Here is a 55,699-nt window from a genome sequence, read left to right as displayed (position 1 = left end):
TTTAAACCACCTAAGGTAAAAATATTTATGAAGATGGAACTATAGGATGTGACTTAGCCCAGGGAGATGTGATAGATGCTTAGATCATAGACACTGTTTTCAGTTATGATTTTTATGGTACAAGTTTGATAAATTTTAATAAATGTTTCCTTCTAGTCTCTTTTACATTTTCAGTATTTTTAATAAAAGAATGATTTTATTTATTATATTTTGTGTTTGGCGTTTCGTGAAAAAGAAAATTTTAAAGTCGAAGTCAGTAGTAACATTTCGGCACCCTTAAATTTTCTAGAAATGATGTCATTCCTAACTCTAGAATGTTACAAATACTTTTGTGGAGAAAACTAGTACGATGTTTGGTTCAAAGCTCGGTAAGTATTTGTTGAATGGGATTGATCAAAAGACATACAAGTTCGATATTTTGCCTTGATGTAAGAAGAATTCATATAGATATCATATCCTTGTAGAGATTGCACGTGATGTATTGGTCAATTGAGAGCTGCATCTTAGCTATTCTCAATTGTGATTGAATACAAAACATAATTGGTTCCTATTTATAGGAAAATTATATTGAGATGAGATAAAGTAAATATCTTTGTCGTAATAAAAATCAAATCTTTGATTTATCCTAATTACGAAATCAAATCAAGACAATACTTCAATCAAATTCTTGATTTGATATTATTTTCAACATTCGAATTGTCTACCCTTCCTTTCTCTCTTTTCCATATTTTTATTTATAATATATTGCATTTTCTATCACTTCATATCCCACCATAAAAGAAGAATCCCAACTCGTCCATGATACATTCTCATTGCCTAACCAACATTATATTATCAGTTAGTTGAACAAATTCTAAGGATCCTTTGTAGAGGTATAAACAAGTCGAGTTCGAGTGAGTTGAACATTTTTGCGAGCTGCTTCATTTAGATATAATAGATAGTTTATATTTTATTTTATAACTTTGTCTACAAATTTTGACAAACAAACTGAGTTTTTGCTAATATTATTATAAAGTATACATGTATCGACTTATAAAAAAAAGTATACAAGTATCAATGATTATATCCATAAGGATTCATGTAAATTACTATTGAATAGGGCCAATTTTAATGAGCACATTTTGCCAGTAATTTTGAGATGTGACCTCTCTATTAATTTGTTGAAATATATACTCTTCTGATTACGAGGTAGAATTTTTCTATGCAGCAACCATAAACTACATATCTACTTTTTTTTTTTTTCCTCGATAGGTATGTGGTGTAAAGTTACTAAGTAGAATTTTTATACGAGATAAAATAGGCTTAAGGCCTCCCAAACAATGTGAGAACCCCTACCTTAGAAGCATGAAACGTAAGCTTGAGGCCTTAATTGGATACTTAAAATATATCAATATATTTTTAAATAATAATAAAATGGTTTGAATCAAGATGATTTATTGAGTTTTTGGAAAATGAGAAAAAAAATTAAATAAAAATATTATAAAGTTAAAAAATTATTGAAATATAAACTTTTTAATATTATTTTTGTTTTGAAATTTGAAAAAGTTGTATATATATTGTGTTTTATTGAAAATTTTGGAAAAGTTACAATAATTTGATGAAAAAGTTGAAGATTTTAAATTAAAAAATATTTTATATTTAAGTGATATTTAGGAAGAAAATATCTAAAAATATTTGAAAATAGTAATGTTGGCAAATGAAACTTAATCATTTGCCAAAAAACAAACAATAATGCTAAAGCCACCGATAAAATGTCTCCGGGATGGTCACTAATTTCTTGTTCCTTTTACTTAATGATTAATGAATTATTTTTTTAATGAGATTATATTTTTTTTTTAAATGTTTAAGGGTATAATAAAAAAATGTATGGAGGAGGTCCACGTGGGAAAAAGTCAAAAGCGTACAGTCATTTGAAATAATGATATAATAAGGAGAACCACGTAACATGACTTTAAAAAAGAAAAAAGCACAATCATGATATGAGCAATTCGTGTACTTGGAATATATCATTTTCGAAGTGATAATGTATATATTAATTAGTTTATTCTTTTTTAAAAAACCTAAGATTTTTACTTTAATTATATAAGATATATAAAACATATTTTTAATAATATTTTCAGGGATGGATGGTTCAAACTTTGGAGAGACATTTGATTTTTTTTTTTAAAGCTCTTAATATTTTAGACTTGAATCTCTTAAAATTATTGTTCCAACTTGAAAAATATGTGTAAAACTCGAAATACTATAGCATTATTCTTGTGGGAAATATTTAGGAAATATAATTATAGAAAATCTTAGTAATATCATTATACATTAATTAAAAATTAATATTATTTTGAGAAATCCTTCGTCTTCAAAAAAATTTCAAAAAAAGTAAATTCACAAATTGATATGATTTGATATGATATATGATTAGATCAAAACATTTTCACTATAAAATAGTTTTGATGTATCATATTAAGTTACGTCAGTTTATATGTTTACTTTTATCAAATCTCCTTATGGATCCAACACTTCTCATTTATTTTTTATTCAAGATTTGGCTATCACCATTTATATTTACACATGATTTTAAATTATACCAATATACATAAATAGAATGATCAAATTTAAAATAAAAAATAATATTTTAGCAGGTTCCACAATATTACAATGGCAGAATCAATTCTTTAAAAGAAATTTTATTTATCATTTTTTTTCTATTATATTTTCAAACTCTTTTAATATAATAATAAATGATTAACTCATAAATAAAATATAATAAATAATTTCTAATAATTAAAAACGCTACGTTTGAAAATGATTGAAGAGTAATAATAAAAGAGATTGTAACAACATTAATTTTGCAAAGCAAATGTATAAGAAAAATGATATATCTACTGAGAGTTGGGTGGTGACATGGGTATTGATGCCCCTTCTTTTTTTTCTTTTTTTTTTTGATGGAAAATGCTTCATTGCATTCATTCATAATCGAAGTTACAACTGTGACTTATCAATACAGGAAAACCAGACTATAAGTCAACTAACGCAAACTGCTCAGGAGCTTCCCCGTCAACAAATTACTTTGTGACGGACATTGTCTAAACTTCTACACCTTCTCTCGTAACAATAGTCAAAAGAGAAAGCGCTCTGTCAAAGCAGAGCTAAACAACCTTTCTTCCAAAGAAGAAAGATACACTCACACTCCATCCTCCCAAGGAGGAGGAGTACATCCACACTCTCTCCTCTCCAAAGAGGAAGAGAACCAACACCTACCATCCTCCAAAGAGAAGTAGGACAAAACCCACATTCCTCTAAAAAGGAGTGGGACTCCAACCTATTTATTATTAACAACCTAAAACAGAACAACAGATTTAAAACAAAAGCTATAAAAACTGATAAGCCCAGCCCAAGCCAAGCCCAGCCCAGCCCAGCTAAAAAACTGTCTTGTATGCACGTGGAGGCCCAGCCCACGCCAAGCCCAGCTTATGTGCTCGTGGGGCCCGGCCCAAGCCAATCCGTTAGGGTTGCATCGTCTGCTTCTCCCGCCGCCACCCCCGTTAACCATCCTGCACATGAGCCGGCCGCTCCACCACGATGCGTGGAGAGCACCACCGACCCAGATGAAAGCACGACAGCCCATAAACCCACACGCCCAAACCAGATCAGCAAGCTCCTTCGCCCCGGCCAAACCGATACCAGTTTCAACCCCTTCACCATCGCCAGCCCATAACCACCGAAACCATCCTTCCACCACTTCAGCTAGACTACACAGAGGCCGGAGACAAAATCAAACGAGCCGGCGAGGGGCTTATTCCAGAACGAAAACTAAAAGCAGATCTGAAAATCCAAAACGAAAAACAAAAAAATGAAACAGAAAAGACAACCAAACGAAAAAAAACAAGGAGAGCACTGCATCACCCGATTCAGGCCACCATCCCAAGGAGTGAATCTCCATGAGTTATATCCGAACTCCACCCCATAACCCTTTTGAAAACTCCATGCAGCTTGGCATACCACCCAAAAAAACCCTCTGTTTTCCATGGTTAAAACAGAGGTCCTTCACCCCACGGGAAATACCCAAAACCCAACATGCAAAAATCCTCTCCAGGAGCTAAATCCGATCAACTCACACCGTACCTCTGAGCAAACCCCACAGAAGACTATACCACACTAGTCAGGAGCATCACCCAGCACGGAACCGAGAACCTCCACCCCCAAAATAATCAATCTCCGCCCAGCTGGGTGTAAAAACAGAGAAGGGGCCTTGGGACAGAACACATCCTCTGGTGGAGGCCATAGGACACAGATTTTATTATTGAAGAAAAGAAAAGCGAAAAAGAAAGGAGAAGGGTTTAGAGGAGGAGGGAGGAGGAGCCGGAGCCGGAGCCGGAGCCCCTCCTCCCTCGGACGGTATTCAGATACTTTTACCTAGAGAGAAGTTGGAGGTTCTCTCACTAGAAAACCCTATTATTTTTTATTCTCAGAGAGATGCCCCTTCTTTTTGTTTGTTTGTTTGTTTTTTTTTTTTTTAAACTTAGTGATTAGGGAAATGTGTTTTAAGGATATTGTATTTTTTTTATTTTTTTTTAAATATTTATGATGATTAAAAAAATACATGAAAAAAAAAGAAATAAAGAAATTAAAAAAAAAAAAGAGAAATACATTTATGGTATAATGCCACTCAAGGTATAAACTTTGGTCATTGAAATATAAATCCAATCCATAATTCTTGAAAATAAAGGAAAATAAAAACAAGAATAAAAGAAAAGTAATGTTACTCATCATTCTCTTATTATTTCATAATGTAGTATTAGATAATAAAAGACTATTTATTATATTTCACTTGTAAACTTATTAACTAATATCACATAATGACATGATGAGAGGATGATAAGAAAATAGATGATGAATAGATTTTTTTTTTTTTAAACAAACCCACTCAAGTAGGTTATCAATAAAAAAAGAAAAAAGAAAAGGGATTTTCTTTTAAAATTTTTAATTAAATCATTCAGTAGTTATATTTTGAATGACGTGCATATTTTCTGGGTTTCCAAAATGTGTCACATGTCACTCAATTATAGTAGACATTTAGGCCTATTTAGTTTTCACAATATAGTTATAAATTTCTGAATGGTATTAAGATAGTTTATGAATAATAATAAAATAGTTGGGTTAAAATATTTTATGAAATTTTAGAAAAGTAGGGTGAGAAATTGAATAAAAATATTATAAAATTAAAAAATATTGTTATAATATAATTTTTTAATATTATTTTTATTTTAACATTTAAAAAAGTTGAATTATTTTTTATGATTTGTTTGGAGTTGAAGAAAGTTGTAATGATTATATAAAAAAAAGTTAAAAATTTACAATTGAAAAATGTTTGTATTTGAATGATATTTGAATTTTAAAATTAGATAACATAAGATGCGATGTGATCAAATGATTTGAGACCATCTGTAAAACCAAATAAGGTGATAGTACATAAGTGCCATGTTAACTATCTCATTAAAAAAAATAATCAATTTTAAAAACTCAAAACCTTTTTTAAAAAAGCACAAAAACATTATAAAAGAAAGAAATAATTATAAAAAGAACATAAAAATTAAAATTAAAAAACCACTTAAAATCGAGCCACCCATAAGTGGTGGCTGGGTGGTTTAGCTCTCTCTCTCTCTCTCTCTCTCTTTAAAGAGTAGTGTCATGCCGCATAATTTTGTGAGGTGATCTTATATGATCTGTGAATAATAGTAAAAAAGTAATTATAAAATATAAAATAGTAGTTAATAGTAATAAAAAATAAGTAAAAAGTATGTTTTTGACTTGACCTCAATGGCAAGTTGTTTTTGTTCATAGAGAGGCCAATAATGCTGCTCATCAGTTAGCAAAGTTAGCATTAGTTCATATAATATTAGTTCATCAGTTAGCAAAGTTAGCATTAAAAGCAAATATAAAAGAGACTTTAAAAAAGGAGTGCCACGTTACATGACTTTAAAAAAAGGAAAAAGCAAAATTATGATATCACCAATTCGTGTACTAGGAATATATATACCATTTTGGAAGTGATAATGTATATATTAATTAGTTTATTCTTTTTTAAAAGACCTAACACTTTTACTTTAATTATGTAAGATATATAAAACATATTTTTAATAATATTTTCAGGGATGGATGATTCAAATTACTGTGAAGAGGCATTTGAATTTTTTTTTAAAGCTCTTAATATTTTAGACTTGAATCTCTTAAAATTATTGTTCCAACTTCAAAATATGTGTAAAACTCGAAATACTATATCATTATTCTTGTGGGAAATATTTAGGATATATAATTATAGAAAATCTTAGTAATATCATTATACATTAATGAAAAATCAATATTATTTTGAGAAATTATTCGTCTATAAAAGAATTTTTTAAAAAAAAAATAAACTCACAAATTAATATGGTTTGATGTGATATATTAGATTAAAATGTTTTGCTATAAAATAGTTTTGATATATCATATTAAGTAAAGTCAGTTTGTGAGTTTACTTTTATCAAATCTCTTTATGGATCTAGACTTCGCACTTATTCTATTTATAGTGGCAGGATCAATTCTTTGAAGGATATTCTATTTATCATTTTTTTTTATTATCCTCTCAAACTCTTTTAATATAATAATGAATGATTAACTCAAAAATAAAATATAATAAATCATTTCTAATTATAAAAAATGATACGTTAGAAAATGATTGAAAAATAATAATAAAAGAGATTGTAGACAACATTAATTCCACAAAGCAAAGGTATAAGGAAAATGCTATATCTACCTAGAGTTGGGTCATGAAATGGGTTTTATAAAATAATATTATAAAACTATATTATAATAATATTTTAACTTTATAATATTTTGTATTCAACTTTTACTCTCTGCTTTTCCAAAATTCAAAAAAATACTCAACTCAAACTATTTCACTACTATTCATAAACAATCTTATTACTATTTACAAAATTTTCATCTCATTTCACTTCCCAAACCAAGCCTAAGTGGTGGTAGTGGTTTTGGTTTGGCTCATATATCATTGGATGTGGAGGAAAATACTAGTTCTTTAGTGCCTTCCTCCTTGAATACCAAAGACCTCACATCATCCATCCCTCCAAAGGCAAAAAGGGTAGCAATTAGTATATAGTATGAGATAATTATCATAATTTAACAAAGGTTGAGCCTATTGATCTCATTGATCCTAAAACCAGATGTAATTATTGATTGAGACTATTTGAGTGCCATTATAAAAATAACACTTCATCATTGACACACCACCTACGATTTTCTTGTCAAGCCTCTCCCATTAGAGAAAAGAACCCTAGAAATGATAAAACACTATCACAATTAAGAGTTAGGATGGATGGTAAAAGTTCTAGCCCTCAAGGGTTAGGAAAATATTAGAGAGAGAAAATAAGAGTGACGATTGCCAAGTATTTAATATGGTGTGAATTCTCATTTAGGATTGTGGAACATGAGGCATTTGCCAAACTTGTGCTTAATCTAGAACCTAGGTACACCTTGCCATCACATACATCTTAGGAAAAATATTGGATAAATTAATACAATGAAGATAAGAAAAATTTGAAGGCTTTATTGAGAGGTCAAAGATTTTCTTTTACCGCTAATATATGGATATTGGTGTAAAACATGAATTATATGTATGTTACATGTAACTTCTTTTGTTGAAATTGTTGAGCAAAAAAATCATTAGGTTTTGCCATACTCCTAATGACAATGGTGAGACGATTACTTAGATGTTAGATTCCAATATGATTAATTTGGAGATTGACCAACTTTTTACCTCACTTTAAATAATGCCTCCTATAATAATGTTGTTATTGATCATGCGAGAAGAGGCATAAAAGATAAGGAGTTCACCACTATAGGAGCGAGTTTATGCACATGTAGTGTGCTGCACATATTTTAAATCTCATTTGTGTGATGGTTTAGAAGATATATATATACATATATATGATGCAATAACCAATATTAGAAATGCAATAAGGTTTGTGAAATCTTCGCGAGACTTGCTATGTTTAAAATTGTGCAAAGAAGCTAATATTGAATGTTGAAAAATAGTGTGTCTAGATATTCCTACTAAATGAAACTCCACATACATAATGTTGGGTGTTGCTAAAAAGTATGAATAAGATTTTGTGCTTATTAATATGGAGGATTCATTGCTTTTGACACCTAAGTTTGAGGGTTGGCAAAGTGCTTGAGTATTTATCAAGTTTTTGAAAGTTTTTTTATGATGACATCTTAAAAATCTTTGGTTCATTGTATGTGGCCACAAATATACTATTTTATTTTGGCAACTTTGTACGAATGAGCAGACTCTGAACAAAATCTGGAAGAGTGATGATACCAAGTTGATGAGTATGAAATTTAATATGAATGTTAAGTTTGGGAAATATTGGTGAGCACTGATAGGATAAACATGATTATTTATGTAGATTTTATCCTTGAACCTAGAGACAAGATTAAGTCAATGGAATTTTAGTTGAAAATGTGCAAAGGGATTGAGTGTGGAGATAGAATTGAGACCAAAGTGAGGTTGCTATTAAATCATTTGATTAAGGAATACTACAAGTTTCATGGGTTAAGTAGTGGAACATTGTGGCCCAAACAAGTTTCAATGTGACTTCGTCAAATATTATTGGTGACAAACTAGACTTTGAAGAATTTGTCTTAGTTCTAGACCAATACTATAATGACCCAGTCAAATATTTTTAAGGTGAATATAAGGATAGTTTTATTGGACCTAAATTATATTTGGTGGGTCATATTGGAAAGCTCAATTTCAACTTTTAGATAATTTTGAACAGGACATGGACCCAAAAATTATTATGGTAGATTATAGAATTTTATTGGATCTAATAATTAGGTTAAAGCTCAGTTAATAATTATGTAAATAGACCCAAACCCCTGAGAACTAAGGCTTGATTTATTTATAAACTCCAAGCCCATGAACCTGTTCAATTTCAAACACGCTCGGGTTACAATCCTTTTCAAATTAAAATTCTTAAATGCGATTGCCTTATATATATATATATATATATAGCCCCATGCACTGCACTTGTATCTTCTTCTTCAAGTCCTAGTTTTAGTCCTTTGTTTACTTTTAGCATGCCGCAACCCCCATGGGACCTCACCCAAAGCATACACAATCATTCACAATCCCCTCTTGTGCATGTAGAAAATTTCAGTCCCTAGGGTTTTCGTCGACCTACCTCTTGTCAAGCCCAACATTGCTACCTTCTCCATCAAAGCCCACACCTAGCTTATAGCACTCCTTATAGCAACAAACTATTAGACTTTGTTGTCCAAGCTGCAACACCTCGCCTAGTTCACCACATGATAGTCTCGGTTGGAGGAGAACTAGTAGACCCACTACTACAGAAACTGCAAGCCCCTCCACACCTCTGCCACCTGTACCAAGCATCGAAGCAGTGGTGCCCAACCACCTTCACCCAATGCCAAACGAAAACCATAAGCTCCCACAACCCTTGCACCACTGCAAATAGTTTGGAAGCACCTCCCATATTCATTCATGTTGTATTGTCGACCACCCTCAATCCAAACAAAGTCAGTATATTAACGCGAACCACCAAAACCAGCAACTCGGGATACCAATGAAACCTCTATTATTGCCCCACAAAAACAAAGCACGACTATTCAGTAGCTCACCTCAGTTGCTACCTCACGTCGAAACCACCCTGGTGAGCCTCATTGCCCTCCTTAGTTTCAGCCACCAATTTCATTGCTCAATTTCTTCCCCCACTAGCCATAAATTCTCTCTTTACGTAATTCCCTCTCTTCTTCTCCCGACAGCAAGCCTTCTCTCTATCTCTTGATTTCTCTCTCTCCTGCCTCTCTCCCTCTCATAACACCTCTCACATTTTCTCTCCCTCTCTCTCTCTCTCTCTCTCTCACACACACACACATACACTCAGTTACGGGCTGGTATGTTATATTGTATCACGGGCTATGCAGTTTTACATGGGCCATGGGTTTGCATTGATGTAGTATGGGTTTAATGGAAAACATCGATTTGTGAGAATTCGGGTCTATGAAAGGTTAGATTATTATAGGGTTATAAGAATTTTAGAGTTTTAGTAAATATTAGTTAATTTAGTATTTTAGGTTTTAATTACAAAGTATGTACTTAATTAGAAATTGATGTGAGTTACAAGTCTTTTGTAGGTGAACATTTATGTCTTGGAAATATTAGATTAGCACTACGAGGTAAATAACTTGATCATAAAATTAGGATTAGCACATGTTATCTAGTTAGATATATTATTATTAAAGCCAATTCTTTTGAAAGCCAATGCTTATGTACCACACATATCATGATATTTGCAAGCAAGTCATACATCATAATTAATGATCATGTTTAATTCCACATTTTATATTTATTTATGTATTATGTATATCATGCATCTCACGTTACATAAGACAAGTAAGCTGTCACAAGACAAATATAAGATACAAATTAAGATTAATCAGATGATCATTTAGGTGCATGGTACCAATGCAATTAGGGTAGATGTGCAAGCAACAGACGCGTGCTCCATAACAATATATTACTATCAGTGGTTCCCCTTATAGTCACAAGATGTGGGACTGGTGTACAACCTCACACACAGGGTTAATTGTGTTGGTCCATCACGTCATAAGCATATATATAAATAGTCAGGATTTAAAATTCTCAACTTAAAATATTTTATGAAAAACTTGACGTTTATTATGTTTACGTTATGATGAGTTTCTTATTAAGTTTTCAACTACTTTTTAGTTTGTTTTATTTTTTTAGAACCACCTAAGGTAAGAATATTTATGAAGGTGGAGTTACATGATGGGACTTGGCCCAGAGAGATGTGACAGAGGCTTAGATCATATATACTATTTTGATTTATGATTTTTATGGTACAAGTTTGAGAAATTTTAATGAATGATTCCTTGTAGTCTATTTTATATTTTCAGTATTTTTAATAAAAGAATGATTTTATTTATTATATTTTGTATTTAGCGCTTCGTGAGAAAGAAAATTTTAAAGTCAAGCTCAGTAGTAGCACTCTAGCTCTCTTTGATTTTCTAGAAATGACCTTGTTAACTCTAGGGAAGCGGGGTGTTACAAATACTTTGAGGAGGAAAATAGTACAGCGTTTGGTTCAAAACTCGATAGGTATTTGTCAAATGGGATTGAACAAAAGACATACAAGTTCGAGATTTTGCCTTGATGTAAGAAGAGTCCTATCATTGCAAAGATTGCACGTGATGTGTTGGTCATCCCTATTTCTACTCTTATATCCAAGTTCACATTTAGCACTGATGGACATATATTGGACCCATATAGAAGCACATTGGTGCAAGACAATGAGCAAACCTTGATATTTACTCAAAATTGGTTAGGAAACAAACCAATTAATAATCGGGATCTTGAGGAGTATGTAGAAGGCATTGATATCAAAGATAAATGTTTTTATATGTTAATCAAGTATCTTGATTTAATAATTATGAAAATCAAGTCGGTAAATTTGATAATTATGAAATCAAATCAAATTCTTAATTTGATATTATCTTCAACATTTCCCTCAAACTCAAGGTGAAAAACTTTGAAATCTTAAAATTGAAATTTGAGTTTAACATTCATATTTGTTGATTAATTACCAATGAAATTATGAAAGTGGCGTTGATGATTAAGTGACTGGCAACTGGAACATTAAATCTCAAGCTTTGGCCAACAATGGGTTGATAATGGGCCAAATTCAACAAAGGGTAAGCAATAGGGGAAAACATGAGTCAACAATAGGCTACATATGGTTTTGGTCAACTATAGGATGAAAATCAAAGGCTAAAAATAGGTTTAGAGTTTCAAAATATCCTACTATAAAAGGCTCACAGCTAATAAAGATACTCCAAATGCATGGATTTGAGATGGACACATGGTTGACTGGTAATGAAAATTTATTGGGACGCAAAGCTAGCTGAAAGGTTTTAAAAGAATAAGTCCATATGGTCGAGCCTAGCGTTAACCAAAAGCTCTAATGCTAAGATAGAAAATTTAATATAATAGAAAAAAATATGGAGAAGAGAGAATTTGAGGGCTGCAACTTTGCTATTTTTAATTGTGATTGAATACAAAACATTGGTTTCTATTTATAGGAAAATTATATCAAGATCAAATCAATTAAATATCTTCATCGTAATAATCAAATCTCTTGATTTATCATAATTGCGAAATCAAATTAGGATAATAATTTGATCAAATTCTTGATTTGATATTATTTTCAACATTCAAATTCTCTCCCATTCCTTTCTCTCTTCTTGGTATTATTTTATAATATATTGTATTTTCTATCACTTCATATCCCACCATAAGAGAAGAATCCCAACTCGTCCATGATACATTCTCATAGCCTTACCAACATTATATTATCATTGGTTGAACAGATTCTAAGGATCCTTTGTAGGGGTATAAACAGGTCGAGCTTGAGCGAATCGTAGGTGGTTAAGCCTTGTTTATTTAATTTTCATTTGAATGAATTGAGTTGGAACTTTTCATCGAGTTAGATTTTATGTGCACGAACAACTTATTTAATATTCAAGCGAGTTTGACCATATTCGCAAGGTGCTTCATTTAAATATAATAGATAGTTTATATTTTATTTTATAACTTTGTACACAAATTTTGACAAACAGACTGAGGTTTTGCTAATATCATTATAAAGTGTACATGTATCAACTTATAAAAAAACGTATATATGTATCAATGATTATATCCATAAGGATTCAAGTAACATATTTAATATTTTGAACACGATTCCTTTTAATCTCTTTAAATATCTTAAATATTCTGATTATAAATATAAAAATAATATTACAAAGATAATAAAATACAAAGTTATTTGAAATTATATGAATTTTTACAAGTCATATTTTTTAATGATCGATTATAATTTAATGTTCACAAACAACTAATTAATAAACAAATTGAACCAAACTTAAATTTAACGGAACTGATCTCAAGCAACTTGTTGAGTAATAGTATTTATTTACCATCTTAATTGTCTAAGTAAATTACTATTGAATAAGGCCAATTTTAATACGCACGGTTTGCCACGGTTTGCCAGTAACTTTGAGATGTGATGTCTCTATTGATTTGTTGAAATCTTTGCTCTTCTGATTATGAAGTAGAGTTTTTCTACTCAGCAACCCTACAACATACACCTACTTTTATGTTTTATTTTTTATTTATTTCTTTTCCTCAGCAAATATGTGGTATATGGCTGCTAAGTAGAATTTTTATACTAGGTAATTAGGCTTAAGGCCCCCGAAACAACGTGAGAACCCCTACCCTAGAAACATGAAACTTTAGCTTGAAGCCTCAATTGGATACTTAGAATATCTCAATATATTTGTAAATGGTAATAAAAATATTTGAATCAAGATGATTTATTGAGTTTTAGAAAATGAGAGAAAAAAATTGAATAAAAATATTATAAAATAAAAAAATTATTGAAATATAAATTTTTTTAATATAATTTTTCTTTTAAAATTTGAAAAAGTTGTATGTTTTTTTTAGTTTTGTTTAAGAGTTTGGAAAGTTATAAAAATTGGATGGAAATGTTGAAGATTTTAAATTAAAGAGTGTTTTATATTTGAGTGATATTTGAAAAGAAAATATACAAGAATACTTTAAAATTAGTTATGGAGCCAAATGAAACTTAACTAATTTGTTGCCAAAAAAAGCAAACAATAATGCTAAAGCCACCGATAAAATATCTCGAGGATGGTCATTGATTTCTTTTAATTAATGATTAAAGAAGCGTTTTTTTAATAATGTTGTAATTTTTTTTTTAAAAAAAATGTTTAAGAGTATAATAAAAAATGTATAAAAAAATGATGAAGAAAAGGCCATTTATCCTGTGAGATCCCAGCTCGTGCTAGCACGACTAAAAAGCAAATATAAAAGAGACTTTAAAAAAGGAGTGCCACGTTACATGACTTCTCATTTATCCCGTGAGATCCCAGCTCGTGCTAGATCAAAACATTTTCACTATAAAATAGTTTTGATGTATCATATTAAGTTACGTTAGTTTATATGTTTACTTTTATCAAATCTCCTTATGGAACCAATACTTCTCATTTATTTTTTATTCAAGATTTTGCTATCACTATTTATATTTACACATGATTTTAAATTATACCAATATACATAAATAGAATGATCAAATTTAAAATAAAAAATAATATTTTAGCAGGTTCCACAATATTACAATGGCAGAATCAATTCTTTAAAAGAAATTTTATTTATCATTTTTTTTTCTATTATATTTTCAAACTCTTTTAATATAATAATAAATGATTAACTCACAAATAAAATATAATAAATAATTTCTAATAATTAAAAACGCTACGTTTGAAAATGATTGAAGAGTAATAATAAAAGAGATTGTAACAACATTAATTTTGCAAAGCAAATGTATAAGAAAAATGATATATTCTACTGAGAGTTGGGTGGTGACATGGGTATTGATGCCACTTCTTTTTGTTTGTTTGTTTGTTTTTTTTTTTTTTTTAACTTAGTGATTAGGGAAATGTGTTTTAATGATATTGTATTTTTTTTAATTTTTTTTAAATATTTATGATGACTAAAAAAATACATGAAAAAAATAGAAATAAAGAAATTAAAAATAAAAGAGAAATACATTTATGGTATAATGCCACTCGAGGTATAAACTTTGGTCATTGAAATATAAATCCAATCCATAATTCTTGAAAATAAAGGAAAATAAAAACAAGAATAAAAGAAAAGTAATGTTACTCATCATTCTCTTATTATTTCATAATGTAGTATTAGATAATAAAAGACTATTTATTATATTTCACTTATGAACTTATTAACTAATATCACATAATGACATGATGAGAGGATGATAAGAAAATAGATGATGAATATATATATATATATATTGTAAACAAACCCACTCAAGTAGGTTACCAATAAAAAAAGAAAAAAGAAAAGGGATTTCTTTTAAAATTTTTAATTAAATCATTCAGTAGTTATATTTTGAATGACGTGCATATTTTCTGGGTTTCCAAAATGTGTCACATGTCACTCAATTATAGTAGACATTTAGGCCTATTTAGTTTTCACAATATAGTTATAAATTTCTGAATGGTATTAAGATAGTTTATGAATAATAATAAAATAATTTGAGTTAAAATATTTTATGAAATTTTAGAAAAGTAGGGTGAGAAATTGAATAAAAATATTATAAAATTAAAAAATATTGTTATAATATAATTTTTTAATATTATTTTTATTTTAACATTTAAAAAAGTTGAATTATTTTTTATGATTTGTTTGGAGTTGAAGAAAGTTGTAATGATTATATAAAAAAAAGTTAAAAATTTACAATTGAAAAATGTTTGTATTTGAATGATATTTGAATTTTAAAATTAGATAACATAAGATGCGATGTGATCAAATGATTTGAGACCATCTGTAAAACCAAATAAGGTGATAGTACATAAGTGCCATGTTAACTATCTCATTAAAAAAAATAATCAATTTTAAAAACTCAAAACCTTTTTTAAAAAAGCACAAAAACATTATAAAAGAAAGAAATAATTATAAAAAGAACATAAAAATTAAAATTAAAAAACCACTTAAAATCGAGCCACCCATAAGTGGTGGCTGGGTGGTTTAGCTCTCTCTCTCTCTCTCTCTTTAAAGAGTAGTGCCATGCCGCATAATTTTGTGAGGTGATCTTATATGATCCGTGAATAATAGTAAAAAAGTAATTATAAAATATAAAATAGTAGTTAATAGTAATAAAAAATAAGTAAAAAGTATGTTTTTGACTTGACCTCAATGGCAAGTTGTTTTTGTTCATAGAGAGGCCAATAATGCTGCTCATCAGTTAGCAAAGTTAGCATTAGTTCATATAATATTAGTTCATCAGTTAGCAAAGTTAGCATTAAAAGCAAATATAAAAAAGACTTTGAAAAAGGAGTGCCACGTTACATGACTTTAAAAAAAGGAAAAAGCAAAATTATGATATCACCAATTCGTGTACTAGGAATATATATACCATTTTGGAAGTGATAATGTATATATTAATTAGTTTATTCTTTTTTAAAAGACCTAACACTTTTACTTTAATTATGTAAGATATATAAAACATATTTTTAATAATATTTTCAGGGATGGATGGTTCAAATTACTGTGAAGAGGCATTTGAATTTTTTTTTAAAGCTCTTAATATTTTAGACTTGAATCTCTTAAAATTATTGTTCCAACTTCAAAATATGTGTAAAACTCGAAATACTATATCATTATTCTTGTGGGAAATATTTAGGATATATAATTATAGAAAATCTTAGTAATATCATTATACATTAATGAAAAATCAATATTATTTTGAGAAATTATTCGTCTATAAAAGAATTTTTTTAAAAAAAATAAACTCACAAATTAATATGGTTTGATGTGATATATTAGATTAAAATGTTTCGCTATAAAATAGTTTTGATATATCATATTAAGTAAAGTCAATTTGTGAGTTTACTTTTATCAAATCTCTTTATGGATCTAGACTTCGCACTTATTCTATTTATAGTGGCAGGATCAATTCTTTGAAGGATATTCTATTTATCATTTTTTTTATTATCCTCTCAAACTCTTTTAATATAATAATGAATGATTAACTCAAAAATAAAATATAATAAATCATTTCTAATTATAAAAAATGATACGTTAGAAAATGATTAAAAAATAATAATAAAAGAGATTGTAGACAACATTAATTCCACAAAGCAAAGGTATAAGGAAAATGCTATATCTACCTAGAGTTGGGTCATGAAATGGGTTTCAACATTTTGTTTTTACTTAATGATTAAGAAAATATTTTTTTAATTATTTTTTTATTTTTTATTTTAAAATATTTATGATGATTAAAAAATACATAAAATAAAATAAAAAATACTCTTATGGTACAGTGTCACTCAAGGTATAAACTTTTATCTTTTTGAGGTATGACATTTCATCGGTGGCTGTAGTGCCCCTCAAGGAGTAAACTTTTATCTGTCAGAGGTAGTACAACAACAGGCACAATAGCTAAAGAGCATAACGCGTTGAGACAAAGATTGGTCAAAATATTCGTTACTTTACTAGTTGATATCTCGAAACTTAATGCTGGGTCATTGAAATATAAATCCAATTCATAATTCTTGAATATAAAGGAAAATAAAAATAAGAATAACGGCTTGTTTAGAAAAAATTTTCATTCCAAAATTTTCATCTTATTTTATTTAATTTTATTCTCAAATATCATTCAAATATAACTACTTTTAAACTAATCATTACCAATTTTTCAAAATTTCAAACAAAAAATAAAAAATAAAAAATAATTCAACTTTATCATATCTCCAAACATAAATAATATTAAAAAAATTATATTATAATAATATTTTAATTTTATAATATTTTTTATTCAAATTTTTCTCTATCTTTTTTCAAAATTTCATAAAATATTAATTCAACTATTTTACAACTATTCACAAACTATTTTATTACTATTCAAAAAATTTTATTTTCATCTTACTCTCCAAACTTGTTCTTGAAAGAAATCTACTCGAGTTGGTTACAAAAAATAAAAAAGAAAAAAAATAAGAAAAGGGATTTCATTTTTTAGCTTTTAAATTTTTTTAATTAAATCATTTAGTATTTATATTTTAAATGACGTCCATATTTTTTGGGTTTCCAAAATGTGTCACATGTCAAATATTGTCAATCAAATATAATAGACATTTTGGCTAATTTGGTTGTAAAGATGTGGTTAAAAATTTGAGAATAGGAATAAGATAGTTTATGAATAATAGTAAAATAATTTAAATTAAGATATTTTATAAAATTTTGAAAAAGTAGAGTAAAAAATTGAATAAAAATATTATAAAACTAAAATATTGTTAGAATATAATTTTTTAATATAATTTTTATTTGAGGATTTGAAAAATTTGAATTATTTTTTATATTTTGTTTGGAAATTTAGGAAAGTTATAATGATTAAGTAATTATTAGATAAAAAATTTAAAAATTTGAAATTAAAAAATATTTGTATTTAAATGATATTTAGATTTTGAGGTGAGATAATATGAGATAAAATGAAATGAGACCATATATGATACCAAACATAGCCTTCATACATAAGTGCCACATTAACCATCTCATTAAAAAAGTAATCAATTTTAAAAATTCAAAACCTATTTTAAAAAAGCACAAAAATATTATAAAACATTGAAATAATTATAAAAAGAACATAAAAATTAAAATTAAAAAACCACTTAAAAACGAGCCACCCATAAGTGGTGGCCGGGTGGTTTAGGTACTCTATTTTTTTTAATGTTCTCTTATTTTAGTTTTGAAGTGACTTAGGTTACGTTTGTGTAGTAAAGTGATTTTAGATATCTGTGAATAGTAGTCAAAAAATAATGATAAAATATTAAATAGTTGTAAATCATAGTAAAAAATATTAGTGAAAAGTAATGATAAAATATTGAATAGATCATTATACTACCCAAATACAGTCTTATTCTTTATAGATTCTTTTATATTATTTGCTAGTTTTCATTCATCTTTTATATTATTTGGGACTTCTTAAAATAAGTTTTAGAAGTATTTTTTATACTTTTTATATTTTCTTAAAATCAATTACTTCTCAAGTGAAGTACTTGATCGTTACTTCTCATGCAGCCAATTTCTTTTAGAAAAATGATAGACACACCATATGTTTTAAGGAAAAATTTAGTTGCAAGCATAATTGTGTACTAATATGTGCATCAATATAATGTAATTGGTCAAAAAATAAATTTTATTGAAAACAGTGATAATTTAAATTTTGAATATAAAGAAATTAGTATTGGTACGCAGATTAATACGCGACTATACTTGTATATAGCAAAACTCATGTTTTAAACATATCTCAAATTAAAATTTCAAATAAATTTTTCGGCAAGTAAATTATTATTTTTTAAATAAAGTAAAATAGACTGTTAGTATGATCCATCTTTCTCCACAATCACAGTCTTGCTAAAGGAAAATATGACTATCAAATATGTTCATCAAATATGTCCACTCATATATATTTTTTAATTTTTTCATAATAGTTAAGGAAGTGACTATTAGTAAATTTATATATATATTTTTTATTTTTTTCTTAATAGTTAAGGATGTTTACAAAATTATCAAAAAAATAAAAAAAAAATTCATTTATATTAATAAACACATTTGATATATACATTTAATAATCACCGTAGTGTTATTGCAATAATGGCAATGTGGACATTCGTAACTAATGGGGAGCTCAGAATCCGAAGCATTTTCCCTTTTTTTTTTTTTTTAGATTTTATATGTATATTTTTTAATTTGATTTATTTTATTTTCCATTACTTAATTTCACGTTTTTTTAATAGTAAACATAAAAAAAAATAAAAATAAAAAGGTGTACATTTTTTATAGTGAATAAACATTTTTTCATGTTTATTATAAAACGTGTGCAGCTATTTTTTTTTTATTTTTTTATTTTTTAGAATAGACTTTAATTTCATTCACTGAAACCGAAGTTACATCTGTGCAATACAGGACAATCCATATTATCAGCCAAAGCTACTCAACTGTTAGGGGCTCCCCCGCCAACAAATTTCTTTGTGATGGACATTGTCTAAACTTCTACACCTTCTCTCCTGACAGCAGTCAAAAGAGAAAGCACTCTGTCTAAGCAGAGATAACACGACCTTTCTTCCAAAGAAAAAAGGTACACCCAAGCTCTATCCTCCCAAAGAGGAGGAGTACAACCACACTCTCTCCTCCTAAGAAGGAAGAGTACTACCACCTACCTTCCTCCAAAAGAGCAGTAGGACAAACACCCATATTCCTCCAAAAGAGAAAATGGGACACTAGTCTATTTTTTATTTTTTATAAAACTAAAAAAAAAAAAAAACTGGACTGGTCTATAAACTAAAGGCCCAGCCTAAGCCAAAGGCCCAGCTTGCACGTGGGGGCCCAACCCGTTAGGGTTCATCTCTTCCATCTACTGCCGCCGCCCGTCTTCATCACTGAAGATTCATCATCCGCGCATGAAACCATCCAAAAGCACCGAACAAACCACAGCTCTCATGATAGTAGTTTTTAGATCAGCCCACACCGCATCCTCCACGCCACACCGATGAGTTTCTGCTCAGTCGCGCCCCGGTATACTGGTCGGCCCTCGCTTCCGCACCTCTCACGTACCTCCCCCTCGATCCTGCAGCACCAAGACCACTCCAGCGGCTGACCACCACGGGAGCAGCCCTCTATGATACAAACCCAACCCATGCCACCCCTGTTTTAAGCCAAAAAAACAGAGCAACCGCTAACCATCCAACCACCCCCACAACGGGTTGCACGTTCGCGAAAGACCATCCCAAAAGACCAGAACCACCACTCTGCCACTCACCCCAAAAGATCAGATGCCAATCCGACCACCACACGTCGCCATATACATCCGGAGAGGGGTGAAACCTAGGGCTTGGCCACGGCGCTTGAGTCATGGCGATACAGCTCCACCTTCGGCCTTCACCCGAGAGCTTATTCAACATCAAAACAAGAGTTTTAGACCAAATCTAAACTAAAAAACCAAAAAAAAAAGAAAACAAAAAAGGAGGGAGGAAGGAAGGGAGGATGGAGCCGAGGCTCCCATCCCCCCTGCCCCCGGACTCGTTACTGGATTTGCTGGGTTTCTAGAGAGAAGCTAGAGGTTCTCTCTCCAGCGGCTGTGGATATCATCGCGTTAAAAAACGTGTACAGATATTGACTTTCATTGACTTGGAAAAATTGTACATCTAATCAGTACTGTTTCCGGTCAATGAAACGGATCGGCAAACCATTAATGCGACACTCCATAATTATGCATCATGATTGTAAAATATTTATTTCGAGAATAATATTATGTATAAATGTTGAATTTGTAAGTGTCATGTAGTTATTTTAAAAATAATAAAATTTATTATTAAAAATTAATTTTTTTATATAAATTCTGTATTTATTTATTTTTTTCAAAATGATTGAACTGCACATAAATAATCACGACTGTAACTATTATTTTTTTATTTTTAAATCCATTTTTTTAAATATCCATTATATTAATCAAGTGGGTGTTATAAGGATTAAAAAATATTAGCAGTTTAATTTCTTTAATAGTTATATTAAGTAGTGCAATTTTTTTAAGTATCGCTCTACAGTCACTGGTAGGCGCTGGGGGTTCCGTTAGTCGATTTTATGCTTTTTTTACACGTATTTTTCAACACTTTTCTATATTTTTTTAAAAAGAAATAATTCATAACATTACTGAAAAAACAGTTACTTAATCATTAAATAAGAAAAAATAATAATAAAATAAAAAATCCCAGCTGTAACCCAGCTAGAAGAGTAGCGTTTTCCTTTTTTAATTTGTTAAGCAACAATCTCATTATAATATGTTAAAAGATGTATATTTCTCGTGTTCTAATTATTTTTTTATTTTTTTACAGCATGTATACGTCATCCATAACCATCAATATTTTTATTTATTTATTTTTTCATTTAAGAAGGGTTGATTTGATTAGGTAAAATCAAATTATTTTATCTTATATAATCATTATAATTTTTTTAAATTTTTACATAAAATAAAAAAAAAATTAAAATTTTTAAATTTTAAAATAAAATTATATTATAATAATATTTTATTCAATTTTTAACATTTTATTTCTTTTTATCTCGTCTAAACTGAATAATCAAATAATAATAAAGTGTCACATGCTTGACAAGCTTTGCCAAGCTTTGCTATCTGCCCTTTCGAATCGTTTCGATGACTGCACCACTCAAAACTTTATTCCTCGGCTCCTTTTGAATGCATGGCTTCTTGATTCTCATTTGCCGAGAAAAAAGAACAGTACGGGAAAAGACAAAGCAAGCCCAAAGGTTTTTTCTTTACTTTTTTTCCTCTTCCTAAGGTCTATGAATCATATTCGTCGTTTGATGATTCTCTTGCTTTTTGAAGGCTAGATAACCCACTAGTTTGCTTGTACTCACATTCTCAAGTTGCTTTTCCTTTCATGTTTCTTTCCTTCCTGGCTAAGAAATCCCTTTCCTATCTCTCCAACATCTTGCTTCTGTGAATTTTAAAGTTGATAGTGAAACGGGTTTTTTGATATCATCATTGATATTGCATGCAGATGAGAAGGAAATGTGTGTGAAAAAGGAATAGGAATAGTGAAAATGACGAAGGGCGACGGTTCAGAGAAGAGAGTTCCTGCTGGCCATCGCTTTACCGATATTGTGCTTTCTTGGTCCCTTGAAGATATTGAAAACGAAGACCTTTACAAGTACCAGGTTTGCGCACATTTCTGTTTAGTTATTATAATCTCAGGGCAGCTTTGGAATGATTTCTAGCATTTAACACTCAGTGAACTATGGATGAAGAATCTCATGCTTTCGAAAAGAAAAAAAAAAAAAAAAGTAGAAAAAAAAAAAATTTATCATTATCTTTACTTATAGATCATGATCTAGTCGTGAAATGTGTGCTAATGCAATTTAGTGATATATTGTTTGACCCTTCAGTTGAGTTATATCTGGTTTTGCACTAATTTGTCGAGGGCTGTGCGATTTGGATTAGTCGTAATTTTGTTCTCGGATATATGGTGCCAATAAAATTTAGATAAAAAAAGTAAGTACCATTTGTTACTTTGGTCATGAGACAAATTTTCGGTTTGCTCGGAAAAATCTTCAGCATAACAAGACTCCCATTTCCATTAAAAAAAGAAAACAAGATGCACATGTTCATCTACATAAGTATACACATAACTTTATGAGTTTTGCTATATATAAACACAGTCGCGCACTAATCTGTGTACCAATACTGATTTATTCATACTTAAAACTTAAATTAACACTGTTTTAAATAAAATTTACTTTTTAGCCAATCACATTATATTAGTGCACATATTAATACACAATTATGTTTGCAACTATATTTTTCCTAACTTTATACACGTATGTACGTGTGTTACTGCATATACCCACATATAATATATGTAGAGGCAATCTGTCTTAAAAGAAAAAAAAAATAAAAGAACCCTTTCAAAACAGGGGAATATGAATCTTTTCTCCCATGAAAAGAAAAACTAGAGAAAATCCTTGCTAGCTTCATCCTTGATTATATTTCATTCTCGTTACGTTGGAATTACAAGTTGCTGGTTTAAGCTATGTAAAATGGAAAGAAAGACTAGCGCTGGAGATTTATTAGCTTTCTCCGGCTTGGAGAATGAAAGTCCAATTTGTGTTGTATAAGCGCAGAAATCCAACCAAATACATATGAAGAAATTTGATTAGGAGATGGGAAACAACAGCAAGTCCATTTGATTGGATTGGCTTTGGGTCGGGTCGGGGAAGGTACCGACTTGTGCTCCGGCGGTCTCTGGGGTCGTCTCCCACCACCGCTACAACGACGGTGACACCCCCGACGTCGGTAAAGGATACGGCACCAACAGAGTCACTGCAGATCTGCACGATGGTGCCTACGGAGCATATGGGTGGACCATCAGATCTCGTGGTGGCACAGACTTCGACGCCGGCACTATCTGGAATGCCTCCCATCACCACGGCGGCGAAGGCTGTGGTCCCGGCGTTGAAGAAGGCTACGGCACTAGAGGCACCGAGACTTTTCGAACACTGCGGGACACCAAAGAAACCATCGTCGGAACCTTCTGAGCTGGTTCCCAACTGCAGTTCAGTGCCGTCTACTGTTCCGTTGCCGGAAAAAATCTGTTCAGCCAAAAAACGTTGATCGGTGATAAATGGTGGTGCGGATTCAGTGGATTGCCTATGAAACCTACATCCAATTTCTGATGGGAGAAGTCGAGCCATATGTTAACAAATTGCAAGCTTGCAGTTGCTACAAAGAAGCTTTGATGCTGGTTTGATGCGACCAACAGAGATTTTAGGATTAATAGAAAAAGAACCAATCACAATCATAAAATTACCCAAATTAGATTGTCTTTGAAGCCTACATCTACTGTTGGAGTACGATATGAAAGAAATTCAATGTTGCAGGATGGAGTAGAAATGAGATCGAGCAACATCCAAACCCAGAATCTCATTACACCTAAATCCATGCCCTATTATAAAAGATAATCTTTCTCAAAGAGAAACTTATTTATATGCTGTAATTTCCAATTCCTTGTTGGATAAGCTACACCAAATTAGTTAATTCTCTTACTCTAGTTCTCATATACAGGGAAAGTCAATTTGGAGATGAATTTAATAGGAGTTTGAGTCAAGCTTCAACAGCTTGGATTCCGCCAAGCGGAACACCATGGAATCTCCAAGGGCGTCTCCTCCATAGTTGAACTTGAGCAGAGCAATTGATTTAGTCGACATATCTGCCGAATACCCTATGTTGGCAAAGTAGTTGATCGATATTGATAATCAATCAGAATTTTCTTGGAAAATATAATCGAATTGGATATTATTATTATTTTAGTTATGGGATGTAGCTAACCTGTGGGCGATTTCAACTTCTTTTTTTTTTTTTTTTGAATGAAAAGACAATTATCCTTATACGTGATTGGAAGTAACATATGTTGGATTTCAAATGCGCATCCTAAATACAAAGCTGTTGGTCATTTCGCCTTGTTTAATAAACTGATTAATAGACACTTTTGACATCGTTGTGTTGGGATAGAAAGAATTTTTTTTCTCATCAAATCCTTCCGTTTTGATAATTTTTTCTCTCAAACCTTAGCTTCAGCTTGTACAAACGATTCTGTTAAATGAGTTTAGTCATGTCTTCCAAACAAGGTGAAAGTTGCATATAAATATGTGGGCTACATTTGTTCAAGCTTTCAGATATTCTATTATATAATGGCTTAATCAATCTTGATGAATCTGCAACAAATACACGCTGTTTCACTTTATCTTCTCCTATTTGCATTTTCCAAGTGGATTAATTTATTCGGATGAGTTTTTTGACCTCCAAGAAGTTTGTTTGGCACTCTATTTTAATTGAATTCTTGTTTCATAATTACAGGTGGAAAACATTCCGCAATCCTTTGAATCAGTTGGCCAGTATTTTGGGTCATATGTTTACCCCTTACTGGAAGAAACTCGTGCACAACTGCATTCGAGTATGGAGATTATTTCAAGAGCCCCTTTTGCTGAAGTAATTGAATTTCATGAATCTAAGGGTGGAAGAAAATCGTATGATGTTGAGGTTGATCAGTGGAGAAACAGATTCACTGCTCCTGGCGAGGAGCCTTACAAGACATTGCCTGGAGATGTATTTGTTTTAGCAGATGCCAAACCCGAGGATGTTTCTGATTTACGAAGAATAGGAAGGCAATGGGATTTTGTAGCTGTCACCAAAATTCCTGAGGCTGTGAATAAGGATGATGATGTGAATGAGGATGATGAGGATGATGAGGATGATGATGTGAATGAGGATGATGAGGATGATGATGTGAATGAGGATGATAGCACATCAACCAGATTTGAAGTCAAAGCATTGCAAGACATTGAAGTTGACGTTGGGAACCATAAGTCTTGGTTTGTGATTTTCTTGATAAATACAATCCCTAACAAGAGAATATGGAACGCATTGCACATGCGGGGAAATCTACAGATTATCAAGAAAGTTTTGTGCACTAATTCTTTGGTAAGTAATTTCGTGATGAATTTTTTAGTTATAATAATTCTGAGTTAGGCATACATCCTGACGTAACATGGAAATCTCCAATTATTATGAAGTGGACATTCAGTGAAAGTGGATGTAATAAATGTACAGCATGGATCAGCACTGTTTTTATAATCTGAGACAAATTGTTTTACTTTTGAAGTATAATAAAGAAGAAAAACTTAAGGTTGAGTCAACTTTCCAAAAGTTTTAAGTTGATCACATATTCATATTCATCAGCTATTGAAAAAGTTATTCTTTTGGTTTTCTGAATTTATTTGTCTTACTGAGAATTGCTATTGATTCTTGGTTCGATTATTTTCCCTCTCTGATGTTGCAAAACAGATTGAGGAAGATTGTGATCTCTGCTCTGCAGAGATTGATGGCAGCTGGCATGAGAAATTTGGGACCAGTATAAATTCTAAACTGAATGAACCCCAAACCCAGACATTTCTGGCATGTCTTCGTAAGATGCATTGCAGCCACAAGAAGGAAGTGGAACTTATATGGGGCCCGCCCGGTACTGGGAAAACAAAAATCATTAGTACTCTGCTCTTATCTTCTTTTAGAATGGGATATAGAACTCTTACCTGTGCCCCAACAAATGTTGCACTTAGTGGAGTGGCCTCCTGCGTAATAGAGTTGGGGAAAGAATTGCTTGAAACGGATGGTTCTTTTTTCTCATTGGGAGATATTCTTTTGTTTGGGAATAAGGAGCGACTCAAACTTGGTTCAGACATCAAAGAGATATTTTTAGATTGTCGGGTCCGAAGGCTTAAAAAGTGCTTGGGACATCGGACTGGTTGGAGGCGTCGTTTTGATTCAATGATTTATCTTCTCGAGGATTGTGTTTCTCAGTATCACATGCACTTGGAAAAGAGCAAAGAAAAACAGATCAAAGAGGAAAGCGGGGAGGAAACTGATGCTAGCAAAAAAAACATACGAGTCATTTCTTGATTTTGTGAGAAAAAGATTCGTTTCTATTTCATCATCCCTCAAAAAGTGTTTTCAAGTCTTCTGTACACATTTACCCAAAAGTTACACTCAAAGCAATTTCCAAAACATGAGTTCTCTAATTGGCCTACTTGAGTCTTTTGAAGCCTTATTGTTTCAAGGTAGTGTGGAGTCTGAAGTTTTGGAGGAGCTTTTTTCTCGTTTAGAAGTAGTTGGAGATACTTCACAGCCACGTATGGATATTCCCTTCCAGTTGCAAGCAAGGAGAAGAGAATGCCTTTCTGTTCTAAAAACTCTTCAGGGTTCATTTAATGAACTTGAGCTTCCAATGGGTATGAGCGAAGAATCAATAAAGGATTTTTGTCTTCAAGCGGCTTCCTTGCTTTTATGCACTGCTTCAACTTCTTACAAACTACATTCGGTGAAAATGAGACCACCGAGCATTCTGGTTATTGATGAAGCTGCACAATTAAAGGAGTGCGAGTCAGCCATACCCCTTCAACTCCGAGGTTTAAGGCATGCTATTCTGGTTGGGGATGAGCTTCAATTACCAGCAATGGTTAAAAGCAATGTGTGTAAATCCTATTTGGTTGACTTACTTACTGCTCCCTTTGTTCGAATTTGAATTTCCGTATTTCTCTTTTTTATTTCTCTTGCTTAATATCATTTTAAAATCTACTTATAGATTTCTAGCGAAGCTGGTTTTGGAAGGAGTCTATTTGAGAGAATGAGCTCACTGGGTCACTCGAAGCATCTTCTTAATATACAGTATCGAATGCATCCATCTATAAGTTCTTTCCCAAATATGAATTTTTACAGCAACCGGATCTTGGATGCCCCGAATGTTAAAAGAAAAGGCTATGAAAAGCACTACCTTCCAGGACCAATGTTTGGTACATATTCTTTTATAAATATAGTAGATGGAAGAGAAGAACAAGGTTATGTTGGGTATGGTTGGAGAAACCTGGTTGAAGTTGCTGTTGTCAAGACAATATTGCGCAATTTATACAAAGGTAACTACATTTGAAGTCTGGTGTTCTTTTGACCATATCAAGATATTCTTGATTCTTTTTTTTTTTTGTTTTTTGATAGGAAAACCACTTTCATTTATAACCAATCAGAATTACAAAAGTAAATCAGTCCATAGGACTTGTTCAACACTAGGGGGAGTAGACTCCCACCAAACACTTGTATCAGTAACAGTTCTTGCAAACCTTGCTAATCTATGTGCTGATTCATTTGCTTCCCTATTGACATGCACAATCGAGCAAACTGGTATTCTAGTTTGCAGCTGCTTAATATCTGTCACAACATTCCCAAACATAGAATTGGCCAGCTCAAGTTTTGATAATTCTTGAGCTAAAATCAAAGAATCTGTCTCAATGCTTAAAGCCTGCAACCCAAGAGGGATACAGAATTGCATTCCTCTGAGTATAGCAATTAATTTGATCTCTAAAGGCTCCATCACTGTTGCCTCCTTTTTACTTACAGCCAGTAGCACCTTTCCTTCCCAATCTCTTAGAATAAGATCAATCCCAGCAGTGCCATCAACATGAAACATTGCTCCATCCACATTAAGTTTTGTCGTCCCTTGTGGAGGCAATTGCCACTTGGTCACTCTCTGAATGCCACTATGATTAAGGCCTTTAGTTTCCTTATAAGTCTTAAGCAAACAAAGAGCATGATTGATTACCTTTGCTGCTTCCAAATGTTTTTCCTCAAACACCCACTGATTTCTTCTACACCAGCATTGACAGTGATTACTTTGTACTCAAGCAACCATCTCTCTAAAGTCCTCATGTGTTCCTGCATTCCTGGCTTGAGGAAATTGTTGATCCCACATTTCAATAAGCATCTGACATTGTTTGAGAGCATGTGCAGTGTTTTCAATACCTGCAGAACACAATTGGCAGGTGACATCTTCAACTATCTTTCTCATTTTCAGATTGCATCTGGTTGGAAGGGCTTCAATGCAAGCCCTCCACGCAAAAATCTTAACCTTATGGGGAATTTTCATCCTCCAGATAGCCTTCCATAGCTTTTTATCTACTCTACTCCTGGAACTTTCCCCCTCTGTTGGTGTTGCAGCCAAAGTTTTGAACAATTTATAAGCACTCTTAACACTAAAACATCCATTCCTCTCCATGTCCCATATTAACTTGTTCTCATGGTTTTCTGAGCTGAGAATAATTTTCAGAATTGCATCAGCAGGTTCAGGAGCCAACAGACTTCTGACTTTGTGTACATCCCACCACCCTGAATTATGATCAATTAAAACCTCTACTCTTTGATCATCTTTTGTTGATACCACTGCTGACTGTTGTAAGCGTTTGAATCCAGGCACCCGATGGTCTTCCCATGACCTTATCATTCTTCCATTCCCAACCCTCCACCTACAACCTTGTAGAAGTTTGTCTTTCACTGACCATATGCCTCTCCACACAAAGGATGGATTGTGTCCAAGAGTTTCATTTTGAAAATTCAAACTTGGGAAGTATCTAGCCTTGAATATTTTGTGAAGTAGGCTCTCCTTATTTTGCATAATTCTCCAGCCTTGTTTTGCAAGTAAAGCCTCATTAAAAATCCTTAAATCTCTAAACCCCATTCCCCCATTACCTTTAGACTCACACAACCTCTTCCAACTTACCCAATGTATCTTCTTCTCTTCCTTTTTCTGTTCCCACCAAAACTTAGCCATCATCTGTTCTATTTCATAACAAAGAGAGCTGGCCAACTTAAAGCAGGACATAGTATATGTTGGGATAGCTAAAGCCACTGCCTTTATTAGAACTTCTTTGCCCCCTTGAGATAAGAGCTTTTCCTTCCATTGCTGTAACTTAGACCAAACTTTGTGCTTAATGTTAGAAAAAGCCCTCCTTTTATCTCTTCCTACCATTGATGGTAGGCCTAAATATTTGTCATAATTTTGGTAGGCTTGAACTCGCCAAAAAGAAAGGATTTGTTGCTGAACTTCTGAGTGGACATTGTTACTGAAAACCATTGTTGTCTTTCCTCTGTTGATTCTTTGGCCTGAAGTATTCTGATAAGTTTCAAGGATTCTTTGTAACTCCATGTTCTCTTGAAGAGTAGCCTTGCAAAAAAGAATGCTATCATCTGCAAATAGCAACTGATTCACCACAGGAGCCCCTCCACACACTCGAATGCCTGAAATCTGATTTCTTGTGCTAGCTTCAGTCAAAAGAGATATTAGTCCCTCAGTCCCCAATAAGAAAAAGATATGGAGATAGTGGATCTCCCTGTCTGATCCCACGAGAAGGATAAATAGGGCCAACTGGTTCACCATTAATGAGAATAGAAAATGAGATTGTTTTGACACAAAGCATGACTAAATGGATCCATCTAGAAGCAAATCCCATGTGTTTCATTACAGCCTCCAAATAATGCCATTCAAGCCTATCATAAGCTTTGCTTATATCTAATTTAATGGACATGTATACCTCTTTACTAGTTCTTTTTCTTCTTAAATAATCAATCATTTCATAAACTTGATTCTGACATCTAGTCTAATCAGTTTCTATTCAACTTTTGGGGTAATTTCACATTTGGCTTTATCTTTTATAGAGAAAGATGTCTAATCCTATAGCAAGGTTATATTTGTAGATGCAGCACATGTAAGTCATTAATTTGATTTCAGTATAAGTTGATTTGTTTGATCTCTAATTCCTTAGATAAAATAATAAGGTGGAAGTTGATGAGGTTTGTCAAAGTGATTCAATGCTTTAGCCTTTATTGTACTGTAATGAATGGGAAACTTCAACATGCTGAAGTAGGAAATTTTTTAGAGATTATCTTATGAGTCCTGGAAAATTTAATTAAGTCCAAAAGAAGAAAACATATATTTGATAAATTATTAAAAATACTGTAAAATGCATGTTTCTGTAATTAAGAATTGTCACATTGTATCTTTATCCTTCCATGTGGTCTTGCTTTCTAGAACTCTTGATAATGGAACTTCTTCCCTAAGAAAAACCGGTACTTAAACGTCCTGGTTTCAACCTATAACTAATTTCTGTTTTTGATATATTATTTTCTTTGTTTTTGGATTTTTCTTTGAGAAAAGCTTGGGCTGGTTCAAGACAGAAGCTCAATATTGGTGTAATATCTCCTTATGCTGCTCAAGTAGCTGCAATTAAGGACAAACTTGGAAGGAAGTATGTTAATATTGATGGGTTCACAGTGAATGTGAAGTCAGTTGATGGGTTCCAAGGTGGGGAGGAGGACATAATAATAATATCAACTGTGAGATCTAATAGGTATGCATCAATTGGGTTCTTATCGAATCATCAGAGAACAAATGTTGCTCTTACCAGGGCAAGGTAAGATATTGTAAACTCTTTTGGAAAGTTTATTATTGTTTCCATATTGATATGTATGTATAAAATATCAGTTTCCCCGTAATGCCTTTCAGGCACTGTCTATGGATCTTGGGAAATGAAGGTACACTTGGTAATCGTGACTCTATCTGGAAAGACTTAGTCCTTGATGCTAAGAAACGTCATTGTTTCTTTAATGCTGATGAAGACAAGGATTTACACAAAGCACTTTTAGATGTGAAGAGAGAGTTTGAACAATTTGATGATTTGCTGAAAGGAGATGGCATACTTTTCAGAAGTGCTAGGTGGAAGGTATTTGACATTCAATAGTTATGCTTTCATTACAAACTCTACTCCTTTTTTCAATGCTCACTAGTGGCAGTGTTAACACTCTTTCTTGATTGGTTTATGTAGCTTTTCTTATTAAATTTTATGTATTCTTTCTTTTCCCATTTCCAACAGGTTCTTTTCAGTGATAATTTTCTGAAATCATTTAAAAAATTGAAGTCTGTAACGAGAAAAAACTCAGTTATAGTACGTCTATTTAAACTTTCCATGGGCTGGAGACCCAAGAAGAGAAGTTCAGATCCAGCTTGTGGAAGTTCTTCACAGATCATAAAGCAATTTAAGGTTGAAGATCTTTATATTATTTGTGCAAATGACATCAGAAAGGAATGGAGTGACAAAGGAAAGGAAATGGGGTACCATCAAGTTTTGAAGGTCTGGGATATATTACCTGCAGGGGAAATTCCAAAATTAATCAAACGGCTTGATAGCATGTTTGGGAAATATACAGATGACTTTCTTAATCACTGCAAAGAGAAATGTCTTGAGGGGTATGTATGCACTTCTGCATTTTAGAAAATCTTTAAAGATATTGCTAAATTTGCAAGTATAACTTCGTTATATATTGACTTTTGCAGTGGTTTAACTTTTTTTTTGGTTATTTTTGCTTAGGGATTTGGAAGTTCCGAAGAGTTGGTCAAGCTCTTTTGATATTGAACGGATTAGGAATGTTGCTAATAGTGAAAATAAGAGTGATTTAATTGGTTGCACTTGTGATGGTGGAAATTATGTTGAGAATGCAAAGGTTAGTGAGAGTCTGATGCTGATGAAATTCTACTCTTTCTCATTTGGTGTAGTGGATCATTTGCGTTCAAACAAGGATAGTGGTGAATTGGATATTCTATTTGAAGTAACTGACCAGGAGCAGGAGATAATCGTTTTTCCTAGAAGTGCTTTTATACTTGGAAGGTCAGGTACTGGGAAAACCACTGTTTTGACTAGGAAGTTGTTAGCGAAAGAAGAGGTGTTCCAGAGAGCAGCAGAATTATTTTATGGTGTGAAGGGCAATAACCTTGTACATAGACCAGATAATGAGACTAAGGAGACCTTGGCGAAATCAAAGAGTACTATAGTGCGCCAGCTTTTTGTGACAGTGAGCCAGAAACTGTGTTATGCCGTCAAACTACAGGTCACACAACACGTTTCTCAGTTGAAAAGGTGCATAGTTTATTTGATGGTATACTCACATGAATTCATGAGCTACTAGTTCCATTGAGTTTGGGGAAGTCTAGTTTTTTTTAATCTCTTAGCTTGATTTTTATTAGAAACTATGAAACTTAGTTTTCACTGTATTTGATGGGGTTTGGAGAAATTTCAAAAGGAACTTGTGTTTGGATGCATATAAATCTCAAAAAACTATGGACCCCTTCCAGTTTGTTTTTTGGCTGGCCAATTTATGTTAAAACGTGGTTCATAAGTTAAATTCAAACTAAACTTTCGTACCAAATTTCATGTACTTCTTAAGTTGTTTACTCCCGACTTTACAAGTATATATGCTTGATTTATTCTTTGATTTAGTACAACTTTGTCTACTGGATGTAATTTACTCTTATTATTCCTTTTGAATTTTTTTTATTTTTTATTTTTATGTATATCTATGTTGTAGTGTTTCTCCATATAATTTTTAGCTTTCAAATATGTGGGAATTGGGGATTAGGCTTAGGTTAGCACAAAAGTTTCGAAAGTCTTTTATTTTGTTAGTACAAATCAAGGGGGATATATTATCTCTTCTAACATCTCGGGGACGAGTAGACTTTGCACCCTTGAACTATCATGGGTTTTGCATTTTGCACCCCAAACTATGAAAACTGACTCATTACACCCTCAAGCTACCAAATATTGGCACTTCACACTGTTTTTTAATTGATAGATAAAAGGGAAGTAATAGTTGAAGGGGCACAATCTTGATCATTAGATCTTAAGAAATAGTGAGAAGTATTAAGTTTTTGTAGTTTGAGGGTGCAAAGTGTTGGTAATTTGGGGAATAGAGTGTAAAAATCTTGGTGGTTTGAGCATGCAAAGTGTATTGATCCCAATATCTAGTTTCTGGCTAAAAAATTCATCTTGTGTTACAACAAAACATCTTGTGAATAAGCACTATTTGTTTTTGGCAATAAAGTTGTTCGAGGATTTCACTATAAGCCTTTTATGACCTTTTTTTATTTTTATTTTGTAGCTTTGTCTATGATGGTGATTGCTCTAAAGGTACCAGTTCAAAGGATATTGATGATTTTGACGATGCAGTTCAATTCAGAGACATCCCAGATTCTTTTGTTGGTGTTTCTACCATATCCTATCCTCTTGTGATAACATTTCATAAATTTCTGATGATGCTTGATGGAACTGTGGGCATTTCCTACTTTGAAAGATTCCATAAAGTGAGAAAACTTGATACTGGTCGAGTTGGTGGCAGATCAATTGCCTTAGAGACCTTTATAAAGTTGAAGGAAGTTAATTATGAGAGGTTTAATTTATCATACTGGCCGCATTTCAATGCCAAGCTAATTACAAAGCTTGACTCTTCCAGAGTTTTCACAGAGATTATTTCTCATATAAAAGGTGGGCCACAAGCTGTAGAGGAAGGTGATGGTAAGCTCAGTCATGACGACTATCTTTTACTATCAACTAGCCGTGTTTCCAGTTTAAGTAGAGAGGAGAGAGAAATAATATATGAGCTCTTTCAAAATTATGAAAAGCTGAAGATGAAAAGGGGTGAGTTTGATCTGGCTGATCTTGTGATAGATCTACATCGTCGTTTGAGAATTGGAAGCTACACTGGTGATAAAATTGATTTTGTATACATAGATGAGGTTCAGGATCTTACATTGAGCCAAATTGCATTATTCAAATATATCTGCAAAAATATCGAAGAAGGTTTTGTTTTCTCTGGTGATACAGCACAAACCATTTCAAAGGGAATTGATTTTAGGTTCCAGGATATACGATCTCTATTCTACAAGAAGTTTCTACTAGAATCAAAAAGCATCGGACATAATAAAAGAGAAGAAAAAGGAATAATGTCAAATATTTTCTATCTGAGCCAGAACTTTCGTACTCATGATGGGGTTCTCAAACTTGCACAAAGTGTTATTGAACTTCTATATCATTTCTTCTTTCAATCGATTGATGTTTTGGAGCCTGAGAATAGTCTTGTGTATGGAGAAGCTCCGATTTTACTTGAATTAGGGAGCAATGAAAATGCAATCATCACTATTTTTTGTAATAATGGAGCAAGTCTTGTTGGCTTTGGTGCGGAGCAGGTAATATTGGTACGTGATGATTCTGCTCGGATGGAAGTTGCCAAATATGTTGGGAAGCAAGCACTTGTTCTAACTATTGTGGAGTGTAAGGGCCTTGAGTTTCAGGTGGTTATTGTGCATGTTTATTTATTTGATTTATTGGTTTACATTGAGTTGATTAGCCTAGTTTATTGTTGAATTCTCAATGAATAAAGCCATTGCTTTGAAATAACCTTTTTAATATGTTCAAGTTCATCATCACGCCATGTCAATAGGATTCTTCCTAGTTTTTGTTGATTCTTATGTTGTCCTTGTGCAGGATGTATTGTTGTACAACTTTTTTGGCTCATCACCTTTGCAAAATAAATGGAGGGTAATATATGAATATATGAAGGAATACGATTTACTCGACTCAACTTCTCCTAGCACCTTTTCCACTAAACACAATGTCTTGTGCTCAGAACTAAAGCAACTTTATGTAGCTATCACACGAACGAGGCAGAGATTGTGGATTTGTGAGAATACAGAGGAGTTCTGTAAACCTATGTTTGACTATTGGAAGAAAAAGCGTCTTGTCCAAGTTAGACAACTGGACTACTTCCTTGCTCACACAATGCAAGTTGCTAGCAGTTCAGAGGAGTGGAGGTCAAGGGGCATGAAGGTTGTCACTCCACTCTTTATGAATATATTTTGCTCCTATTGTGACTCAAAAACTTGAGGTTATTTCATAGGAAAAATCATGGTGAAGGAACTATGAGACTTTTTATTTTTATAGTTTCATAGACAAATTTTTTCCCAAACTAACTCTATTACTCCTACTAGTACTTTATATTATGTCATTGTTTTTTGCCCTCTATTATTAAAAGTTCTTCTACTCCGATTGAGACTGCAAAACCTTAGGTTATCGCATGGAGAATATCATGGTGAAGGAATGATCAGAATATTCGTTTGTGGTGGTATAATAGGCTTCAATTTTTACCCAAATTAATAGCTCGGCAATGATGAAGATGATACAATCATTGTTATTGAATTCTGCTATGAAAATTATTACTTTTATCTTGCAATTGTAGTACTTGTGAATGAGGGTATGATGGATCTGTTCACACCTTTTTTTTTTTTTTTTCTTTTTTGCAAACACAATTACCCCTCTATGGATATCTAATTCTTATATTTGTACAGTTATATCATGATTGTAACTATGAAATAGCAACAATGTGCTTTGAAAGAGCTGGAGATACTTATTGGGAAAGAAGATCAAAGGCTGCTAGCCTTAGAGCCACGGCTGACCGAATGCGACATTTGAATCCTAAAGCAGCAAATGGTATACTTAGGGAAGCTGCTAATATATTTGAAGCAATAGGCAAGGGTGATTCTGCTGCCTGTTGTTTTTGTGAGTTGGGAGACTATGAAAGAGCAGGTATGCATTAGATTCTAGGAAAGTCATCAAATATAACCTACCATGTGCTTGTGGTGTTTGGGTTCTAGTTTTGATGTTAAATTTTTTTTGCAATGCATGATGCATCTTAAAACCTCAATCTATCTTACAATTGAATTCGAACCTTTTCTGGTATTGGAAGCTTTAGAAATTATAGAAATAATTCTAAGCGAAGTCATTGTCTAGTGGAATGGTAGAGTCTCAAACTATCAAGTGTCAAGGCACATTTGAGTTTGGAGAGGGGCCAGCCCTTTGTAGAAAAAATACTTAAAGTAGAACCATATTTGAACTACTCTCAGGACCACCCGACTTTGGTGGAATCAACATTGGGTAGTGACCATTTTAAAAGATTTGAGGGATGAGAATATAAAAGGCCGAAATGTGCTCCACAAGTATTCCTTTTTATTGTTTACTTTTTCATCTTTACCATTATAACTGTGTTCTTCATGGAATTATTGATATAAGTACTTGTATCATAAACACTGTCATGCGACCTTTTATTTAATCTCTGAATTTTTTGCCATAAATTTCTATACATGAAGAAAGCTGAAAGATTAACTTAAGCACCAAAAAAAAAAAAAAAAAACTAACTTGAGAGTGGTTTGGTTTTAATGAGAGTTTTTGTTTTTGACTTGGCATAAATCCAACTATTGCAGGTAGGCTGTATTTAGAAAAATGTGGGGAGTCAAAGCTAGAAAAGGCTGGGGAATGCTTTTCTCTTGCAGGATGTTATGAACTTGCAGCTGATGTTTATGCTAGGGGCTATTTTTTCCCAGAATGTTTAAAAGTTTGTTCCGAGGGAAAATTATTTGACAAGGGTTTGGAGTACATTTGCTATTGGAAACAAGATGCAACTATGGACTTTGGCGTGGTTAGAATAGGAAAAGAAATAGAAAAACTTGAACTAGAGTTTCTAGAGGGTTGTGCTCATCATTATTATGAGCGTAAAGATCACAAATCTATGATGAGGTTTGTTAAAGGTTTTCATTCCATAGAATTGATGCGCGAGTTTTTGAATCGTCTGGATTGTTTTGATGAGCTTTTGTTGTTGGAAGAAGAATTGGGCAACTTCTTAGAGGCTGCAAACATTGCGAAGTTAAGAGGGGAGATACTAAAGGCTTCTGATCTCCTTGGGAAGGCCGGTAATTTCAAAGAAGCATCCATGCTAATTCTCCTCTTTGTGTTGTCCAGCTCATTGTGGACAGTTGGAAGTAAAGGCTGGCCTTTAAAGCAGTTTACAGAGAAGCAAGAGCTTTTGGCAAAAGCCAAGTTGTTTGCTAAGAATGAGTCCAAAAACTTCTATGCTTGTGTTTGTACAGAGGCTGATGTTTTATCAAATGAGAAGACTAGTGTGTCCGTCATGAAAAAATCTTTGAATTCTTCTCAGAGACATAAGAGTGCTTGTGGTGAAATAATATCTACTCGAAAAATTATAGATGCTCATCTTCAGACAAACTCATCAAAGTATATGTGGGAGGATTATTTTGTTTTTGATCGAATAAAGCATTCAAATCAGATGATCTCCAGAAATCAGATTTCTGTAGAAACACTTGTTTACTTTTGGAATTTTTGGAAAAATCGTGTTGTAAACATTTTCAAGTATCTCAGAAGTCTTGAAACCCAAGATTTTAATGAATATAAACAATATGGAGATTTTTGTTTGAATTACATGGGAGTGTGGAGACAGTTCCGTGAACTTAACGCAATATATCTTTTGCTCAACCCTGGTGCTGATTGGGTGAGAGATTTGGATAATCGATTCCTTCATCAAAATGGAAAGTTGGTTTCTATTAATGTTCGCCATTTAACTTCAACTGTTGGAAGTTACTGGTCTTTAGAAATACTTTCCGTTGGTCTGCAGGTTTTGAAGCATCTTGAAGCTCTATATAATCTCTCATTACAGAATAACCTCTCCATGTTCTGCCAAAGTAGATCACTTACTCATATATATGAGGTTGCAAAGTCTCTTTCGGATTGCGGGTACCGAGATGATAAGGCATTAAAGAGATTTGTCAAATTTTCTGCTGAATCCTTCTTTGGCTATGTATTTCCTCTAGATTGGCGAAAATCAGTGGTAGAGAACATGTTTTCTCTGAGAGGGAGTGAAGTTTCTAGGAATTTACTACAGCAAGCGATATTGGAAAACATCAGCTCGAGGGGTAAGCTAACTTATGGGAAAATTGGAAGAGTCGTGATGATAATTCTTGGATTGGGTAAGCTAAACAATGATTTTTATGAGAAGATTTTAAAATTGTTTGATGGAATAGATGTGAACCCACCCTGGAAAACATTCATTCAGAATCTTTGTGGGAATGTTGATATTTCATTTCCACACACTACGGTGCCTGACAATATCAGTAAATCTCCAAGAGAGTGGTCCCTTCTATTCAGGCTTTTTGAAGCTTTGAAGGATACCTATAATGCCAACTGGATGAAAGAAAATGACTACATATCTCCTGGTTGTTTCTTGTATCTTGTTGAGCGCCTATTGATCTTGGCATCCTCCTTCCATGGTTACTTCATCACTTCGAAATCTTCTTTTGTTGAATGGTTTATCTACAAAGAGGTAGATAACAACCCAAATTTTACTTTTGTTTCTGAAGTGCAACCTTTTCTTGGAGGAATCTATGAGTCAATTATCGATTTTGTTCAGCAGCTTCTTTTTAATAAGAAGGAGACACTTGAATGGATCAGAAGGTCTAATATTATATATGTGAAGGATTACTATTCGCTGCTGGTGTTGAGATTGGTTGCTATAATATGTTTGGTTTATTTGAACACAGGGAGATTTTTGGATTCACTTTTTGAATTGCTTGGTAAGAGCTATATCACTGAGCAACTTCCATCCGAATTTTATGATGTCCTTAGGAGAAGACAGAAACATTTACATATGAATGTAAATGTGCTTGCTAAAGCATTTAAGAAGGTCAACAATTCTCTTGTAATTGTGAGTTTGGGAAAGAATTTGGGGCAATTTTTATGTCCAGATGCAATTTTTGTTGATATGACGGCAAAGCAATCTTGGGATGAAATGTTGAAAGTTCTACGTCTTCAGACAGTCGAAGCCTCTCGAGGTCAAATTGGAGCTATTGAAGTGGGTGCAACTAATGCTTGTGGTGAAGTTTCTTCGTCAAACAGTTATGATCATGGGGGTTATAAGCTTGTGCCTTCAAACTTGGCAGGTCAGGGTGATTTGAATAACATAATTGGAATTGAACTACCAATTAATTATAGTTACTTTTGGGATAGATTCTTCGAAGCTTTGAAGCCATTAGAGGTTGGTGGAGATCCAAGGTGCATGTTGGAAAACGACCAAGCAATTAAGGTAATACACTTATTTTACATTGTATTTAAACTTTTGTAGAAAGCATATGCCAATGAGCACCATATTGAATTTTTCTTTTTCCTTGTGAAAAAATTAGGTAAACATGGGGGAATGTATTCACCTTTTAAGTATTATTATGAGTGAATGCCATCAGATGAATATTTACCACAAACATGGAAAATTATTGAAGGAAGTAGTTGGCATGCTCGAGGAATTGAATCTACTTTCTATTGCATTGGATGCAAGGTAAGCATATATTGAATTAGACATGCCCTGCCTTCTTATGCTTTGTTCAAATGGGTCCTTTTCTTGGATCTTATGGTGAAATCTTCAAGAGTTCTACTTGGCCACTGAGATTTTTTAGATGAGAATTTTGAATTTTAAGATTAAATATTAAAATATTATATTTTAATATTATTATTGTATTGGGATTTGAAAAAGTTAATTAAAAGTTGAATTGTTTATTATATTTTATATGGAGATTTGAAAAAGTTGTAATGATGAGATAAGAATTTTATATTTGAGATAAAAATTTCATATGGCCAAACAGTACCTTAGACTTGCCATGCTTTGCTGACTTGTGTTTCCTCCCCCTCCCCTCCCCCTTCCTTCTACATTACCTTATTAGGGAACTGCAACCTGGGAACAATATGTCAATGATTGGCGAACTTTCCAAGAGATTACAGTCAAGAAGACAACATGTCGAACCATTCCTGAGATGGACATTAGAAACTGACAATACATCAGTGGATTGGTACAATGAGATGGATAGTAATGGTGAGGCTAAGGAAGGCAGTAGTGTTGATAAGGGTAAGTCAAATGCTTTAAAAGTTGCTGCGGCGTCTGGAGCTTACAACCAAAGCAGCAAGGAAACACAAAACAAGGGCAACAACAAGTCTAAGAAGAAGAATAGGCGTAAAGGAAGCCGAAAGAAATAAATAGTTGTACATGAGTTGGGAAGGTGTGATGACACTATGCTTTTAGAAACGTTAATTCTAATGTGCCATACGTCATTGAAGGAGCCACCTAATACATATCTCAATGTAAAGTAAGACTCAGGGCTGGAATTAACTGCTTATTAGTTTTGGTGTTAACTAGATAGAAATCATTCTACTCAAATGTCCTTTACCTTCTAAGAGATGATTTGTGATGTGTGTGATGTTGTAGGTTAGATCACTAACAAGTAACATTTTCTCCTCCCAAGATATAAAGAAAAGGCAATCTAGCCACTCACAGTTTCTCCTCGAGAGGAATACTTTAATTGACAACTATATACTAAAATATATGTGTTCAATATATATATATATTTTTTGGTATGTCTTGTCTTTATACACACACAAACACACAAGTGTTTACAGTCCTGCTTTTTGGAAGGCAGACAACCATTTTATGGCAAGAACCCAAAATCTGCAATTCAGGATGTCGTGTATTTTTTTGTTGAACTAAAATACTTGCAACCTGTTCTTCCAAAGAAGCAAAAACAAAACATTTATTAATAATGATTTTTTCAAGAATTGTGGATTATTGAATTTTTATTTTTGCCAAGTAAGAATTATGTCTTGACATGTGAGAAGTAGTTAAAATTAATCAATAATATAAAGAAGACCCAAATAAATACGAGAGTGGAACTTTGAACATCTATTATAGCACGTCAACACTATTATAAAAAATCACAAAAGAAGTTTAAAATTACATATTTTCAATTATTTTTCTTTAAAAAAGAAAAAAAAAAACAAAGGCTATCTAACAGTTATTCTACTCCCAGTATTTTTCTTTTCTCTATTTAACAAAATGATTAGACATTGTTTTTTGAGGTTCAAAGTGAGGACATCTGCTTTGATATTATGTGAAATCACTACTTGTCCTAGAAGCTTAAACTGATGAGAAAAGTTAGATTTAATTATTTGTATTATGTTTTTAACATACTAGAACACTTTTCACAAAATAATATTGGCTACATCCACTATATAAAACATAAAGCAAAGAAATAACCATTATCTCATCCATAGAGAGTACAACATAATTTTGGGGAACTTCATTCGCTATATTAGTAGGTGAATCTGGGGGTTGGGCTGCATCACCCCTATTGACAACCAACAAGCATTCTATCCAACCTTACACAAACCCAAAATTCAGCAAAACTAAACACAAACTAATATAAAAATTGAGCCACATGTTTTTTATTGACTAGGATTGATGAAAATATTAATGGAGAACTGCGCAAGAGGTGTGTAAAAAACTTATAGAAGATGAAATTATATATATTTAACGTAATTAGTAATTACCAATTCTCCTCACTGCCGTCTAGCTTAGGAAAGCAAGAGGTCCAGCCTTTTAGTGACGGCTTATTGCTTCAGTAAGAGTGGACAAATTCCCCTAGTTAGAGTGTTCATTGGAGGTAGTAAATGATGGAGGATTTAGCTAAGGTATGAGATCAATTATTGTTAATTGATGAGTAGACTTTATCGATTGACCTTGATTTGGGAAACTTGGAAGATGTGACAAGAAAGAGAGATTGATGTTTGGTGGGTAAGCTCTACTCAAAATGTCCTATTGGAAAGGAGATCGTCCACTCAACAATGGTGACTCGGTCTCGAATGTGCTTCCAAGCGTAGAAGTGTCAAGTTGTATCAAGGATAAGTCCAGGATCGTATTCCACAGGGACAAAGGGTTATCAAAGCGTATATGAGATTTTTCAGTAACAAATGTGTCGATTATGAGAGATGAAAATAAAATTAAAATGCAATGCAAAAAAAATCGAAGTTGAAATTTGAGTTTCTAATCAAAAAGGCAAATTAACCAACACTTGGGTTGAGTATGAGACTCTCTTTATTTCAGATCCTAGATAATTTTCTCGATTAACAACCCAATCAAGGTATTGATAAACGGAAGATAAAAATGTTAAGCTCAAGTTTTTGCAATATTTTCCTAAGGGATTTTCTACTTTACTAGCCGAACACACATTAACAAACAACTGAGAGAAGCCTTGATAATTTTCAAACTTTTGTTGTGCCTTACGTCAGCAACAAATCAAGAGCAAGAGCCGCAATCTATTTTCAATTTAAATCCAGCTAGTAACTTAGTAAAATCAACAATTATTAACAAAATACTGCATTAAACTAGAACCTAAGATAAATTAAATCTCATCCCACAACCCAAGTTTCAAAAATTAGCTACACATGATAATTCTAACAATAAAGATTAATCTAAGTAAAGCCATAACAAAAGCTGAGAAAGAAAGAAACCCAAAATAGAAATGAACACCAAGCTGAAACTAAACAAGAAGCTGCCTCTCGTTCCACAACAATCCAGAAGAAAAAAAAAAGAAATTACTAAGAACTAAGAAATAAAACTGGGAACCGAACAAGAAAAGGCTAAGAATGTAAAGTAAAAAAAAAAAGAAAAAGACTAGCCGAAAGCAAAAAAATGAAAGAAGAAAAAGCCAAAACCAGCCAGCAATCCTACCAAACGAAAAAGAAAGCTAGATCCAATAAATTTCTGCTGCTGCGCCTACCTCCTAAACGAAAGTAAGAAAATGAATAAAAACAAAAACTGCCGAAAGATCAATCTGTATTAGGAAAGAAAAGCCAAAGAAAATAAAATGAAAACTCTGCTACTTCTCCGTCTAAACGAAAACAAGAATAATAATGTGTGTAAGATAAAAAACTAGCCGCCTGCTACTAAATGGAAGAGAAAGAAAATAAACTCAAAGCTCACTCTACTGCTGCCTCCAGCTACACGAAAAAGAAAAGAGATAATAATCTACTCTACTGTGCTGCCAAATGTAAACCAAAAGAAAGCTATGAAAATCTGCTGCTAGCATCTAAAACAAAAAGCAAGAATGAAATAAATGTCTGAAAAACAAAACCAGCCGCCTGCTGTCTTGCCCCCTGCTGCGTCCAAACGAAGACAACTCCAGTAAGACAAGCAAGCCGCCTGCTGTCTAAACCAAGAGAGAAAAAAATAAAACTAAAAGGACTACCCTCTAGTCTAGGTCTGAAAAATGAAAAACCTCCAGCCGTCCAAAAAATGAAAGTAAAGTAAAAAAAAATAAAATAGAAGCAGCCCCTCTATCTATGCGTGATGCTCTCCATGAAAATTCTGAAATGCCCCTTCATCTTGTGTTGATTTCATATGCTGTCCTACTCTTCATCCAGCTGGATTTTATTCTCTTTTAATATTTTCATAAATGCCCTGCAGTACATTAAAAATGTAATTCTTTCAAAGGCAAATATAAAACTTTATGTGTATAAAATATTGGCATCAATTAATTTGACATTCAATATTAGAATTTGATGCATAATTAAGTGTTCAATCCTTATTTGATAAAATAAATCACTCATTTAAATAACTTAATTATTCAATTTGAACCCTTATCACACCCCCCAACTAGCTTATTGTTAGATTCTAGCAAACAAAGCGAATGAATTCATGCAAAGGTGAGATTACCAACTACAATTTCAGAAAATCTAAGAATCACATGCTATAAAATAGACTTGTTGAGTTTAAGAACACTGGAGATAGATTAATTTGAATTTTGTATCAACTGAGAGATTTATACACCATTTAGTTAATCAACCAAGGGAATTACATGTAACAAAACTTGCTTCTTCAAGTGCATGGGAATGAGGTTAGAATTCCAAAATCGACTACCAAGAGGTATTAACAATTTCAATCACAACAACTAATATGAGAAAACCACATGGTCTTATTCTAATTCAAAACCATTGTAGTGGCGGCTTTCATGCTATTACACTTTGAAAGGCGCCTACTTTTTATTTATTTAGTAAGGACCCTGGTAATAGGCAGCCTTTTCCACTACACAAATGTAAATTTTTTTTTTTTTTAAGATTTCTTAGGGGGGGAATCAGGCCTATGAATGTGCGCCTACCCACACTTTCACAAGTCAGCCCTTACCACTAGTCTACCTAAAGGATTTTTTTTTTTTTTTTTTTTTTTTTTTTTTTTATCCTTGGCTTGTCCATTTTCTCAGTTAATTCATTTCAGATTTCTTCCTAAGCCATTAGGATATGGTTCATTAGAGTCTCAAACAATTGAAGTGTAAATCAACCAACAATGACTCAATGTAGTCTTTTTAGGCCTTCCGGGTATGTGTTGTGTGTGTTTTAGCAAAACTTTTAACATCTTTCCCTTGGTTTAACAACTCAATAAAATGGATAAGTCTCTCTTTTGACATATACTCATATTTTCACTACATTCCACATGTTCCATGACCTCAACAAATCATTTTTTTTTAATCACTTTCCAGCATGTAAAATTCAAGAATGAGGGATTTAATCTGCTTTCAACTCATTACTAACACTCCCCCAAAGTGGACCAACAAAAGTATAAGGCATGCAAACAGAAAAATAAATTCTCTTCCACCCCCCAACTAGATTGTAGCATTGTCCTCAATGGTGCAAGAGAAATAAAAGAATTTACACAAAGAGAGCAGTGAAGGAGCAAAATAGCTATAAGAAGAGCCAGATAGGAAAAGAAAAAAAGATGAAGGCAAAAGGAAGAGAAATTACCTGGGCAGCTTTGAAAAGAATGCAGCCAAAATAAAAATAAAAACTGAAGAACAAAAGAAAACAATGAAAAGAAATGGATAGATCAAGAACCATCAATTAGGATCAAGCAAATGTAGAGTAGATTCCTCAGGTGCAAAGTTAGAAATAAAGGGCTTGAGCCTTTGACCATTAACCTTAAAAGCATTTCTATTTTGAGGATTGACAACCTCAATAGCACCATGAGGGAAAACTGTTTTAACCAAATAGGGGCCACTCCATCGGGATCTTAACTTGTCAGGGAACAAATGAAGTCGAGAATTATAGAGTAAAACCTGTTGATTAGGCTCAAATGATTTTCTTTGAATATGCTTATCATGGAAAGACTTCATGCGTTCCTTGGACAGCTTAGAATTATCATAAGCATCCCTCCTAAGTTCCTCTAACTCAGAAAGATGTAATTTCCTCTAACTCAGAAAGATGTAATTTCCTCAAAGATCCAGTTTGATCAAGACCAAAATTAAACTTTTTGATGGCTCAAAATGCACGGTGTTCAGGCTCAACAGGGAGGTGACAAGCCTTACCATAGATTAACCGATAAGGAGACATACCCAAAATAGTTTTATATGCAATCCTATATGCCCATAATGCATCGGTTAATTTCAAAGACCAATCCTTTCGATTAGGACTCACAGTTTTTTCCAAAATGGTCTTAATTTTCCTATTAGCAAGTTCAACTTGGCCATTCGTTTGGGGATGATATGGGGTATAAACTTTGTGGTGAATGCCATACTTATGCAAGAGGGCAGCAAAAGGCTTGTTGCAAAAATGGGTGCCGTTATCACTTATGATGGCCTCAGGCATGCCAAATCTAGCAAAAATATTTTCCTTCAAAAATTTAAGCACCACCTTATGGTCATTTGTTTTACAAGGTATGGCTTCGACCCATTTTGAAACATAATCAATGGCCACTAAGATGTACAAATAACCAAAAGAAGAAGGAAAAGGCCCCATAAAATCAATTCCCCAACAATCAAAAATCTCAATGACCAAAATGGGTTGTAAAGGCATCATGTTCCTTTTAGTGACAGCACCTAATTTCTGACATGACTCACAAGTTTTGCAGAAACTATATACATCTTTAAACATATGAGGCCAATAAAAACCACTTTGTAAAATTTTTACAACTGTCTTATGTGCAGAAAAATGACCCCCACACGCCTCACTATGGCAAAAAGAAAGGACAACTTGTATTTCATGGTCAGGCACACATTTTCTAATGATTTGATCAGGACAGTATTTAAACAAATAAGGATCATCATAAAAGAACGATCTCACCTCATGCATGAATTTTCGTATATCTTGAGCGCTCCAATGAGGCGGGGTTTGTCCTGTCACCAAGAAATTAACTATATCAGCAAACCAAGGCAAATTTTCAACTAACATAAGATGTTCATCAGGAAAAGAATCAAGAACAGGTGTCGGTTGTTCAGTTTCAGCAATTGTGAGCCTAGACAAATGGTCAGCTACCACATTCTCTACTCCTTTCTTGTCCTTGATGATAATATTGAACTCCTGGAGTAAAAGTATCCATCTAATCAACCTTGGTTTTGCATCTTTCTTTGTCAATAAATACTTGAGAGCTGCATGGTCAGTAAAGATGACTATAGGAGAACCAAGAATATTTGCACGAAACTTCTCTAAAGCAAATACCACATCAAGTAATTCTTTTTCAGTAGTAGAATAATTTTTTTGAGCAAAATTCAAAGTTTTACTTGCATAGTAAATGACATAAGGAAGTTTGTTCCTACGCTGTCCAAGAATAGCTCCTATAGCAAAATCACTTGCATCACACATGATTTCAAAAGAAAGTGACCAATCAGGAGGTTGAAGAATAGGAGCAGTGGTTAGCAAAGTTTTAAGCCGACAAAAAGTTTCTTGACACTCGGGTGTCCAATCAAATTTTACATCATTCATCAATAGCTTACATAGAGGCTTAGAAGTAGAGCTAAAGTCTTTGATAAATCTCTTATAAAAACCTGCATGCCCAAGAAAAGATCTAATGTCTTTTATTGACTTAGGTGTAGGAAGTTTAGAAATCAACTCAATTTTCGCTCTATCTACTTCAATTCCTCTAGATGAAATAATATGTCCCAGAACAATGCCCTGTTGTACCATGAAATGGCACTTCTCCCAATTAAGTAGCAATTGCTTCTCTTCACAACTGGCCAAAACAGCTTGTAAATTGGTTAAACAACTCTCAAATGAATCACCAAATACAGAAAAATCATCCATAAACACTTCTAGGATGTTCTCAATCATGTCACTAAAAATGCTAAGCATGCATATTTGAAAAGTTGCTGGTGCATTGCATAAACCAAAAGGCATTCTCCTAAAAGCAAAAGTACCAAAAGGACAAGTAAAGGTGGTCTTTTCTTGATCCTCTGGTGCTATTTCTAATTGATAGTAACCGGAGAACCCATCTAAGAAACAATAAAAAGCATGTCCAACAACTTTTTCTAACACTTGATCAAGAAAAGGCAAAGGAAAATGATCTTTCCTAGTGGCGGCATTCAACTTCCTATAATCTATACACATGCTCCAACTAGTAGGAATCCTAGTAGGAATCGATTCATTTTGTTCATTTCTAACAATGGTAAGCCCAGATTTTTTTGGAACTACATGAATGAGACTTACCCACTTGCTATCCGAGATCGGGTAAATGATACCCACATCAAGCAATTTCAGCACCTCATTTTTAACCACTTCCTTCATTGTGGGATTCAACCTTCTTTGCATTTCCCTAGAAGGCTTTGCATCACCTTCTAAATAAATCCTATGGGTACACTCCAAGGGATTTATACCTTTTATATCAGCCATTGTCCACCCAATAGACTTTTTATGCTTCTTAAGGACATCTAGCAATTTATCTTCTTGTTCACTAGTTAAGTGAGAAGAAATTACCACAGGGAAGGTGCTTTGTGGTCCTAAGAAAGCATACTTCAACTCCAATGGAAGAGGTTTGAAGTCCAAAGTTGGGGATTGCTCCTCCGAAGGCTTGAGGGTTGATGTCAATGGTGGAAGTTGCTCAAATTTTGGCCTTCATGGTGGTGTAACTTGCTGACCTATTGAGGAAACAAAAGATGAGTCATTAATATTATCAAATATTTTCAAATCTTCTTCAAATTCCTCTAAAGAATCAATAAGTTGAAAGTAATGTGCAGAATTTTCATCAATGAAATTTTCCAGCAAATTCACTTCATGAACTTCCTCAACTTCTTGCGGTTGCCTGCAAAGATTGAAAATATTTAGCTCCAAAGTCATATTTCCAAAACTCAACTTTAAAACTCCACTTCTACAATTTATGAGTGCATTAGAAGTAGCCAAGAAGGGTTTTCCTAAGATAACAGGTGCTTGGAAAGTAGAATGAGTAGTCAATTGCATGTCGAGTATGACAAAGTCTACCGGATAGTAGAATTTGTCTACTTGAACCAAAACATCTTCCACAACACCTCTAGGAATCTTAATAGACCTATTAGCCAACTGCAATGTGATAGAAGTAGATTTCAACTCACCCAATCCAAGCTGAACATAAACATTATAAGGCAATAAGTTCACACTTGAACCTAAGTCTAATAATGCTTGGCCTATTTTTGAGCTCCCTATCATGCAAGCTATGGTAGGGGATCCTGGGTCCTTGTATTTGGGAGGAGTGTTGGTTTGGATAATAGCACTAACCTGCTCAGTAAGAAAAGCTTTCTTTTGCACATTAAATTTTCTTTTTACGGTGCATAAATCCTTTAAAAATTTAGCATAGGTAGGAATCTGTTGAATAGCATCTAGCAATGGTATATTAATCCTAACTTGCTTAAAAATTTCAAGAATTTCAGCGTGATGCTTATCTTTGTGCAAAGGGGCTAACCTTTGAGGAAAAGGTGCAAGTGTAGTGCTTGGGACACTTTCAGATTCCAAAGGATCATGTGCCTCATTTTCAGAAGGAGGTTTAGAAGTGTTACCATTCTTTTCTACCTCTTGAGCTGGAATGCCAATCACCTTACCACTTCTCAAGGTTGTAATAGCCTTGACTTGCTTGACATTTGAATCTCCTGCCATACTTTGAAATTGCTGGTTTTGGCCTTGGGGATTAGGCTGAGATTGTGCAGGGAACTTCCCTTTCTCTTGAGCACTCATGGTTGAAGTCAACCTTGTGACTGACCCTCGAATCTCAGCAATGGCTTGTGAATTTTGACTGTTGATAGCAGCTTGGCTTTGCATGAATTGCTGAAAATTGGTGGACAGCTGCTGGAAGTTGGTAGATAATTGCTGGAAATTGTCTTCAAGGTTCTTTTTCTGAGCTGGGACCATGTGGTTGGCATATTGAGATGGTCCTGAACCTCCTGGGGTAGTGTAGGGTGCAAATTGTGAAGGACCAGCTATGTTAGGTGCAGGTAAAGCAGCTTGTTCACCCCTCCAACTGAAATTAGGGTGATTTCTCCATCCCGAATTGTAAGTGTTGGAATAAGGACCTGAAAAAGATTTAGCAACCATATTAACAGCATTAGATTGATCCAAGAGAACTTCTTTAAAAGCAGGAATGGTCGGGCAATCATTAGTTGAATGCCCTTGGTCCTCACAAATATTACAGCTCAAGGTAATCTGAGGTACAGCTTGTATTTCATTCACTTTCTTCAATTCTATGGTTTCTAATTTCTTAGAAATCATAGCCAACCTAGCATTCAAATCATCTACTTTCCTCAGATTATATTTCCCACCCCCTAAAATTTGCCTTGAACTTTCTGACCTATCATGAACATCAGATGTATCCCATGATTGTGCTTTTTCAGCCAAATAATCAAAATATTCAAAAGTTTCCTCAGGTTCTTTGTTAAAAAACTCTCCATTACACATGGTTTCCACAAATTGTCTCATTTTTTGTTGCAACCCCTCATAAAAAAAAACTAATGACCCTCCAATTCTCATATCCATGATGAGGACATGCATTTAAAAGGTCTTTGAATCGTTCCCAACAATGATAAAATGTTTCCACATCCTTTTGGCAAAAATTCATGATTTGTCTTTTCAAAGCATTGGTTCTATGCATGGGAAAAAATTTCTTTAAAAACTCAGTTTGCATTTCTTGCCAAGTCCCAATGGATCTTGGTCTTAAAGAATTCAACCATGTCTTAGCCTTGTCTTTTAAGGAAAATGGAAACAGTTTCAATCTTATGACCTCATCAGTGCATGTTCTATCCATGAATGTGGAGCACACTTCTTCAAACTCTTTGATATGCAAATAGGGGTTTTCAAATTCCATACCATGAAAGTGTGGTAATAATGGAATCATCCCAGGTTTCAAATTAAAAGCATTTGCATTAATAGGTAAAATGATGCAAGAAGGTGTGCTAGTCCTAACAGGCTGTAGATATTCTCTAAGTGTCCTGTTCTGATTCACCATTTCCCTATCATGATGCTCTTCTTCAGCCATCTTACTATGAGTGTCAAATGATGATTCAAATGCTGAATTAAGAGAAACAGATGATGCACTTGATGATGAGGTTGATGATTCAGTCCTAGCAAGTCTATATGTGCTATCCCTAGCCCAACCAGACATGCAAGTTCAACACAAAACAAGATAAAAGTAAACAAGTAAAATGAGATGGAAAGATATCACCCAGGCTGTGAAGAGGTTCATAGCTCCATAAACGTCCTCTCAGGAGAAAGAGAATGCTTTGATAAGCACCATTTGTCCCCGGCAACGGCGCCAAAAACTTGACTCGGTCTCGAATGTGCTTCCAAGCGTAGAAGTGTCAAGTTGTATCAAGGATAAGTCCAAGATCGTATTCCATAGGGACAAAGGGTTATCAAAGCGTATATGAGATTTTTGAGTAACAAATGTGTCGATTATGAGAGATGAAAATAAAATTAAAATGCAATGCAAAAAAAATCGAAGTTGAAATTTGAGTTTCTAATCAAAAAGGCAAATTAACAAACACTTGGGTTGGGTATGAGACTCTCTTTATTTCAGATTCTAGATAATTTTCTCGATTAACAACCCAATCAAGGTATTGATAAATGGAAGATAAAAATGTTAAGCTCAAGTTTTTGCAATATTTTCCTAAGGGATTTTCTACTTTACTAGCCAAACACACATTAACAAACAACTGAGAGAAGCCTTGATAATTTTCAAACTTTTGTTGTGCCTTACGTCAACAAAAAGTCAAGAGCAAGAGCCGCAATCTATTTTCAATTTAAATCTAGCTAGTAACTTAGTGAAATCAACAATTATCAACAAAATATTTCATTAAACTAGAACCTAAGATAAATTAAATCTCATCCCACAACCCAAGTTTCAAAAATTAGCTACACATGATAATTCTAACAATAAAGATTAATCTAAGTAAAGCCATAACAAAAGCTGAGAGAGAAAGAAACCCAAAATAGAAATGAACACCAAGCTAAAACTAAACAAGAAGCTGCCTCTCGTTCCGCAACAATCCAGAAGAAAAAAAAAAGAAATTACTAAGAACTAAGAAATAAAACTGGGAACCGAACAAGAAAAGGCTAAGAACGTAAAGTAAAAAAAAAAAAAGAAAAAGACCAGTCGAAAGCAAAAAAATGAAAGAAGAAAAAGCCAAAACCAGCCGGCAATCCTACCAAACGAAAAAGAAAGCTAGATCCAATAAATTTCTGCTACTGCGCCTACCTCCTAAACGAAAGTAAGAAAATGAAAAAAATCAAAAACTGCCGAAAGATCAATCTGTATTAGGAAAGAAAAGCCAAAGAAAATAAAATGAAAACTCTGCTACTTCTCCGTCTAAACGAAAACAAGAATAATAATGTGTGTAAGACAAAAAACTAGCCGCCTGCTACTAAACGGAAGAGAAAGAAAATAAACTCAAAGCTCACTCTACTGCTGCCTCCAGCTACACGAAAAAGAAAAGAGATAATAATCTACTTTGTTGTGCTGCCAAATGGAAACCAAAAGAAAGCTATGAAAATCTGCTGCTAGCGTCTAAAACAAAAAGCAAGAATGAAATTAATGTCTGAAAAACAAAACTAGCCGCCTGCTGTCTTGCCCCCTGCTGCGTCCAAACGAAGAAAACTCCAGTAAGACAAGCAAGCCACCTGCTGTCTAAACCAAGAGAGAAAAAAATAAAACTAAAAGGACTACCCTCTAGTCTAGGTCTAAAAAATGAAAAACCTCCAGCCGTCCAAAAAATGAAAGTAAAGTAAAAAAATAAAATAGAAGCAGCCCCTCTGTCTATGCGTGATGCTCTCCATGAAAATTCTGAAATGCCCCTTCATCTTGTGTTGATTTCATATGTTGTCCTACTCTTCATCCAGCTGTATTTTATTCTCTTTTAATATTTTCATAAATGCTCTGCAGTAAATTAAAAATGTAATTCTTTCAAAGGCAAATATAAAACTTTATGTGTATAAAATATTGGCATCAATTAATTTGACATTCAATATTAGAATTTGATGCATAATTAAGTGTTCAATCCTTATTTGATAAAATAAATCACTCATTTAAACAACTTAATTATGCAATTTGAACCCTTTATCAAATGGAAAAAATTTAAAAAGTTGGGAAGTCTTTCTCATCCTAGAAAATATGCCCAAACCTATTTGTCATTATTTTTTAAAGAAAAGTCGATAAGCATATACTGTTGGAAGGGAAGCCGTGGCTGTTCAATAATTATTTGTTCATCCTACAACCGTTTGATGGGTTTACTCAACGACATCTAATAAATTTCAATTTTGAAACATTTTGGATCCAAATGCACAATCTCCCATTGGCTTGCATGAATCTAGAAACTAGTAAACAAATTGGGGAGACAATTGGATCAGTACAAGAAGTGGATGTCAAGGAGGATGGGGTAATCATTTACTTGTTAAGATTGAAATTGACTTGAGGAAATTCATAACATGAGGTAAAAATGTTAAATTGCAAGGACAAACAATTTGGGTACCTTTGAAATATCATAAACTTCTTTAAATGTGTTTCAAGTGTAGTTGGATAGTCTGTGGAAGGTAGGGGTGTAGCAGTATTGGAAATCAAATGAAGTAGAACAATGCTTTTGAAAACCAATTCGGATCATGGCTCCAAGTATACTTTAGTTTACATAAGAGGAGCTGTATCAGAAAGGGACTCAGAGCAAAAATCTTCAAGAGGAAACGAGCAGAATTCTTAGTCAGAGAGGCTAGATAAGATGTCTTTATTACAAGACAATGCGGATGAGCAAAACGAATTTAGGAAAGAGCATAATAGGGGCAAGAATCAAGGGCATGTGGAGGCTAAGAAGGAAGAAATGATTGTTGAGGTGCAGTTTGGGGTGGTGGTTGATTTCGAAAGTGTATTATTTTCTCCCACTAGAATCATGAAGAAGATATCGGTGGAGGAGCTAAGAATAGAATCTCAACTGAATGAAGTAAGAGATACAATGGTATCAAGTGGAGAGGGGCAGCCCACAAAATATAGTAGTGGAGTAATGGTCCAAGATGATGCGTGTGACAAAATTGGACCTAGGCCTAGTATTATTGAAATGCCCTATCTCTTGTGAAATTTGAGTAAGATAGAAATCTCAATTCATGATGGAAGTGGGCAAGCAGGTAACAACGATGAAAGAAAGGCTTTGGCAATAGAGAGCTGGAAGAAGGGAGCTAGAGAATGCTTCCCAAATGCTTAATTTTTCTATTAAGTTTAATGAACTGATAGTGATTTTGAGTCCTCTCTGGAGGAATTTTTGAAAATGGGAAGAAAAGATGCTTTGCAGGGGTCTAGTAATGGTGGAGGTTGCTAGTCAACCCCACCAATTATCATGATCACCTTAAACTAGAATTGTTAGGGGTTTGAGAACCCTTGGACAGCTCATGATCGACCTTTGCTTTTCATGAAGTAAAAGTAGCTCAAGTTAGTTTTTCTCATTGAGACAAAGCTAATGTCTAAAAAGTTTAGAAGTTTAAGAAATAGGTTAGGTTTTGCTGGCTATTTGTGGTTGAACCGAGGCATAGAAGAGGGGGATTGGAAATGTTATGGAAATTGGAAATTGAAGTTGAGATTTTGAAATTTTCTTATAGACACATCAATGCTTTGACCACTGAGAATGACAATAACACTAAGTGGGCTCTTACGGGTTTTTATGGACTTCCTAATACCAATAAAAGAAAATAGATGTGGGTATTGATGCCCTTTCTAAAACTTCTGACAATTAACCTTGGTGTGTGGTAGGAAATTTTGATGAAATTCTTTCACAAGATGAGAAAATTGGGGGTAGACAAATGATAGAGAGCTAGATGAATGATTTCAAAAAGGCTTTGCAGGAAAATAATTGGGTGGAGGGGTGACAAGTTTACGTAGAGCAATAAGCATGAAGATATGTTTAAAATTGTAGACAAGAATAAAAACAAAAGTATCACAAAATTTAAAAGAGATATACCAATTAGACAAGATTATATATATATATATATATATATATATATATTTAGGTCAAAGCCTTAGGGGGCCATGGCCCCCCTTGCCCCTCATTTGGCCTCGTCCCTATCAATACATAAATATAAACTACTCTGACCTATAATATTTATAGAATATTACCATAATTTTCATAGAATAATAAGTAATATGCTAACCTTATTAAGGCAGGTGAATAATGTACTAACATCCTCCCTCAAGTTCAAAATAATGGAGCCAATTGAAATTTGAAAACAAGAATACCAAGCCAACTATGTGGATGAGGTCTAGTAACAATGTTTGCGCTTAATACTTATTTCATATTGCTTCAATCGAAAATAATCCAGTCATGATGTTTTGATCTTGATGAACATATCAACTGCAAGTTGCTGAAGGATCCATTCAAAGTGTAACAAGATCAATTAACTAGATAACCTTGTCTACAATTTGTAGCAATAATATTTCGTAGCAATAAATGAATACTCTTTTTTATTTGACCCTACGAAATTGGGAAATATAAAAAATAAATAGAATAAAACTTTGTTCATGATGCCAGATCCAATGAAGTAATTTTTTAGCTCACTTTGAGGGTGAGTAACCTCCAAAAGAATGTAGAGAGAAATTGAGAGAATTGTATTGTATTCTGCACAAAGAGGAGATTCTCCTACACGTGAAATTTATATGTTCTTCCCTTATAATAAACTCTAGTGAGAGCATAGAGAGAGCTACCAGTCTATGTATCTAATGAAAATAACAAACATACTTCTAATAAGCTTTACAAGCTCTTGTAACTATGGGCCAAACTCATACATTGGACTAAGTGCCAGACAATGGCTTTAGGTAATAAACTTTGGAATTAAACAAAAGACAACCAAACACATGATAGCCTTTAGGCCCAAAAGTAAAACTCAGAAACCCCTTTAGCTAACCCACGATCAACCATTCTCTTCTTTTTTTGTTAGACCTCTTAGACCTCTCATCCCTGTCGGCACCATGGTTGCCTCCACTAACAAGTGGCTCTAGTGTATAACAATGTCCCCTTCTTTTAAAAAACTTTGCCCAAAAGGTGTGGGAAGGAAGCCTTCAACCTATAATATTTTTTCCAAGTGACATCCTCTCTATCTTGTCCCTGGCAGCTAACCAACAACTCGACAATCAGACGATTGTGGAGGGGGCGAACTCACCGGTCCAAAATCTCCTTCAGTTATGGTTGTAGAACTCCTTGGGGCTTAACCAGAGGTGGCACCATTGTTGCCATGATGTTTCCTCCCAAAAGTTTCTTAAGTTGGGAGATATGCAATACGGGATGGATCTGAGCTTTGGTTAGTAACCTCAACTTGTATGCC

General features: G+C 33.3%; 2 protein-coding genes across 2 annotated transcripts; both read left to right on the top strand.

Moving 5' to 3' along the window:
* Positions 1 to 22,108: 22,108 nt before the first annotated feature.
* Positions 22,109 to 26,731, top strand: LOC122310938 (probable helicase senataxin). The gene is made up of 3 exons (XM_043125211.1): positions 22,109 to 22,426; positions 25,122 to 25,745; positions 26,109 to 26,731. The coding sequence occupies exons 1-3, from the start codon at positions 22,313 to 22,315 to the stop codon at positions 26,718 to 26,720; spliced, it is 1,350 nt and encodes a 449-aa protein (XP_042981145.1). The 5' UTR covers positions 22,109 to 22,312; the 3' UTR covers positions 26,721 to 26,731.
* A 95-nt stretch (positions 26,732 to 26,826) lies between these two features.
* LOC122310937 lies at positions 26,827 to 40,531 on the top strand. Its single transcript, XM_043125210.1, has 12 exons — positions 26,827 to 27,288; positions 27,403 to 27,730; positions 30,799 to 31,054; positions 31,147 to 31,363; positions 31,514 to 31,887; positions 32,009 to 32,554; positions 33,573 to 34,761; positions 34,955 to 35,296; positions 35,815 to 36,052; positions 36,727 to 39,395; positions 39,493 to 39,641; positions 40,024 to 40,531. The coding sequence occupies exons 1-12, from the start codon at positions 26,827 to 26,829 to the stop codon at positions 40,331 to 40,333; spliced, it is 7,080 nt and encodes a 2,359-aa protein (XP_042981144.1). The 3' UTR covers positions 40,334 to 40,531.
* The last annotated feature ends 15,168 nt before the right edge of the window (positions 40,532 to 55,699 follow it).

Source organism: Carya illinoinensis, chromosome 5 (genome assembly GCF_018687715.1).
Source record: "Carya illinoinensis cultivar Pawnee chromosome 5, C.illinoinensisPawnee_v1, whole genome shotgun sequence".
NCBI classification, from domain to species: domain Eukaryota; kingdom Viridiplantae; phylum Streptophyta; class Magnoliopsida; order Fagales; family Juglandaceae; genus Carya; species Carya illinoinensis.
The sequence above is the reverse complement of the archived record's forward strand: the minus strand, read 5'-3'. Positions and strand labels throughout refer to the sequence as shown.

What these genes read in the sequence shown, in the direction of transcription:
- LOC122310937 (XM_043125210.1), top strand. Translation starts at nt 26,827, where the DNA reads ATGAGTTCTCTAATTGGCCTACTTGAGTCTTTTGAAGCCTTATTGTTT. An exon ending in GTTGCTCTTACCAGGGCAAG is followed by an intron (nt 31,055 to 31,146) that starts GTAAGATATTGT and finishes AATGCCTTTCAG; the next exon opens with GCACTGTCTATGGATCTTGG. An exon ending in AAAGAGAAATGTCTTGAGGG is followed by an intron (nt 31,888 to 32,008) that starts GTATGTATGCAC and finishes ATTTTTGCTTAG; the next exon opens with GGATTTGGAAGTTCCGAAGA.
- LOC122310938 (XM_043125211.1), top strand. Translation starts at nt 22,313, where the DNA reads ATGACGAAGGGCGACGGTTCAGAGAAGAGAGTTCCTGCTGGCCATCGC. An exon ending in AAGACCTTTACAAGTACCAG is followed by an intron (nt 22,427 to 25,121) that starts GTTTGCGCACAT and finishes TCATAATTACAG; the next exon opens with GTGGAAAACATTCCGCAATC. An exon ending in TTTTGTGCACTAATTCTTTG is followed by an intron (nt 25,746 to 26,108) that starts GTAAGTAATTTC and finishes GTTGCAAAACAG; the next exon opens with ATTGAGGAAGATTGTGATCT.